Source organism: Gossypium raimondii, chromosome 8, assembly GCF_025698545.1.
Source record: "Gossypium raimondii isolate GPD5lz chromosome 8, ASM2569854v1, whole genome shotgun sequence".
NCBI lineage: Eukaryota > Viridiplantae > Streptophyta > Magnoliopsida > Malvales > Malvaceae > Gossypium > Gossypium raimondii.
This window is the reverse complement of record NC_068572.1, coordinates 42,132,197-42,204,285: the sequence shown is the minus strand read 5'-3', so window position 1 is coordinate 42,204,285 and position 72,089 is coordinate 42,132,197. Positions and strand designations below refer to the sequence as shown.

Sequence of the window (72,089 nt, the reverse complement as noted above, 5' to 3'; positions counted from 1 at the left end):
TTCCTATGCTTTTAATTTCTAAAGGTTAAACTTTATTATTTATTTATATTTCTTATTACTTGATCATTAAGAAATTTTATTCATTAAAATAAAATTTTATTTATTTTAATACAAATTCTATTACTACCTATAACCCTTTAAGGGTATGATATACGCTTAAGTAGTAATCGATTTCGCGTCTTAATTGTAACTAACTTCAGGCACAATCTATTATTCACTTAAAATTTCTATTTGTCAATTACTAAAATTATTTGGGTAATCTATACAATTAGTCACCTAACTATTAGTTGTTTCTATTTTGGTCACTAGACTATAAAAATTTTATTTTCATCACTAACATTATCATCTATTTATGTTTTGATCACCTCCATTAAACTATTAACGAAAATAATAATGTGGTCTTTTTTAAATTGACATAACTATATATTTAGTCCTTAACACGCATACACATTTTATCTATTTAATCATAATTTTAAATAATCTAAAAATTTCACCCTCCATATTTAATAACGAGCCATTCCTATTTATAATTGAAAATCGTAGTGTTGTTGAAACCTTTTACTATTGATCTCACATACAAGGGAGAAGTAGAAAAATCTGATCTTAAGGATGGTTAATAAGCAATATCATATTTGCATTTTTCAACTGTATGCATGTTTTAGTAACACTTAGCGGAATATATGATCATCGCAAAAAAGAAAAGAAAAGCAACCCAGATCATCAACAACCCTCCTTAATAGCATCACCACGGTTTGATGAATTCTTCTTAATAAAAAAACCTTAAAGTCAAAGAGGGGATACAGAGGATGCAAACGAAGACATAACTTCAACACCGACACTACTAACAGTCCCAAAATGATTATTTTCCAGAAAATAATTTTTGAAATCGGTTTCCATTGTTGCGGTGCATTGATCCATGATTCAGGGTCAGTTCTTCATTACTTTTGAAAAGTGCTTTTGAGAAGTACTTTTGAAAAGTTTAGTTTAAAATTTAAGCCATTTTAGACATGTTATTATCAAGTAATAAATATGCATTTAAATAATATTTAAATTAGTTAATATTATTATATTTTAGTAATAATATAAAAAATTATTATAACTTGTTGTTAATATTTTAATATATAAAATATAAATTGTAAATATTTTTAAGCAATAAATATTAATTATTTATAAAATTTAATTAGAATATATAAACTATATTTTAAATATTTAAATATTTATAATTAGTATTTTAAAAAATATTTTTTTTATTTTTAATTAATAATTTTAACACAATTGTAATTAACCACCAAGAAAAAAAAGAAAAATACTATGTTATTGAAGGGGTGAAAAAGTAATTAAGCACCAAAAGTGCTTTTGAAAGAAGAAAAGCAAAAATTTTTAGCTTCTCCTTTTCAGCTCATTTTCAGAAGTATTTTTGAAAAGCACTTCTGAAAAGCTAAAATTTCAATAAAAGCATTGTTCTTCATGACTTTTCTTTCAAAAGTGCTTTTGGAGTCAGAAGTGTTTTTTTTAAGCAATGAAGAACTGGCCTCAATCACATCACGTCCTGTAAGCCACCTCCAAATCCACTCTTTTTTCTTATTCACCTATGACTTTCTTCTATTTTATTTGATTGATTGATTTGCTATTCTTTCAAGTTACTCAAATTCAACAAATCTTAAACATTTATAAGATAAATGAAAACTTTTTCTCATGCTTCTTAAAACAATTCCTTTAAATTGATTGAATTATTTATAATTAGGATTACATTAATGAATATAACGTGTAGAAAGATTAAAAGCCACATTATCGTTTTTATAATGATTTAATGAAAGGTGATCAAAAAATAAATAAATAATAACATTAGTGACAAAAATGAAAATTTTTATAATTCGGTGAACAATTGTTAAGTGACCAATTGAATAGTTTACCTTACTATTATTTAATTGTTTAGTTTTGTGAACTATTTAGTAAATCATATGTATTTTAAACATAATTATACCTATATGTTTTATTTTTGTTAACTATAGTTTAGTTATGGTTTTATTTTTTTAAGTTTAACTATTACTGATAGGTGTCGACTGAGTCTTAACTCGGTTGACATTGGTATTGATGCCAGAGTAGGATAATGTGAGTTTGAGCGCATTAAAACACATTTATCCTCTTATTTAAGGGTGTGAAGGGATTATGAGTGGTTCTAGGCATAGTATAAAAAAAATATTACAGATAGGTTAAGTTTTGCTATTAATCCATGTACTTTGTGAAAGTTGTAGATTTAATCATTATACTTTAATTTGATAAATTTTAGATCTATACTTTTTGAATTGGTTAATTTAGTCCTTATACTCTTCAAACTTTAAAATTTTATTTCGACCCAAATAGTAGAAGTTAAATTTGTTTCGTTAAATTCAATTACTAATCATGTACCATATGCACACAGTTGGAAATTTAGTTTATATTCTCGAATTGGATCATTTTAAGTCCCTATCCTATTCAAATTTTGAAATTTCAGTTTTACACAAATGACATTCCTTAATCCATTAACAAGATTTTTTAGTAAGTAATATGTGAAAATAATAAGTTCACATGACATTACACATATGATAATATTTTTGCCACATTAGATTTTAGAAATAATAGAATTTAAGTAAATGAATTTAATAGTTATTGTTTGGTGAGGATTGAAATTTTAAATTTTAAAAAGTATAAAGACTAAAATGACCAAATTAAAATACATGTATTAAATCCACAAATTTTATAAAGTACATGAACTAATAACAAAATTTAGCCTTATAAATACAATATATTGGCATATATAAATATATGTTGGATCAATTACAAAATAAAATCAAGCCAATACAAAATATAAATACCAATTTTTTGTTCAAGACATCAAAACATAATCTCCGGTCTTTAGTGTTTGTGACAATTGATGAGCTGAGATATGTCACATGTGTTTGGTCAAAGAACATGCCACGTCCAATATTGACCTATATCAATAGAAAATAAAGTGAATTGTACCAAACATCTTCAAATTATGGCTCTCATTTTAAATTAATTCTTAAACTTTAAATTATTTTAATTACATTTTTAAACTATTAAGTTTATATCAATTAAATCATTATATTACTAAAACGTTAATTTAATTGTTAAATAACACATCGATCTTATTTGACATAATTTAAAATGAAAAATTTTAAGAAAAATGGATGTTTTAAAATATTAATTTTAAGGTTTTGAAACTTTTACAAAAGTCTTATCATTCACTCTTTCTTTCTTTTCTTAGTTTTACTTTATTTTTGTTTAAAATTTTAAAAGTTAGGTGATAATGTTCTATTTTTCTTTTATTTTTCATTTTAAATTTAGCTACATAAGATTTGATATGTCAATTTATCAATTAAACTAATGGTTTTAATAACAAAAGGAATTAATTGATATAACATCAATAGTTTGGAGATGTAATTAGAATATTTTAAAGATTAAAGACCAATTTAGAATAAAATTTATAATTTGAGGATGTTTGCTGCAATTAATTCTAGAAAATTAGAAGATTTAAAATTCAGTTAGAAGAATAGACTAGTGGCAGGAAATGACGTTGTCTTTTAGCTGCTAATTGAAAGGGTTTGGTTTCAAAACCAACCATATCAACAAACAGGTTGGTGGTGTACGTACATAATCCATAGCATTGATTATTGAATTAGTTCATGGTTAGGGGTTTGAAGCAAAACGAAGCAATCGTTTTTTTTAATTCAATTAATTTTATTTCTCTGTAGTTTGGTTATCAAATGGATTTAATAAGGGGATGGCCATTTGTTAGTGAGGAAAATGACTTGTATTTACTGCGCTGTGTGTACCCTTTGCTACCAATGTGGACAATTTCTTAGCTCAAACAAACCCTCCATTGATTAAATTTTCCATCGCGTTAATAAAAAATAATGTGGTTGTAAAAGATCCTGACTATAAAATAAAAAAACAATAACTATAGACTACACTAATGGTAATTATAAATACAAATAGCATGCCCCGCATGATTTATATAGGGTTGGACTCAAGTTTATTGGGGATTTCAACCTTTTCATTAAAACCTTTATGGTTTAGTAAGAAAATTTTAGAATTAAATTTTTAATTTAAAAATAGACCCGTGACAATATTTATGTCTGAGTTGTGTCCAGACTTATTTTAATCTAAGATTGAAAATATTCTAATTATTAATTTGTTGTACTTTGTAACTTTTTATTCTCATTTTTGTTATTCGAATGAATATTATTTATAGTTGTAATTACGATTATATTTTGTAGCTCAAAGAGAAAAGGAGACATTTTATTCCTAAGTTGTTGGAATCTACGGTCGATAATTACAAAGAAAAAAAGTAATGTTGAGTGAAGTGCTAGCTGCTGCTGTGCGCATTGAAGGTGACATTACTGTTGGAAAATGTGTTTATATTATAGTAAATATGTAACTGTTCTCTATGTATTTGAACCATGAATAAATAAATAAAATTAATTTCACATTTCACTGTTATTTCTTTTGTGCTTTGTATACATAGTAAAATTGTGACAAGAAAATATTAGTTCATTGATTTTCTAAGTTCAAACAGATCATAAGTGGCACTGTAAGAACATTTACATTGCGAGAAAAACAACTTACTTTAGTAGATAATCTAAACAAGCCCGTAATCCTGTAAAAGAATCAAAGTGAGCGTTTGATTCAAACACTTAGAAGGATTATTATATTGTCTACAATTCCAATTTCGAAAAGATGGCTAGTCTTGACTATCGGAGCTGTTACTCCATGGTGTTAGAGATCAACTTGATTAAGCAATGAACAAGTAAAAATAGCGGAAAAATTGAGAATTTAAGCACACAAATTTAACGTGGAAAAACCCCTCTAAAAAGGATAAAAAAACATGGGTAAAGATAATTTTACTATAATGACAAAAGAACAAAGAGTACAAAAGATGGAGATAAAAACTGAACCTCGAAACCCTAAAACAAAGAACCCTCAAAATCTAACCACAAAATTCTCCAAAAGTGTTATGAGTTCTAATCTTTAATGGGTGTTTTTTTCTAAGGTTGTAAAATAGCCTATTTATAAGTTAAATTTTTAGGTCAAGTAATAATAAAATAAGCTAGACTAATTAGAGTTAAAACAAATAAAAAGAGTTTAATTGAGAGATTATCTCTCAAAATTGACTAAAATATGAGTTATACTCAACACATGGGTAGAGACATAGAGGTACTCATTGGAAGAATGATACATTGGACTGGACCCAAGTTGAATTAATTTTGATTCGGTTTGTGAATTAATTCACTTGTGACGTTCATGGTGTGATTTACCTAAATCCTGAGTTAATGATTGTTCATGTGTATGTAACTCATGTGTTTTATATAAGTGGAGGTTGATGCTCTAAAGATGATCGAGCCCATAACCAGTATGTTGGGTACACTTGTGTATGGCTTGGCTTTATTAGAAATAATGGAATTCATAACTTGATTAAAGAGTTAACAATTGGCATTGTGTGGATTGGTAAATATGGAACATGACCATGGGTTCCTCATTCTCAAATGAGAAATTTATCACATTAAATTGTTGACAGTGATCATATTAATCGATAAGAAGACACAATGGTGACAATAAGATAAAATAGAATTGTATTGAGTGAACTAATTTAACTCAAAGGAATCAAGGATATCATATGAAGGTAACACACATATGATGAGGTCATTGGACAAAGCAGATGGATGAATTGTTTTTGTGAAGAGTATACAATGAGGTGTTTTACATCATGGTACTTCTTGTGGATTGACTCCATAATTAAGTAAAGTTTGAATTATCGGAACGATGCTTCTGGAAAAAATTACAATTTCTAGAGCCTAATTGTATTTGTGTGAATAGTCCCTCCACTAGCCCAACAAAAGTTCGATCAAACTGCATTTGAATCAAAAGAAAATTTTATGACTTTGGAAATAATTTAATTAATTTTATTTATTCGATGTGGAATTAAATTGGGCAATCGTGAGAATTGTTCAACTGGAGAATTTGATTAAAGAATTTTCTTGAAAAATTAATTTTGGAAAATCTTAGTGATTTTTGGAAAAATTAATTTTGATCAAGCAAAATTAAAATAATCAAATTAATTAAAATAAATATGATATTTTTGGAAATTAATTTTCAAGTCAAACAATTGGTCCAATGGGTAATTGAACTTGAAAATTGGACTTGAGATCAAAAGTTGAAACCGAGAACCAAAAATAAAGATCGAGATCCAAAACTGGTCGAACCGAGCCTACTATGTGAAATTGGGTCAACGGTTCAACCAGTGGTTGGACTAGACTGATCGGGCCATCATTGGCCCAGATCGAACCGGTAGCTATCAAACCAGTTCGGGGTGCTGTGAGGGTGTCGCGCCTGCGACCACACCACAGGGCACAACAATTCCAATGGATGGTTGGGGAGGTAACGGTGGTTCTTCAGTGGTAGAGCAATGGAAGATTTACACTCCTACTAGGAGTCTACCAGATAATTTGATTTTAGATTAACTATTCCAAAAATAATATAGTTTTAATAAATTTAATTTAATACTTCTCTTAATAGTATTTTATTAATTTAATATTAAAGTGATTAAGTTTGATCTTAGTTGAAATCTTTCAACTCTCTCTAAATAAAGAGAGTTTTGGGTCATTATTTTTCACAGGCTTGAATTCAAGAAACAGTTATAAAGAGAAAATTCTCTGAAGAAATTATTTCAGAAGATTTCTAGAGATATTTTTTTTTTACAACTTGGCCCAAAAGTTTAAAAAAATTAATGAAATTGTCTCCCTGGAATTTTCTAGAAAATTTTCTAATTCGAAGCGAGCCCACACTTGGCAGGCGTAAGCTTGAGGATAGCAGAGAAGGCTACTTAATCGAAGCATTCATCCTAGGTGAATCAACTAGGTACAATTTTGATTAAGTGTTTATTACTTTAGATATCACAACAAGTTCTTGTTTTTGGAAAAAGAAATTAAAACTCTGGTTTTTTCCTTATAACTTATTTTTTGCTACGTTTTTCAAACCCATTTTTCCAACAATTACAATAAGAGAAAAGAAAGAAAAACACAAACAAGTTGTTTACATAGTTCGATTTCTCTATGTCTTCGGAGTCTACTCAATGAAATAATCTAATATCTTTAAATCCAATACATAGTGGTTTAAGTCCTATCATACTCCGGGCGACAAACTTACTCTTATAGTAAAATATCTAGATCATAGCTAACTGGGATATTCTGTCATTGTTCCTCGAAACTGCCAATTTTTCTAGATCATCTAGATCATAGTTGCTTTGATCTCGAAATTATTGTTCGTGATAGTTGGCCTCATTATACTCCCTTGAACCATGTCCAAATTTAGTAGCACATATTCCCTCAAAGTGCTAAAAACTCTCTATAACAAACCTATACAAGTCTCTCCAATATATAAGCATTCAAGACTTGCTAACATACTAGGTAAATTACAATCAATTCCTCAACTAAAACTCAGCTAATCAATCATATATAATATTCTAATAAACTTCATGATATTTAAAAAAATTTTGAATATCAGTCTTTAATGCAACACAAACCAATCTCCTTAATTCAAAGGATTTGATTACTTGATTAGATTCAATCTGCAAGACATATTGCTCTAAATCGATCAGTCTTCATATACCAACCATCATACTTCCACAATATCAGAATTATTCTCAACTCAAAGATTTTGTTTCAAAATATTGCCAACTCAAAAAATGACGAGCTATATTATCTATCACCATGCTAAGTGCAATGACCACTATTTATGACATTGCATGAGTCACTATTCACATAATTACCTTAACAGAAGTTTTGAAAACCTTTAAATTTTCTTGGTGTATAAATATTTGGATGTATTTATATAAAAATATCTATCTTAAGTTTTTTTTTTTTGAGAATGTGTAGATAAATGAAAATTTATTGGATTTATCTAAAAGCTTGAATTTTGATTATTTTTAGTGATATCTAATGTTGTTTGAACTAGATCGGATCGGTTGGTCAGACCAAAAAACAGTTAAGGGATTGATTCGAAAAGTAACTTTGAACAGGTTAGAATAGGTATCAGTTGAACCGACATTTGAACCAAATTTCTAAAATTTTAATAATTTTTTAATCAAACTAGTTAGACTAGTGGGATCGGTGAACCAATGGCCTGACTAATTCGACCACTGATCTTGTTTAAAAAATACTGGTGAAAATCTAAATCATGGAAGAAAATTAAAATTTAAAATATTTTATTGAAAATTGTGGAGTGTGCCTCTCATTTATCGAACACGTTGTAGGACCTTAAACGACATTTGACGATTCACATAAGAAAAGGTAAAACATAGGCGACGTGAAGAAAAGTGACGTCGCGACGTGAAGAAAAGCGACATCACGATGACACAATGAAACCCCAAACAAACATGGAGGCAACATCATGACGAGCATGCTTGGGACATCACAAAGAATTCTCCAACTTATGCAACCACGTTTTAGACTTCAAGTAGGAATGTTTCTCTGAGTTGGACTCTAATTATTGCAGGGATATTTTAGTATAATTAGAACTCTAATATAAGCCTATTTAAAGGAGTCATTGTATCCCTGTTTTGAAACACTAATCAATAATGACTTTTCTCTAAGGGTGACAAGATGTAGTTGCAAATGAGTTTTGGTGAGAGTTTCATGGTAACTATGGAGAGAATTTTCTTTCCAAGTTAAGACTTTATTTTTGGGGTTTTGTTTTGTGCGTTCAGTACATTAGGTTTATTTTCTCCATAATGTACTCTTATTTGTTTACTCATTTAGTGAAAATTTGATACCTTATTTGCTTGTGGTTTTCCCCCCTTTGTGGGTTTTCCACGTAAAATATTTTTATTTATTATTCTCCACTTTCACTGTCTCATTGTTTATACATGTTGATTGACCGCCTCTGAATGTACCAACGTTCAGAGTAGAAATCCTGCACAAAATATATGAAAGGCGTATCCGCAAGTATATGGGTCAAGTTGTAATATAGTTACAATGGAGTAGGTGAGTACTTCGAGGATCGTACCCAAGGGAGGCGAGCACTAAATTAATTCTAACCTAAACACAAATAGATCTAATTAGTTTTTTAAATAGATTATATTATGATAAATAAAAAGAAAGGTTTTAGTGATCTATATTAATAATAACAATAAGAAAAAGAAATAAAGAAATAAATCATGAGAAATCAAATAATAAAATATATATATCAAATCTAGGCATGGGTGATTAGCTCGTTTCAGTAATCATAACCAACTATTGCTTCGGGTTTTCTTATTCAAAAACTACATATCTCTCAATCTCACAGTCCAGACCGGTTCAGGGTTAAGATGTTCACACATAGGCCATATCAAATTTGGGTTAATTCCTACCTCAATGACTTCCTAAGATTGTCAAGCCTAGGGTTTAGGTACTTCCTTTCCAGAACAGCTAATCCGCTAAGGAACCCTAAAAAATAGTTAATTAATCATACCTCCACTTACTAATCCCCTACGGGAGGATTAGTTCCTCATAGATTTAATAAACAATATAAACTTGACAAAAAGAATAGACATGAAGAATAATTCAAGAGAATAAAGTTTAGAAGAAGCCTGATTCGTATTAGAATTAAGCACAGAATCCTAATAGAGTTTGATGGTATTTCACAAAGCTGATTTCCCCCTACAAAAACAAATAACAAAAACTGAAATAAAACCTAGGCCAAAGAAATGACAAAAACTAAAGACTAAATCTAGGAAGAAAATTATACAATATGAAAGTTGTCTATAACATCTGCTAAATAAGCCTATTTATAGACTTTAGAGTGGTCGTCATCTATAACCCTAGGTCAACTATCATCATTGTGCTTAAAATTTGATTATGCGGACCAAATCCAAGGTTCAGCTTCTGCAGATCAACTCATTCAGTGACACAACTGTGAATTTGGATATTGAGAAGTTAGACGAATTACAAATTTCAGTTTCATATAATTACAGAGGTAGTTGATGTGGCTAAGGACAAAGTGATGATTCATTGCTCTCCACATAATCTGATTGAAGGTGGAGCCATGTCAGATGTTAGGCATGTGCCTGATTTAAAGAAGAATCTCATCCTTTTTTAGTCATTAGGACTTGAATGGTTCACAGAGTGTTTGAGGCGAGATTGGTCATAGAGGGCTACAATCAGGTAGAGATAGTTGATGCTTTCTCTCTTTTTCGGGTATTACTGGCCCTTGTTGCATTATATAACTTTGATTTGAAGACTAAAAGTCTTTCAGTTTCCAAGTTCGAGCATGGTTTAGACTTGATTGACATTCTGTAAAATTTGAGTTAGGCACATGATGAGGCATGTAAAAAGAGACGTTGTAGGTACCTTACACGACATTTGACGATTTACCAAATAAGAGGAATAATAGAGGCAACATCGCGACGACGTGATGAAACCCCAAATGAATGTGGTGACGGCATTATGACAAGCATGCATGGGATGTCACGATAGTTTCTCCAAGTTATGCAATCACGATTTAGACTTCAAGCAGGACTACTTCTCCCAGTTGGACCTTAGAACTGTAATCTAAGCCTATTTAAATAAGTCATTGTATCCCTATTTTGATACACTAATTAGCACGGCCTTTTCTTTGAGGGCGACAAGATGTAGTCGCAAATGAGTTTTGGTGAGATTTTCTTGGTAACTTTGGATAGAATTTTGTTCCTGAGTTAGGACATTATTTTCGAGGTTTGGGTTTGTACGTTTAGTACATTTAGGTTTACTTTTTTCATATTGTACTCTTGTTTGTTTACTCATTTAGTGAAAAGTTGATATCTCATTTACCCGTGGTTTTTCCCTCTTTGATGGTTTTTCACGTAAAATATTTATGTTCCTTCTTTTCCACTTTTACTATCTCATTGTTTATATAGGTTGATCCCCAACAAAAATAAAACTTTGGAACTTGTTTTATTTTTTATAAATTTTAATTTTGATGGAAGGGTTTCTGTTTTATTTTGCTTTTGCAGTATATTTTGTAGGGAGGGAGGATTAGTGATGGAATTTATTGATGATTAATGCACAGGAAGAAAAGTTGGGAAACAAGTAAGAATCAAATTAAAGCTAAAAGTGTATTTAGGTTGCCATCACTATCCTAATAATAAAACAAATTTTTCTAATAAGAGACGTAGTCAACAATAATAATAAGGGCTCAAATTATTGGTGTTTGTAATCCTTTCATTATTTTTATTCACAAATTTTAAAATTATACATGAATTTTAATTAATATATATTGTTGGAAAATTTTAAAAATATTGATAGTGTTTCAATAACTATAAATGAAAGGGTGTAATTAATCAAAATTATATCTTTTGGCCATTGGTCAAGAGTTATATCACTTGATTTTTATAAAGAATTATAACTATTCAAACAATATTACTTAAATATTAGATGCATAATTATGTCTCTTTTAAAGATGTTAGTATTTAGAAAAAGACACTGTTGAAAGACGTCGTTATGCAGAGACATTAAAATTTTTAATAAATAGGAATGATATTTCATTTGAAATTATACCAAAAGTTCTAAAAATTCTTTTATTTTCCCTCCATCTTCTAGTATTATTAAATTATTCTATAAAGAATTACTGCAAAAATTCTTTATCGAAATTGATTTTCTTGTTATACATTACTTAGTGCTTAGTAGACTATTTTCATTAGTGCAAAACGCAAATAGTCACCGGGCATCATTGTACCCTCAAGGTCCATTTGCTTGAAACTTATTTGCACACCAAGTATAAGTGGGGCCAAATAGAATCTTAAAAATAGTGGCTTGATACACACCTTGGAGTCTTGTTCTATTTCTTCGTATTCTGTTGAAGTTGTTGTTTGTGCTCTGTTCGTGTGTTCGAGATTTTCCTCACCACAGTTTTGCACTAATAATTTTAACGTTTTATTTTTCACGATGAGTATTACAACACATGAAAGTGGAACACTAAGGGAGTTGGCTTCCAACTTTGTCAAGTTTGATCGGTTTGATGGTGGCAATTTCTGACGATGGTAGAAAAAGATGCATTTCTTATTATCAACTTTGAAGATTGTCTATGTTTTGGTTACTCCAAGACCGAAAGAGAATGAAGACAAATTTATTGTTGCAACCCGAGAAAGGAAAAAATGGGTCAATTTTTATTACATGTGCATAGACCACATATTGAATGGTTTATCCCATGGTTTGTTTGACACCTACCGAAACAAGGTCACTGCTAAGGAATTATGGGACAAATTGGAAACAAGATATATGATCGAAGTTGCTATAGGTAAGAAATTTCTTATTAGTCATTTCAATAATTATCAAATGATTGATGGTCATTCTGTTATGGAATAATTTCGTTATATTGGAAAAATGTTGAATCAGTTTAGGCAATATGATATGAAAATGGATGAAATAATTGTTGTATCCTTCATAATAGACAAACTTCCTCCATCTTGGAAAGACTTTAAAAGAAGTAAAAAAACATAAGAAAGAGGAAATATCTCTTGAGGTTTTGGCAAATCATCTTCGTATTGAATAAGAATATCAAAAGTAAGATCAGAACCTAGATTCTGAAAATGTCAAAGTGCATGTTACAGAGGAAGTACAGACTACAAAACCATCCAATAGAAAGTTCATAGAAATTGCTAGAGCACTTAAGTTCAAAAAGAAACAAAATGGCTCATGTTACCATTGCGTCAAGCTGGGAAATTTCAAGAATGAATGTCGATTCTTGAAGAAGAAATCTTCTTTTAAGGCTGATAATAACAAAAATTTTGTTGTCATGATTTCTAAAATTAATACGGTATAAGAAGATAATGCATGGTGGATTGATACTAGAGCAACCAAACATGTGTGCAAATACAAAAGCATGTTCACAAAGTTCACACAATGTGAATATAACAATGACTTGTACATGGGAAATTCTTCCACCGCAACAATCGAAGGCAAAGGGTCTATTGAACTATAATTCACTTCTGGAAAGGTTTTAACCTTGAATGATGTATATTATGTACCAGAAGTTAGGAAGAATTTAGTGCCTGGAAATCTATTGAATAAGTTTGATTTCAAACTTGTTTTTGAGGCAGATAAGTTTATTTTGTCTAAGGGAGTAATTTTTGCAGGGAAAGGGTGTATGTATGAGGGTATGTTCAAACTCACTATTATTAATAAGAATAAAAATATTATTTCTTCTTATACGATTGAATCTTCTTATTTATGGCATTATAGATTAGGTCACTTGAATTATAGAAAATTGTGTGACATGCATACGTTAGATTTAATTCCTATTTTTAATAATAATATTGAAAATGTAATACATGTATGTTGACTAAAATTATTAGAAACCCTTTCCCAAAGGTTAAAAGGAAAACAAAAATAATTGATTTGATACATAGTGATTTATGTGACATGCATAATACTCCCACATTAGGTGGAAAGAAATATTTTGTTAGTTTTATTCATGATTGTTTTAGATATTACTATTTATATTTATTTCATTCAAAATATAAAGTGCTTGATAAATTTAAAGTTTATAAATCTAAATTTGAACTTTAGTATGAATCATTTACCAAGTGCTTAAGATCGAATAAATATGGAGAATACTATAATTCAAGTTATTTTGAATCCACTGAGATTATTTATCAAGTTTAAGCCCCTTACACACCATAACAAAGTGGTGTAACTGAAAGGAAAAATAGAGTCTTGAAATGGTAAATTCAATGTTATCATATTTAGGTCTTGGACAAGGTTTTTGGGGAGAAATTATTCTAACAGCTTGTCACATATTGAATAGAGTTCTGACCGCCTCCGGACGCACTAACGTTCATAGTGTGAATATTGCAACTAAGGATATAAATTCAAGGCGGTGACTGCAAGTATACGAGTCATGTTATAATATAGTTTTTACAACAGAATAGATAAAGTGAACCTAAACGTAAATATAATTAATTATTAGTTTAAATAAATTATATTATGATGAAACATAAAGGAAAGATTTTGGATTTTTATAATAATGAAATAAAAATAGCAGAGATAAAGTGAACTTTCATTGAATGAAATCTAAGCATAGGTGATTAGCTAGCTTCGGTGATCATAACTAATTCCTATTTCTGGTTTCTACTCAATCACCTAGTTGTTACCCTAGCAGGATCTCTCGATCTTCCATTAAACTAATGAGTAGGCAAGAACTACTTATCTCTCGACCTCACTGTCTAGACCGGTTAGGGGCTAAGGTGTTCACGGATAGGCCATACCAATTTTGGGTTAATTCCCACCTAAATGACTTTGTCAGGTCGTCAAGCCTAGGGTTTAAGTTCTTTCTCTCCCAAACAGTTGATCCGCTAAGAAAACCCTACATAGTAATAAATTAATCACACCTCTACTCACTAATCCCCCAAAAGAAGATTAGTTCATCATGGAATCTATAAACATCATAAACTTGATAATAAAGATATGCATAAAGAGTAAATCTAGAATAGAGTTTAGAGAATCTTGTTTGTATTTTATAGATGGAGTGCAAAAATCCATTAGCATTTGATCGCATTTGCAAATCACGTTCCTCGATGAGCATAAAATAGAAAATTACTAAAAATAAACCTAAGGCCTAGAAGAAAGGGAAAAACGAAACTCAAATTACATAACAAAACTTAAAGTATGAAAAATTTTCCTAAACAAATGCTAAATGAGCGTATTTATAGAATTAGAGTAGTTGTCGTCCTCAAGCCTAGCTTAGATAACTTTCTCACATTTAACTTCTATTATGCAGACCAAAATGCCCCTGACTCATAATTAATCTTGTACACGAACAGTGTCATGGCACCCTAGTGCTTGTGTCACGACATTAAAGGTAGTATCTTGATCTATTGTAATCCGATGTAGCAAATTAAACTAGTTTTCTCATTTAAGGAGTTTGAATACAAGCATTTTCGCTATGTTTTAATTAAGTTTCTTTAGTTTTGTTTAAATTCAATAAAATGTACACATTGGGTGTTTTATCAACCTTAAGGGCCGAATAAGGCCTAAGGGAGAGCTAATGTACTTTATGAGTGTGCATGAGACCATTAAAAAGCATTTCGAGTCAATATTAGATGCTATGTCGCAACATGGGGGATCCGATGTCGCAACATAAAGAGCAAAATAGAGAAAGTGAGAAACTACCTTTAATGTCGTGACACCTTGTGTCCCAACATACCCTTGAATATGGCTATAGAGGAACATGTTGGTTGCTACCTCACGACACAAGTCCTGGTGTGTCGCGACATCGACTTTGTGACAAGAATAAAACACGAAAAAGGGGTGTTTTGGTCTACACAATCGAACTTTAAGCTCAGAAACATCAGCTACCCTAGGGCTAAGGACAACAGCTACCTGAAGGTTATAAATAAACCTTTCTGCCACATATTATAGACATCATTTTATTAGCTTAGATTTTCTTTTTAGGTTTAAGAATTGTTTTCTTTCTTTATTAAGTTTTTGTAGTTTTAGTTATTTGTTTTCTGTAAGAGATCTGATTGTAAAGGAGATCAACTTCTATGGATTCGCACTTTTCATCAATATCAATCAGACTTACTTAAATTCTCTATTTCATTCCATTCCTTATGATTAATTCTTCAATTTATTCCATGTTGTTTATGAAAGCCATGAGGAACTAATCCTTCTATAAGGGGATTAGCAAGTGGAGGCAGGATCTCTTAACTGTTTTGTTTTACTTTAGTTTTGCTAATCTTTTCTTTCTGGGTTTGGTGTATGACTCGCAGTAGAGGCACACCTATTGTAGTAGCCACAGATCTAGAAAGAATAATCTGAAAAAATTACCGACAGCAGCAGCAACAGCAAACGCAAGATCCACCACCGGCAGTTGTAGTTAACGTACCACGTGACAATCCATTATTCCGCGACGCTAACAATAACGCCCTAGGAGACCCACCAACACCACCGCTACCTACAAAAGTGCATATGGCTCAGAATGAGAGAACTTTATGGGACTATGCCTACCAAGTTTAGATATGATTCAAAAAAGTATAGCGAGGCCGGTGATTACAGCTAATAATTTTGAAATCAAATCGGTGATGATACAAATGATCCAAAATAATCTGCAATTTAAGGGCACTATGATAGAGGACCCTAATCAACATTTGAAACGGTTTCTTCAAATCTGTGATATTTTTAAGTATAACGGGGTCGCTGTTGATGCTATTTATCTTCGGTTGTTCCCATTCTCTTTGATTGATAATCTTTTTTCTTGGTTAGACTCGAAGCACCAGGGTCAATCATGACATGGGATGAACTCGCTAGAAAGTTCTTACAGTATTTTTTCCCAATCAGTAAAGCAGTCCAACTAACAATTCAAGTCAAGTTAAAAATACTAATTACCAACCTCCTTACTTGTAGAAACCCTAGGATAGAGCCAACCCAAGTGACCATACGGCATGTGGTCAATGTCTTGATAGAATTGAGGGATAGAAGTAGTCAATGAGAACAAATGTCAAACAGGTGCAAACTAAGTGTACCAACTCAACAAGAATATTAACTAAGCTCGAGGATCAAATAAGCCAATTGATGAGCATGATGGGCGATATCAAAAGACAAATTGGCTCAAGCATTCCCAGTAACACGAAAGATAATCCACAGAGGGAAGGTAAAGAGCATGTGAAAGCTATAGCACTCTAATCTGGCAAGGTACTATGTCGTCCAAAAATACCTATCCTAGAGGTAACTAAGGATAATATTGATGAACCTCAAGACAATTCCCTGGAAGTGGAAGATGAAGTTGACCAAATAAGAAGAATGCACCAGCAGCTGAGATGGGAAACGAGACACCTAAAGATGTCGAAATCACAAAAGTCTCATTTTTATCAAGATCAGAAGAAAGACAAAAGTGGGGCGAGGATGAATTTTTAAGTTTTTTAAATTTGTTTAAAACCTTAAATGTTAACCTACCCTTGATCAAGTTAATTGAGAAGGTTCTCAAGTACGTCAAGCTTTTAAAGGAGATGATGGCAAGGTGTAAGAAAATCAAGGTATGAGAGCAGGTTAATTTAAGTGCTTGCTATAGTGTAATTATTTTCAGACTAAAAAGTGAAAGACCCAGGCAATTTTACCATTCTCATATAAATAGGGAGTATTCACTTTAATAGAGCCCTATGCAATTTAGGAGCTAGTATTAATTTAATACCCTTATCAATTTTTGAAAAACTTGGGTTAGGGAATCCTAAAGCAACTCAAATAACACTAGAGTTGGCTGACAGGTCTTCAATACACTCAAAGGGGGTACTAGAAGATGTGTTAGTCAAGTCGTGAAGCTTTATTATTCCGTAGATTTTGTAGTACTTGACTTTAGAAAGATCGTGAGATACTAATCTTACTATGAAGACCTTTCTTGGCCACTTCTAGATCCACCATTGATTTAGAGATAAAATAGCTGATAATGAAAATTAATGGTGAGACTAGAACCTTCAAATGTGGCTATTAACCGAACGAGGAAAGTAGGAGGAAATTAGGGGAGCATTGTAGAAACTTATCTATTTCTGACATTCCTAAATCAAGAGAAATGTTCCCTTTTCTGAATATAAAAAGAATAAACATGTCCAAGGAACGGGACAAATGAGTAAGGCCAGAATGGCACAACAGACGGTGGACCAATATTGATAGAATGAAAAAATCATCCACAAGTGAATTGATAATAATACTGGATAAATCTGGTAGTATAACTTAAAATTTGTGAATTGTTGCATGATATTTTTAAATTACTGTATAATTAACTAACCACATAGTTTAGATTTTAACTTTTATTTGATGTAGGTTTATCCTTAGATCGAAACATCTTTAAGATTGAGTTTTGGGCCGAAATAGAGTCGTCGTCGTAACATCACAACAGCAAGTCCCGACGTAATAAACAATCCCTGAGAATCTCCAAATTGACGGATGTGTCATGAATTAGAATCCCTATGTCACAACATCAGTATCCTGCTAGGGATCTCGTGACACGGAACCCTTGTGTCGCAACATTGCTATAATTTTCTGCAGGGTTGACCCGACCCATTGCGCAACCCGGTAGCTTAAACACTAATTTTACCCGATTTTTAAACCTTTAAAACCCTATTTTACAACTTAAACTCTTACTTACTCCTAATTAAAACATCCCTTAAATCCTAAACCCCTAATTTCTCAAATTTCCTTTCACAAACTTGGTGCAACAAGGAACAGGGACATCACAGGCAAGCAAGGAATTCAAACAAACTTCAACTATTTATTCAAGGTTAAGGGTTCCTAAACTCAAACTTTTTATTGTTCCATTAAATTATTTATTTAGTAATTCATTAGGATTGAAACATTATACCTCCTAGAAAAGTTAGGCAAATAATGGAAACAGAGCCATCAATGGTTCAAAATCCCTCTACTTTTCCGAATAGGAATGTTGAAAAGAATTTTAATATTCAAGGAAAACATTTATTCACGAGAGGAGATTGATCCATCGATGATTTTATGTAAAGAAATATGGTCTTTGGTCAGATATCATCTATGGAAGCGTTTTTTGACGATCTCGAAGGATAATGTCGTAGCCCCTTTTATTCAGGAATTCTACGCATCTTTACGGTACCACGAGTCTAGAAATATCGAATGACATATATGGGATATAGTACTTTTGTGAGGGAAAGAGGTGAGAGTAACCCCTCAAATAATTTGTGAATTTTATAATGCTCTATATTATGAAAATGATTTCATCAATGAAACTGACTTAGAATATTTTAGAGACTTAGATATGGATAATATTATAAAATTTTTAACTGAAAGAAGGGGTGAATGGAAGTATCACACAAGTACTAATATCCCTGTATCTTTTTATCAAGCTATTATGTTCTTTGAGGCTAAGATGTGGATTCAGTTCATTTTCACACGAATTGTACATGTTTTAAATGTTTCTAATGTTAATACTTAGAGCAGTTTTACTCTATACTATTTTGTAGAAAAAGCATGTGTGTGTTGGCAAAGGGATCTACCAAAACATGAGAAGATGCATTCGTAGCCAAAATGTGGGAATGTTCTTTCCTTATCTAGTGATGGATTATCCAAAAAAGCAAGTGTACCTATGACATCAACTGAAAACTCATTGAAACCATCACGAAGCATTACTAAAGACACCTTGTTCCAACAATACATCAAGTTACAGACCAAACAGATCAAAGATGGGAACAAGTGATAGTAAGAAATGACAGCTACACCCACCACGTCACAAAGGTTCAAACAAGCTCAAAAAGACATTGGTGAGGACCGTCATCCAAAGTTAGATTCGATGATTCAGTGGATGTAAGAATGAGAACCATTTTTTAAGAGTTTGCTAGGCAAAATAACATATGAGTCCCCAATGATACACCTGATATGTTCGGTCCAACGAATATGGAACAAGACGAAGAAGTACGGGAAAGCAAAGAAGAATGAAAAGAAGAGAAGGATAACGAGAATAAGGAGATGGACGATAAGGAAGATGATTGAATGATTTTTTAAAAAAAGATTCATATTAAATTTTGGATTATTGTAATTTAGACTTTGTAGAAATAGGATTAATAAGTAGATTTTCCTTTAGCTTTGTGCCATTTTGTTTAATTTTTCTATGTAGGAACCTGACACGAAGGAGACAAACAAAATCAAACTTTCAACAATCAAAGGAGGAAGCACCCATCAATAGGAGTTCAAGAAATCATGATCAATCAAGTAACTTCTTTCCTTATCTTTCGATGGGCTACACATTGAGGACAATGTGTCAACTACAGTGTGAGGGTAACGTAGAAAATTTACTTCAAAATTTTACATTTTCATTGATTTTTCTTATCTTTTGGTCTACTTGAGCTTGTAGAAATACAAGTGATAGGTTAAGAGCATTTACATAGGTTCCTTGTGTTTATGAATAAGCTTAGCATGATGATAGGTGATTTTAAATTTTTTATTACTAGATTACTAAAGTTCTATATGTTATGTTGTAAATAGGTATATAGCTATCATTTGTACCAAGTGATATAGAAAATACAAGGAAACGAGCATGGTAGTATGAATGATAAATGATTGAATTTGTGTTTGTTTGGTTGATTAAATTTATGCATGTTGACATATTTAGGGATGACTAAGGCATTGTTTGGAACACATCTAGAGCCAAAAAGCTATCCTATTTATAAATCACCTTTAGTACCAATTTTTAGGCTTTTGACACTTCTTGATAAACCGCAGTACAAACCCCGAGCCTGAAAACATTAATTTGTATTTGCCCTTTTCTTTGGTCCTGTATTACATGATTATAGACCTCTAGTTATACATATTGAGGGTAAGAATTAGAGAGAAATAGGAAAGATTACTGCGAAGTAAGAATTAGAGGTTCGCTCGAAAGTGTAAGGCAAAAGAGAAATCCAAAAGGAAAAAGTAATACGAGTAAAAAAGTACTTGAAAAATAAAAAGCATTCTTGGGTGAGATGGGCTGAGAAAGTAAGTGAAAAAGTCACAAAAGGAAAAGAAAACTTGTTCATTACTGTATAAAAACTCGTACGCTAGCCGTAGTTACCATGTCGTACTATGATTTCCTATGGAAAGACAAGGAATGAGGGAGGAGGAGAAATAAGACGGTGAGTGGGTAAGGGTCACTAAAGGGGGAAGAATAAGGATCAATATGATGTGCCAAACTATTTTCATGTTTGTAACCCTTTGATGCTTACTGTTTTTGAATTTCATACATGTCCAAAGCCTCAGAACGTTACAAACCAAAAAGCCCTATGTGACCTAAATGTCCTTATACATGAATGGACATCATACTAAATATTCGCATAAGTGACTATTTGTACTATGCTTGGATAATCAAAGTACTTGTTGATTTGTTAATAGATTCTTATAGGTGAGAACCTTAATACTTGTATATTTTGTAACATACTGAACTTAGATGTTTGTGATCAAAAGTGGTAAGCCAACTACTCATCATGTCGAAATTGTTAGTAAATGTGAAATGCCTAAGTCATATGCTCCGAAATCAATACTTGTACCATACTTGCTCAGGGTTCGTCATTTATCATTTTGTAATCTTTGTTTATGTTTCTTGAGGACAAGCAATGACTTAAGTGTGAAGGAGCTTGAATACAAGCTTTTTTTATGTTTTAATTCAGGCTCTTTAGTTTTGTTTACATTCAATAAAATGTGCACATTGAGTCTTTTATTAACCTTAAGGGCCAAATAAGGCCTAAGAGAGAGCTAACGTACTTTTTAAGTGTGCATGAGACCATTAGAGGGCATTTTGGGTCAATATTGGATGCTATATTGCAACATGGAGGATCCGATGTCACAACATAGAGAGCAGAATAAAGAAAGTGAGAAATTGCCTTTAATGTCGCGGCACATGCTATGGGTGTCGTACATACCCCTGAAGATGGCTATAGAGGAACATGTTGGTTGCTATGTCACGACACAAGTCCTGGTGTGTCGCGATATTGAATCTGTGACGAGAATAAAACACGAAGTAGGGGCCTTTTGGTCTATATAATCAAACTTTAAGCTCGGGAACATTAGCTACCCTAGGGTTAAGGATAACGGCTACCTAAGGCTATATATAGACCTCTCTAACACACATTATAGACATCACTCTATTAGCTTAGATTTTCTCTTTAGGTCTTAGAATGGTTTTCCTTCTTTCTTAAGTTTTCATAGTTTTAGTTATTTGTTTTCTGCAAGAGATCTGATTGTAAAGGAGATCAGCTTTTGTGGATTTTCGCTATTCATCAATATCAATCTTACTTAAACTCTCTATTTAACTTCATTCCTTATGATTGGTTCTTCCATTTATTCCATGTTGTTTGTGAAAGCCATGAGGAACTAATCCTTCTATGGGGGATTAACAAATGGAGGCATGATCTCTTAACTATTTTATAGGGTTACTCAATGGATCAACTGTTTGAAAAAGGAAAAACATGAAACAAACCCTAGGCCTAACAACCCTAGGAAGTCATCAAGGTAGGAATTAACCCAAAATTTGTATTACCCATTCATGAACACCTTTACCCCAAGCCAATCTAGACTGTGAAGTCAGAACATAAGTAGTTCTTGCTAACTTATTATATTAATGGAAGATCGAAAGATCCTACTAGGGTAGCGACTAGCTAGTTGATAAGGAGCTTTGATAGTTAATTGGGATTGTCAAAGCGAGCTAATCACTCATATTCAAATTTGATTCACTTTATTTATCTCTACCTCTTGCAGTTTTAATTTTTTTATGTGATTTTACTTTATTAGTTTACAAACGCTAAAAATACTTCTTGTTTTACTCTCATACTATAACTGATTAAAGAGTATTAATTAGATCTTTAATTTTTTAAGTTAAAATTGATTTAGTACTTGCCTCCCTTGGGTACGATCCTCGGAGTACTCACCTACTTCATTGTAAAATCTATATTACAACTTGACCCGTGTACTTGCGAATATCGCCTCGTAATTATCTATTTTATTGCAGTATTCTCACTCTAAACATTAGTATGTCCGGAGGCGATCATATGCTTAGGTTCAAAGGTGGCTGTAGGGGTGTGTCGTGACATCCCATGGTTGTGCCGCGACACCAAAGGTAGGCTTGAAATTCTGGTATTCTACTTCCCATGTTGCAACATAAAACTCCCCGTATTGCAACACAGCTACCAGTTTTAAGTTCCTATGCCTTTGAATGGTCTCCTGCATATGTACTAAGTACGTTAACTCGCCTTTAGGCCTCATTTGTCCCATTAGGTTAATAAAAGAATCAAAATACATTTTTATTTAATTTAAACTAAAATAAGAAAATATAACTAGAATATATTACAATTGCTCGTATTTAAGCTCTTTAAGTATAAAAACTAGTTTAATCTGCTACATCGAATTATGGCAGATCAAGTTCCTAATGAGGAAACTAAAATAACTCTCTATGAACAATGGAAGAAAAGGAAACCAAACCTTAATTATTTGAAGATTTGGGGCTATAGAGCTATTGTCAAAGTTCCAACACTTAAATGCAAAAATTTAGGTGAAAGAGGAATTGAATGCATATTTCTAGGATATGCAAATAATAGCAAGGCATATAGGTTCATTGTAATTTAATCTAATGATTCAATTTCAATTAATACAGTTATTAAATCAAGATATGTTATTTTGATGAAAATATATTTCATTCTATTTCAAGACAATTACATCTATAACAATTAATCCATTCTTCAAATGAGAATGAGATTCCTTTGGAAGAAGTTGATAATAATAATGAATCTTGTCAAGAATTAAGAAGTAAAAGGACTAAAAAGGTCAAAGATTTTGGACCAGGTTTCATTATGTTCCTTGTAGAAGGTAAAGGTGAAAGTATAGGTAATAAGATATTGTATTGTTATAATATAGAATCTGGTCCTATTAAATTTGAAGAGGTAATAAAATCTCAAGACTTTGCTTTTTGGAAATAAACAATAAATGATTAGATGGATTCAATAATGGGAAATCAAACTTGAATCTTAGTTGATCTTCCATCGGGTCCAAACCAATAGGTTGTAAATGGATCTTCAGAATGAAACCTTTGATAAATTTAAAGGAAGGTTGGTAGCTAAAGGTTTTACACAAAAATAAGGTATTGATTACTTTGATACCTATGCTCTAGTAGCAATAATTGTTATGATTAGACTCTTAATATCACTTAACACAATGTATAATTTGGTTGTTCATTAAATGGATGTTAAAATTGCATTTTTAAAAGGTGAATTGGAAGAGGAAGTGTACATGGAACAACCAGAAGGATTTATTGTTCTAGGACAGGGGCATGAGGTATGTAAGCTTGTTAAATCTCTATATGGACTTAAACAAGCACCAAAGAAATGGCACCAAAATATTGACAAGGTTGATCTAGCTAATGGCTATAAAATAAATAAATCCAAAAAGTGCATATATAGCAAATTTAAAAATGAAAAAGGTTTCATGATTTGCTTATATGTAGATGACATGCTCATATTTGGCATGAATTTGGAACAAATAGAAAACACAAATAAATTCTTATAAAGGATATAGGTGTAGCAGTTATTCTTGGGATTAAAATAACCCAAGAGGAAAGCACTATAGTTTTATCACAATCACATTACATTGAAAAGGTGCTTAAAAAGTTTGATCTTTTCAATTGTATACTAACACCTACACCCATGGATCCTCAAATAAAATTAGTATCTAATGCTGGTAGGAAAATTGATCAATTAAAATATTCAAGTCAATTGGTTGTCTTATGTACATAATGATTTGTACAAGACCAGATATTGCATATGTTGTTGGGGAATTGAGTAGGTACACAAGTAATCCAAGTAGTTTGCATTGGCAAGTTTTGAATAGAGTACTTAGGTACTTAAAGAAAACTATTAACTATAGGTTGTGCTATAATGGATATCCTTCAGTTTTAGAAGGGTATTTAATGCTAGTTAGATTAAAAGTTTGGATGATCATGCTTCTACTAATGGATGGATCTTCATTATTGGTGGAGGAGTCATTTCTTGGGGTTCCAAGAAATAAATATGTATTACTGATTCCACCATGGTAGCCGAATTTATTGCATTAGTCACTACATCTAAAGAAGAATGTTTAAGAAACTTGCTTTATGATGTACCTCTATGGCCTAAACCAATTTCACCTATTTCTATCCGTCGTGATGGTTAGGCTACTCTAGGAAAAGCATATAGCCAATTATATAATGAAAAATCTAGACACGTTGGATTAAGACATAGCTATGTCCGACAATTAATCTCTAATGGAGTGATCGCTATTAATTATGTGAGGTCAATTGAAAATTTGGCAGATCTTTTAACAAAAAGTCTTACTAGAGATGTAGTTAACAAGACCTCAAAAGGGATGGGACTCAAGCCCATTAACTAGAGTCACCCCTGATGGAAACTTGACTCAACACTTGGTATAATGTCAAGTCTTTAGTTTAATGAGACAAAGTACACCATTAGTATGTGACTGCTAACACTGTAAATAAATTCATCCTAAGATTAAATTGCTAGGTACCCGTAATGATAAGGGAAGGATAAGTAACGTACTCTTAATGAACCCATAACATAAATATGTTAGAGTGTTATAAATACGGTAATACTCTTGATGGGATCTACCTATGTGATTATGAAGTGTGGTTGCTTCTAGAAGCTTACGGGCTTGGCTCTAACAACATTTATGAAAAGAGGACACAGACACATAGCCATAATAGTGTCCCTAGATAGTATGCATTAACCAATGTTGAAATCACTATGTGAGGCGTGTTTGATTAATCAAATAGAATACCTGATTCAAAGCTTAGTCTACCATGCAATTTTGATTAACTTTAACATGTTTTCACTAAGTGAAGGTTCAATTGTAAGACACCTTCATTTATGATATCAAAATCTAAAATATTTTGAAGATGGGGGATATTGTTGAAACATTTTCAACAATATTTATAGTGTTCCAATAATTATAAATGCAAGGGTGTAATTAATAAAAATTTATATCTTTTAGTTATTGGTCAAGAGTTATATCACTTATTTTTGACAAAGAACTATAACTATTCAAACAATATTACTTGAATAGTTATGAAATTAGATGAATAATTATGTCTCTTTTAAATATGTTATTTGTAACACCCCACGCCCGACCCGATCATCAAATCCGAATATAGAGCGTCATAAGTCAGGTTCATTGAAATAACTATACCCTTTTTAAAAAACCAACTTTCCAGTTTGGTGGGCACCCGCTTACTAGAGCGGTGTTCCGATAATTGAAAACTTCTAAGGCTAAAAGAGAATTAAAAATAGTATCGTGCTACTTTAAAATATTAAAGACGCAAGTAACAATTTTCCTATCACCCCAACAAATACATGTCACACCAAGATAAGAGAAGGCTCACAAATTGGCCGCTGATCTGGGTGGTTCCTTACTACAACAATGTCCAACCTACAACCTAGAAGTAAAAAGAAGAAACTAGGTAAGTTCGTAAGATCATAGTGAGTTCCCAGGAAATAAAATCCCACAATAAGGACCATCAGATATTAACAGATTAGACTTAAACTAACAAACTAGTACATCATATCTGGCAGATACAACTCTCTATGATTTGAAGTATCCACTAGCAGATACTCCTACAATCAGACTCAACTTATTGGTGGAAACTATCTATTTTTGGAAACTTGCATATGACGACCACAGGCCAAATTGGTCCACATGTATGCCACCTTCGCAAACTACCCTTATGCAACTGTCAGACATACTGTTTACATTTCATGCAATGTGCACTCCTTGCTTTACACATATGCGCCATTTTTCCCATATACTCCATTCATTGTGCTAGCTTCTAATCCTAGTTTTTAAGAACCTTTTTGCATGTATCTTCTTACCGCTCATCAGAGCTATTTCCTAACCATAACCTTTGTACCCCCAACATTTCTCCTTATATTTGAACACACACATGTTCCCCTGCAAGACCAGGTTTTCACCAGTCACAGTTTACACTAGTGTTATATCGGAGGTAAAATATAATATATTGTGTCTTCTTTTCATCATCATACGCAACATCCCTCTGTTGCCTCCTTACACCAATCTGGATATAGATCTTGTACACCGAGGAAGGAATATTTATACCATGTATATACTAGACTTTTGGGTCTATTTAACCGTTTGTACCCTTAAATACATCTGCTCTTTAAACCTACTCATTAGACACGAGTATTAGGACCAAAGGTTAAAGCCACTTACCTAGCTGTATAGTGATAAAGGTTTAATGACATAACGCAGATAACAGGCTCAAGGTATGAAGAAACTCACCAAAAATCATTACTCAGGGCTTTATCCACTCTACGGGTTCTTTCCCTTAGGCACTAAGACCTTCTCTCATTTCTTTGGCTAAAAAATCGACATCTTTAAACATCAAAACAACCAAAACTTTATAAAATAACATGAATTTGTAGACATGGAAACAGTTTCTACATAGAAGTTTCCTTCCTATCCAGTAACCAAATGAAAATATAGCTTCTTTCTATCTGGTAAAACCTAAAGAAAGGCTTAAGAGATTACCAGCGGACAACTTAGGACGGAAGCTCTTTTAAGCTTAATAGACAACACATTCATTAACGATGAAGAACTCTTCTGGTTTTCTTCGATGAGAATAAATGTTAGTAGAAAAGATGAAACATAAGTCTTCTCTCTACTACCAGGCTATCTTATTTATAGATAACTCACATCCAAATCCTACTTAGAATTAACTCTAATCAGTAATCATTCTCACACACTTCCACTAAATAACCACATCTTACATGGATCCCCAATTGTCCTAATTATTGACATGTTACGTCCACTAGGATGCTAGATGACTTAAACATGTCCCACTAACTACCACCCTTACATTAGCAGCAATAGGAAAACATGGGTGGCGAACTTATTAGTGGAAAAGTTCGCCTAATAAGGTTCTTGCCACAACAAAGAACTCGTCAATCCGCGAAGTGAAACCCCATAGTATCGGTGTAGTTCAACGCAGTACTTCGCCACGAAGTTACCAACCTTATCATGTCTCAGTCTTGCAACTTAGGCGGTCTTTGCCAGCGTAGTCTCTCAAACAGTACCAACTCTCCAAATGAGGGCGTGACATTATTATTTAAGAAAGGCACCTATTGAAAGATGTCTCTATGAAGAGACATGAAATTTCCTATAAATAGGAATGAGATTTCATTTGGAAATTATACCAAAAAGTTCTAAAAATTCTTGCTATCTTTCCTTCATCTTCTGATATTATTAGATTGTTCTATAAAGAATTACTACAAAAATTCTTTATAGAAATTGATTTTCTTGTTAAACATTTCTCAGTGCTTATGGTCTATTTTTGTCAATGCAAAACGTAAATAGTTATCAGACTTCATTGTATCCTTGAGGTCCATTTGCTTGAAACTCATTTGCATACCAAGTATAGGTAAGGGGAATAGAACCTTAAAGATAGTGGCTTGATACACGCCTTGGAGCCTTGTCCTATTTTCTCGTTTTCTGTTCGAGTTTTTGTTCGTGTTCCATTCGTGTGTTCAAGATTTTCCTCACCGAAGTTTTGCACTAATATAGATAATTTGACATATAAATTCAGACTAAAAACAAAATTTGATCAAATTTATGCATAATATTAAAAACAAAAATTGTAATCTATGCATAGTATAAAGATTAATAATAACATTTGATCAAAAATTTATAGCCCGTTTTAGTCAATGTTATTTGAAGCGGACCGGTGTGGCCAATTGGACCACGAACCGACCAAGGTACCGGTCTGAATAGGGGCTTTGAACGGTTGACCTAAGAATTGGTACGGACCAATTGAATCGGAAAAAAACTTGATTGAACTGAATTTTTTTAATTTTTTTTAAATTTTAATAACCTTTTAGTCGCACCGATGAACTGATATTTAACCAATTTGAGAACCAATCTGATTTAAAATACATTGATTTTAGTATTGAATACATTTTTATTAATAATCCAGTTTTATTTAACTCATAGAAAAATATTATGTTGATCGATATGTAAACAAGTTAATAATAATTAATGTCTTGACGTCAAGAAATTAAAATAAATTATGCATAAAATTATTTAATATTAACATAGCAATTAACATAATTAGATTTACTTGATTCATTAAAATTAAAATAAGAAACTTAAACTAATATTAATGAATGAGGTTTAATCAAAAGTATTACCAAATTTATAATTCATATATTTTACAAGAAGTGAAACTATAAAAGTTTTCTTGAGGGTTAAACATCAATATACCTTATTTTTCAAGAGGTCAAATTAAGAAATTCTTTAAGGGTTAAACATCAATATACCTTCTTTTTAATGGGTATTTTGAGATAATTAAAAAATTGGGGCCAAAAACAAATATACCTTACTTAAAATGGCTTTTGATACATCCTAGTTTAAGATGATGATATATAGAATTTAAAGAAATTTATAAAATTTAGAGTCATGATCTCTATCCGTCCCTAAATTTTATTTATATTAATTAAAATAGACATCAACACAGTTTGAAAAAGATAAATAAAATATAAAAATTATAAGATAATATGAGTAATTTATTTTTAAAAATAAATAAAATAAATCGTTTACTTGTTGTTCGTATATTTAAAAAAAAATTAAAGGTTTTGCATTGAAATATTCATTTTAACCCCATTCCCATATTCAATTTTGGGTCCGTAAATATGAAAATTGGTACAGTCTCGATATTAGTTGTATAAATTGATACATATTATTTAAGTTTCAAATTGGTAAAATGAACAATATTGTAGTAGGGCCCAATTGACCCAAGTCCAAACAAAGTTAATAGCCCAACAAATACAGGCCCGCACAAGCCCAATAACCAAAAACAAAAAAAGGAAAAGAGAACCCTAGCCCCGAATGCACCCAAGAACAGATATCCGCCTAACTCCGCCTCCAAGTAGGTTCCAGCGCCGACGTCTCGGAATCGACCACCCCACGCGCGCCGTTGGCTCCACGTTCACCTGCGAATGCGGACTCAAAGAGTCCGAAGAGAAAAAACAAGCAAAATAATTGTATTTTTGTTTCTTTTTTCGGCCTATAAAATGCCCTTCTATAATCTGTAAAAGGGGGACGGAAGATATTAACAGAGAAGTAGAAAAAGAAATCGAAAAGAAATTCTTTTTAAGGTGAAATCGAGTTTCTATCCTATTTATTTTTATTTTTATTTTATTTTTAAAAAAAGAATACAACAAAGGAAAAGGGGAGAGGCTTACCTGCGTGGTCTTGCTGATGAAACCCGAGGCTCGCTTCGTCTTGGACGGCCGGGATTTGGATCGGCCGTTTGCTTGAGAACGGCGGCGGTGCGAGGAAGCTAGGGATAAAACCCTAGCAGAGCACCAGAAGTTTTTTATTTTATTTTGTTTTTTTTTCCCATTCGGTTTCAACCGATTTTGAAGGGCAAAAATTTGGTTTTAAACAATATTCAAAACGGCGCCGTTTCATCCAGGCCCAGATCCGCGCGGTGACCCGACCCGGAGGGGAGGATCCGCGCGCTCTGACGTCACATGGTTTATTTGCGCAACTGACCCCTCCTGTTTGCAGCGCACTTCAATTACACTCATTTTTTTTTAAATTTGGCCGTATCTTTCATTTCTGTTTCAATTCGGTCTTTCACTGCGCAGCGTTTTGGAGAGAGGGATTAATTTCCCTTTTAGTCCCCCATAATTGTTCGCGTGTTCAAGTTTGCCCTCTCTTATTTATTTTCAAATCTACCCCATTTTTGTTGTTTTCAAGTTCAATTTAGTCCATTTTGTTTTTTAATTTTTTTATTCTTTTTAAATATTTATCATTATTTCATATTGTTATATTATTTATTATCATAGTTATTATCATTACCTCTATATATTCATACATACAGCTTTTACATAGTATATTTATAAATGTTTTTATATATGGTGCATACGCCTACTTTTATATATAATATATATGCAATTTTTAATATATACGGTTTTAAGCCATTTCACATTTAATACACTTTTTTTATTTTTCTACTTCTTTACTTCTACATACATACATATACCTTTTCATATTTTTTAACATATTCTTTTTATTTTTATAAATACATGTATTTTTTTACAAAACATATATATCTTTTATATTTTATTTTTGAAAACATTGGTTTTACTTTACTTTTGTAAATATATACATATTTTTTCCCTTTTATTTTATTTTGAATACATGTTTTGGTGCTTGTTTCATTGGATATATTTTATTCCTTCTATTTGTACATATACTTGTATATGTGTTAGTATATGTGTATATATATTTGTAATTTTACGGTTATATTGTATTTGTATATTTATATTTGTAAATATTTATTTGTATATCCTTGTAAATTAAAGGATTTGTATCATATTGTATATTAACTTTTAACATACCCTTTTGAAAATATAATTTGGTTTTAACCATTCATCAAAGTTATTTTCTTGATTTAAAGGTTTTTTTGGATAAAAGCATTTTTGGAAGTTTGGGATTTTCGAGGGAAATTGAGCCCTAACGTATTGGGTTCCGGTTTTCTTAGTCAATCCTAAATGACCAAGAATATTTCTTATTCAAGATGCATAAAAATCATTTTTGGGAACTTAATTTGTTGTGCCCTAACGTATTGGGTGTGGCATGTTATTTTCTCGAAATGAAGATTTTCGTATAAAATAAAAGTGATATTCAAGTTTGGGGAATTATGAGGAATTGTACCCTAACGTATTGGGACTCGATTTCTGTACATGACTTGAACAATTGGATATCCTTTTGCAAATTTCATCATTCAAACTTATTTTAAAATCTTTTTAACTTTCGACACTAAGACATCAAATAATCAATTTGGTACCAATTTTGGGCGTTATGAGGGTGCTAATCCTTCCTCATGCGTAACTGACTCCCGGACTTATGTTTTCAAAATTCGCAGACCAAAATAATTTTTAAGGTGGGCCGGTCACACCTTAATAAAGGATCGGTGGCGACTCCAGTTTTTGTTTTTAAAGTCGCAACTAAATTTTTGTTTTCAAAAAACGGTTTCGACAGCTTGGCGACTCCGCTGGGGACACTTGAGAGTCGAGCCATAAACTGATTATATTTGTCTTTGTGTCGAAAATCAAAAGTTTTAAAAAATTCATGAGTTCCCTTCGCATTCATCGTTTTTTCCATTTTGGCATGTTGGTAACCTTGCATTTGCATTTTGCATTTTACCCTTAAGTGGGAGCGAGAAACTAGTCCTTCGTGAGGTTTTCACCTCCGTGCAGGGTAGTGGACCGCTTCCGGGATACATCTGTACCTATGTCTTCGTGAGATTTTCATCTCCGTGCAGCCATAGGGAAATGTGTCCCCCTGAACCGAACTCGATCCACATGAGCCTATAATGGGTGAGGATCGAGGAATTTGCTGGTTTGGGTACCCTTACTCTAGAAACTAAACTTCATATAGTGAGCTTTAGGAACTTGACCTAGGTAGAACTATCCCAAAACCCTAGGGGATTCCTGCTTAGGTGTTTCTTGCTATTTTATGTTTGTTTATATCTTTATATGTGATACTGACTTGGGTTTCTTTTGTTTTATTTGCATGACATCATGATAGCATAACATTTTATCCTAAAAGGGCGTTAGTTCAAATTCGGTTGCTAGACAGAAAGCTTGTCATGGAAAAAGGGTTTCTTGATAAGGTGGAAGATAATGCAGCTGTCCAAACTTGGTCTGAGACAACACAGTAGGAGAAAGGTGATGTTTGGCCGAAGGATATGTGTCAGAGTTGTGGGACTTCACTCGTGTTAGTGTGGCTCAGAATAACCTACAGGAACTAAAGGAAATTTGGGACCGGTGGAATGATGAGATTAAGCAACTCTTCTTTTCTAGCTATGGAGACCTACCTTACTTGCTCGACGTAAAGGTTGATAAGCACCTGTTCCGTGCCTTAGCCCAATTTTGGAACCCTGCTTATAGCTGTTTCACCTTTGGAAGTGTTGATTTAGTGCCTACAGTGGAGGAATATACGGCATTGCTTCGTTGTTCGAAGATCCAAGTAGATAAAGCCTACTCGAGAGCTGCTAATGCTCTAGCCTTTTCGAAGAAACCAATGAATATTACGGGGATGAGTGAGCAATGGGTCGCAGCACGAATCAAACAGAAGGGAGATAGTAAATGCATTCCTTGGAGGAACCTAAAAGACTTAATTCTTGCACACCCGGATATGAGGAAGAAGGTTGATGTCTTTGCCTTGGGTATTTACGGCTTAGTTGTCTTTCCTAAAGCCTTGGGACATATTGATGAAGCAGTCATTGACCTTTTTGACCGTTTTGACAAGGGGGTTACACCGGTTCCAGCAATTTTAGTAGAAACCTTCAGATCTCTGAATGAATGTCGAAGAGTAGGTGAGGGTAGATTCATTGGATGCACGCAGCTTCTTTTAGCATGGTTTCACAGTCACTTTTGGAAGTTGGATAAGGTTTCCTATCGGGTTTTTTCTGAAAATTATTTGCCATTGAAGGAAATAGTGGCATTACCGAGGCAGGATGATATCTCAGAGGAAAAATGGATGGCAACTTTTCAGAATCTTCAAGAAGGGGATATTGAGTGGAGAGCTCCTTGGATGCTGTCGGATGAGATCTTATATAGGTGTGGAGATTTTGATTGGGTTCCCCTACTTGGTATTTGGAGAGCTATTGGTTATGCACCGTTACTGGCATTGAGGCAGTATAGATCGAGGCAATTCGTACCTACAACCCAAGGATTAGCTCAAAGTGAATTCTCGTATAAGTGTGATGGCTACAAGAAGAGGGTACGAGAAATGACTAATGCTTGGAGGCAGACTCGTCGATTGAAGAGATTGGCAGTAGGTCCATTAGTGACTCCTGAATATATCAGTTGGATAGGTAGGAGGGTCAATGACAACATACCTGTACCAGGTCAAGGAGACAGTCAACTTGTAGGAAAGCATGTACATATGGTCCCTTCTGAGCTAGAAATCATAAAACAAGATTTTGAAAGAAGAAATTCTGAGCTTGAGAAGAAGATAGGGCAAATGGAAGAGGAAAAGATGAGTCTGAAGCTGGATGTGGATGTTCAGAAGCTGGAAACCGAAGGCCTGAAGAAAGAAAAGCGCAAAGCTGAGGAGGATTTGAATAGCTTGAAGATGGATTATAAGAGGCTACGTATGTCAATGAGAACTACTGGATTGGGAAAAACCTCAGAGCAGTGGCGTCAAGAAGTTCAAGAAGAAAAGGTTAAGGCTGATAGGTGGGAAAAGAGATTTCAGGAGGCTAAAAAGCAAAATAAGTCCTTTGAGAGGAGTTTGTCCAAAAGCCAGAGCGAAAAGGATGAATTAAAAGCTAGGGTCGCCGAACTGGAGGCAATGTTACAAGACTATGAAGCTAGAATTGAACATCTGGAAGCAAATGAAGATCATCAAAATGAACAGCTTCACTATTTTCAGGATCAAGTTGCAAGCAGGGATCACATTATGGGAGAAGCCGTGGTTCAGATCCAAGGGGTAGCTGAGCACTTGCAGACTTTGGCAGTACAAGCTGATGTGCTAAGTGTGAAGTATGAATCGGAATCAGATCAAGGGCAGAAGTTGGCATCATTACTTAGGGAGATTAAAGTTCTAAGTGTTAGGGCAAAGCCGTATTTATAGTTGTTTTATGTAAAGAAATTTTTTCTCTAGTAAAGTTTTCTGAGTAGAATTGAATTATAATTAACGCCTTTTTGCATTCACCTCATGCATTGCATCATATGCATTAGCATCACATCATATGCATTAAAGACCTTTATTAAATCCTAATAAGTCAAAATTATTGCTCAGTTAACCTGGAAACCAACCAACCAACCCGACACCGATACAGCACTCGAGCAAAGACAGAAGATATGGATCAGAGATTAGAGAAGCTCGAACAGTACCAGAAGGAGATGCAAGACCAGCTTCAGCTAGAAATGCAGGAACGGTTAGACAAGATGAAACAGGAGATGTCTGAGAAGATGCGGGAATCTCAAGAGGACATAGTGGCAAAGTTAACCCGATTGATAACTAAGGGAGGTGATAAAGGAAAGGGCCCCATGGCAGATGTCGATGAGGGAAATGATGATGAACTTTTCTATCCTCCAGGTTTCACCCCTCCACATGAGCGAACTCAGGCTGAATACCCGCACAAATCTACTGTCACCATCATGCCTCAGCAATTTCGAGCTGGTATTTCGAACCTCCAAACTGGGCCGGGTTTTAATCCCAAAAATAACCCCATGAACCCTGCCATTCCGGACTTTGACGAAGTGGCTGAAAAAGAAAGAATAAATGTGGAATTACCGAAACAGTTAGAGGATCGATGCAAGTGGCTCGAGGAGAAGTTCAAAGCAATGGAAGTCACTGAAAGTTATCGAGGCATTGACGCAAAAGAGCTGAGTTTAGTGCCAGATTTAGTACTCCCTCATAAATTTAAGATGCCTGAGTTTGAAAAGTACAATGGGACAAGCTGCCCAGCAGCTCACATCACCATGTTCTGCAGGCGAATGACGGGTTATGTTAACAACGACCAACTCCTGATACACTGTTTCCAAGACAGCCTTACTGGGGTAGCATCCAAGTGGTACAATCAGTTGAGTCGTGCCACGATTGGATCATGGAGGGACTTGGCACAATCGTTCATGAAACAATATAGTCATGTGACTGACATGGCTCCTGACAGAATCACCCTTCAGAACATGGAGAAAAAGCCGAGTGAAAGCTTCAGGCAGTACGCACAGAGATGGAGGGAGGTCGCAGTCCAAGTTCAGTCGCCGCTCCTAGAAAAGGAAATGACCATGTTGTTCATTAACACCCTGAAGGCACCGTTCATTACACATATGTTAGGAAGAGCTACAAAAAGCTTTCCTGACATAGTCATGAATGGCGAGATGATTGAGAACGCCATCAGGAGTGGGAAGATCGATGCTAGAGAAAGTAACAGAAGATCGACTTCGAATAGGAAGGAAAACGAGGTGAACAACGCGAGCACGTACAACAAGGGTTACTCGAAGTCAGTAACAGTGAGTCAGCCAGGAAAGATGGCTGCCAATCAGCAAAGCTTGTCGAGACAAGAGGTCGGTACAAGGCGGAATACGGAGAGGCCCCAATTCACGCCAATTCTTATGTCGTACAGGGAATTATACCGAAACTTATTCGACGCACATGTAGTTTCCCCTTTTTATCTGAAGCCCTTACAGCCCCCGTACCCCAAATGGTACGACACAAATGCACAGTGCGACTATCATGCGGGAATCACGGGGCATTCCATAGAAAACTGTACCGCCTTCAAGAAGTTGGTTGAAAGGCTCATTGGTATGGGTGTCGTTAAATTTGATGAAGCCACCAAAGTAGAAAATCCATTACCAAACCATACTGACAGCGGAATAAATATGATGGGCGAGGACAGAAAAATCAAGGCAGACATTGCGGACGTGAAGACTCCTTTGAGATGGGTCTGGAAAAAGATGGTGAAAAGGGGGCTAATTGTTTCAGAAGAAAGCTGTGAGAAGAGGAGGAACTACTGTGAGTTCCACTGTAAAATGGGGCATGAAATCCAAGAGTGTACGGAGTTCAAAGCCTTGGTACAGGGTATGATGGATAATAAGGAGGTGGAATTTTGTGAAGGAATTCAGAGGGAGAGTCATGTATGCACGTCAGAGTTGGCGTTGGGAGTCCCGAAGGCTAACCATCTTGTGGTTATCATCTCACGACCTAAGAATAGTGAGGCTGGAGCGCGAGTAGCACCAAAGGTCATCATTCAAAAACTGACCGTGTTTACTTACAAAGATAACAAGAGGGTTCCTTGGAATTACAATTGTAATGTGACAATCCCAGGGAAGGAGGACTATGATGAGGGAGGGTATGCCGAACAGATGAAGGCTCGAGTAGAGCCAATAAGAGAAGAAACTCTGATTGGAAAGAAGAAGAAGGCGGTCGAGCCTGAATCGGTGGTCAATGAACCAATCAAGGAGGAGGAAGCTAGAGAGTTCTTGAAGTTCATAAAACATAGCGAGTACAGCGTTGTGGAGCAGCTGCACAAACAACCAGCTCGCATATCTGTGCTAGCTTTACTCCTAAACTCGGAGGGACATCGAAATGCACTACTGAAGGTGCTAAATGAAACTTATGTGGCCAACGATATCTCTGTTAACAAGTTGGATCGACTGGTCGGCAATATAAGCGCTGATAACTTCATCTCTTTCAGCGATGACGAAATACCACCCGGGGGTATGGGATCTACTAGAGCTTTACACATCACTACAAGGTGTAAAGGATGCATATTACCGGGAGTTCTGATAGACAATGGATCGGCATTAAATGTATTGCCCCTGTCCACGCTCAACAGGCTACCTGTGGATAGTTCGCATATGAAGTCGTGTCAGAATATGGTGAGAGCATTTGATGGCACTGAGAGGAAAGTAATGGGAAGAATTGACATACCCTTATTAATTGGCCCAACTGTCTTTGAGGTGGATTTCTTGGTTATGGACATCAAGCCTTCTTACAGTTGCCTATTAGGAAGGCCGTGGATTCATTCAGCAGGTGCGGTACCGTCATCGTTACATCAAAAACTGAAGCTGGTGTCAGAGGGCCGGGTAGTGACGATAGATGCTGAAGAGGATATCATTGCATCTGTGACTAACGATGCACCTTATTTGGAGACGAGGGATGATGCAATCGAGTGCTCTTTCCGTTCCTTGGAATTTGTAAATGCAACATTCATCCTTGAGGGAAGCAAGATCCCGATGCCGAGAATATCAAAGACCACAAGGATGGGTGCTGAATCGATGAGGAAAGGGAGCTTTACCGAGAAAAGGATTGGGGAAGTATCTTCAGGGCCGAGTTGAGGCTCCAGTATTGAAGGACAAGCAGGACCGTTTTGGCTTAGGATACAAGCCAGATGCTAGGCAGGGGAAGATAGAGCAAGAAAAGAAGCGTGAGAGAAGAAGGGCTCGTTTGACAGGGGATGAAGTCGAATTGGAACCCATGACCTTTCCTCACCTATCCAAGACTTTTGTATTGGGAGGATTCCTCTATCAAGGAGTCAGAGGTATTAACACGGAGTTGGAGAGTATTCATGCCGTGTATGAAGAAGCGACGGGAGGAAGAGCTTTGCCAGATATTCGTCCTTACGAGTCGGAAAGGGAGCTAAACAACTGGACTGCAGAAGAAATACCTGTAGTTTTTAGGATTTCCTCAGAGTAATGTCCAGAACACCCTTATTGCTTTCTAGCCTAGAAGTGATAAGGATTCCTTTGTGAAATAGGCTTATGTCCAGAAAATCGTTATTTTAATAAAGTTCATGTTTGCAGTCATTTTTGGAGCAAATCTTTCTTTCCATAAGAGCAGTTATTTTAAGCATCTCTTAAACTACACTTGCATTTCATTCATGACCATATTACACCAAACAAATTCCTGAATCCATATTGTTTTTCATACCTATAACAGGTCCCACGATATCAATGATGCAAATGTCACTCTTACAAACTTAGAGTCTCCTTTTGAACGAAACATGTGTTTAGAGGGATCGCATGATTTTGAAGACAACGAAGACTGTGGTTTGTCTCCTGACTTGTTAAAGATGGTAGAAAGGGCCGAGAAACAAATCCTACCTCACAGGGAATCAATAGAAGTCGTGAGCTTAGAGGAGGGTAAAGAGGTGAAGATCGGATCGGATATCTCTACAAAGACAAGACAGGACCTCATTGAATTACTCCGAGAGTTCAAGGACGTGTTTGCATGGTCATACCAGGATATGCCGGGGTTGAGTACTGACATAGTAGTCCATCGTCTCCCTATAAGAGAAGATTGCAAGCCAGTGCAGCAAAAACTCAGAAGGATGAGGCCTGATATCGTGTTGAAGATAAAGGAGGAGGTCCAAAAGCAGTTTGATGTCGAGTTTCTGCAAGAAGTCAGGTATTCTGAGTGAGTGGCTAACATCGTACCAGTTCCAAAGAAAGATGGAAAAGTACGAATGTGTGTGGATTATCGGGATTTGAACAAGGCTAGTCCAAAGGATAACTTCCCATTGCCCCACATCGACACATTGGTAGACAATACTGCAGGCTTTTCATTGTTCTCCTTCATGGATGGTTTTTCTGGATATAATCAGATAAAGATGCATCCTGAAGACATGAGAAAGACTACGTTCATTACGTTATGGGGGACGTTTTGTTATAAAGTGATGCCGTTTGGATTGAAGAATGCAGGAGCGACATACCAAAGAGCCATGGTAGCCTTGTTCCATGACATGATGCACAGGGAAATTGAGGTTTATGTTGATGATATGATCGCGAAATCTAGAACGGAGGGCGAACATGTGCGGGTCTTGAGAAAGTTATTCTTAAAATTGAGAAAGTTCCAGCTCAAGCTTAATCCAGCGAAGTGCACTTTTGGGGCCAGGTCAGGAAAGTTGCTAGGCTTCATAGTCAGTGAAAAGGGAATCGAGGTTGATCCAGACAAAGTCAAAGCAATACGAGATTTACCTCCACCTCGCACTCAGAAAGAAGTTCGAGGTTTCCTCGGAAGACTAAATTACATCGCTAGGTTCATTTCACAACTGACTGAGAAATGTGACCCTATATTCCGTCTTCTGAAGAAACATAATCTTGGTACTTGGGATGAGGAATGCGAAGAAGCTTTTAACAAGGTGAAGCAGTATTTGTCTGATACTCCAGTGCTGTCACCACCTAACCCGGATAGGCCTCTGATATTGTATCTAACGGTATTCGACAATTCCATGGGGTGTGTGCTAGGCCAACATGATGAAACGGGGAGAAAAGAAAGGGCGATATATTATCTCAGCAAGAAATTCACTGACTGTGAAATGAGATATTCGCCTATTGAGAAATTATGTTGTGCCTTGATTTGGACAACCCGAAGATTAATGCAGTACATGTTATACCATACGACTTGGCTGATCTCAAAGTTAGACCCGTTAAAGTATATGATGGAGTCAACTGCTTTGAATGGGAGAATGGCCCGATGGCAGATTTTATTGTCTGAATTTGATATTGTCTATGTGAACCAAAAGGCTGTGAAAGGGAGTGCAATTGCTGACTTTCTAGCTAGTAGAGCTCTAGAGGACTACGAGCCGTTGAGTTTTGATTTCCCAAATGAGGACCTGATGTGTGTAGCCGCTACTGAAGAAAGTCCCCAAGAAGGTCACAGTTGGAAGCTAAACTTTGATGGAGCCTCGAACGCTGTAGGCAATGGAATTGGGGCAGTCCTGGTGTCCCCAAATGGTGATCATTATCCTTTCACTTGCAAATTGGATTTTGATTGTACAAATAACATGGCAGAATATGAAGCATGCGTCATGGGTATTCGTGCAGCTATAGAGCGAGGAATCAAAGTGCTAGAGGTCTATGGAGATTCAGCATTGGTGATATATCAGCTCAGGGGTGAATGGGAAACAAGAGATCCCAAATTAATCAGTTATCGAAAGTTGGTCCTCGAATTGATTAAGGAGTTTGAGGACATCACTTTTTGCTATCTCCCACGAGATGAGAACCAGATGGCTGATGCACTGGCTACCTTAGCTTCTATGATCAAGCTGAGCAGATATGGGGATATGAAACCAATCCAAATGAGTATCTATGAAGACCCAGCTCATTGTTACAAAATTGAAGAAGGGGAAATCGATGATAGTCCTTGGTATCAAGATATACTACGATATGTAAAAAATCGTGAGTATCCTGACCAGGCAACGGAGAATGAAAAGAGAACTCTGAGAAGACTAGCCATTGATTACGTCTTAGATGGGGAGATCTTGTACAAGAGGGGAAAAGATCAGGTACTGCTAAGATGTGTGGACGCCGTAGAAGCAAAGAAAATTCTGGAGGAAGTCCATGAGGGCATCTGCGGAACGCATGCCAGCGGGTTCACAATGGCTAGGCAGATTATGAGATTCGGGTACTACTGGTCTACCATCGAAGGGGATTGCATCAATTATTCCAAGAAGTGCCATAAATGTCAAATCTATGGTGATAAAATGCATGCACCCCCTTCACCTCTTCATGTCATGACTTCTCCATGGCCTTTCTCCATGTGGGGTATGGATGTTATCGGGCCAATATCACCGAAGGCTTCAAATGGGCATCGTTTCATATTCGTGGTTATTGACTACTTCACCAAATGGGTAGAAGCTGCTTCGTATGCTAATGTTACAAAGTCATCAGTCAGCAAGTTCTTGAAGAGAGAGATCATATGTCAGTATGGAATGCCTGAAAGAATCATATCCGACAATGCGTTGAATTTGAACAACAGCTCAATAGTAGAGATCTGCAGTCAATTCAAGATCCGACATCACAATTCGTCGCCATATCGCCCGAAAATGAATGGTGCAGTAGAAGCGGCCAATAAAAATATAAAGAAGATTGTAGGGAAGATGACTGAGACTTACAGGGACTGGCACGAGAAATTACCGTTTGCCCTCCTTGCTTATCGGACGTCAACCAGGACCTCCACCGGGGCAACGTCTTTCTCCTTAGTTTATGGCATGGAGGCAGTCTTGCCCATCGAAGTTGAAATCCCTTCTCTCCGGGTTTTGTCTGAACTACAATTGGATGAAGCGGAATGGGTTCAGTCTCGACTCGATCAGTTGAACTTGATAGAGGGAAAAAGGCTAAAGGCTATTCAGCACGGTCAGATGTACCAGAAAAGAATGATGCGAGCCTACAACAAGAAAGTCCGACCCAGAGAATTTCATGAGGGGGACCTGGTGTTGAGAAAAATTCTTCCTCTGCAAAAGGATTTTAGGGGGAAATGGATGCCGAATTGGGAGGGTCCTTATGTTGTAAAAAAGGCCTTTTCTGGAGGAGCCTTGATCCTGGCTAAAATGGACGGGAAAAACTTGCCTAATCCGGTAAATTCAAATTCGGTGAAGAGGTACTTTACTTGAAGAAGGGAGGGAACCAAGGTGAAAACCCGCAAAGGGCGCTTTGATTCAAAAAAAAAAGGAAAAAGGAGAGGCTAAGGTGAAAACCCGCAAAGGGCACCTTAAGACCAAAGGGGATTTGAGTTGAAAACCCGAAAAGGGCGGCTCAAATTTTGATTATCACGTGGTAGTCTTGCTGTACCTAAATCGGCAGAAAGGAATAGACGACATCTTGGGCATCAACAAAGTACTGTGAATTTCCTAAACACGTGTTGAATTTAGAAGGGTCTTCGAAAAGTTGTATAGAGGAATTCAAGAAAAGATATTTGGGGCACCTGATCACAATATTTGTATTGAATTCGTTGTTTTAGAATATTTCATTCTTCTTCAATATAAATGTCCCCAGACAATTCTTCTATCATTGACAATCCTTTGCGAGCTATGCTCCCAAATTAATTCTGTTTTATTCATCGTTGTAATCTTTTTCGCAAACATGTTGCATTAGAGTAACGTTTAATGGACTAGTAAAACTTTCACAGGGGAAGTTTTTCATATTACTCTAGAAATCTTTAAACAGCTCAGGAACTTGAAACAGGACTATTGTTTAGACCTTCACCGGGTTAAAAGGTCAGAGATATCTAAGAGTCAAGAGCCAAGATTGAAATTTTCAAGTTTTGACAAAGCGTTGTTGCCACAAAGGAAGCCTTAATGAGCAATAATGACTTTAAACATTTAATATTCATTTTACATGACATAACATTCAAGTGTCATTCATACATGCCTAGTTAGGAACATTTGATGCATTTGATCATGACATCCTAATCATTAGGCATAATTAGGTTCACAAAGTGAGTCATACAGGTCATGTTCCACAGAGAACAGATCGGTGAAATCATACAGCCTTGTCTCCCTGAGTAACAATGGAGCGGGTTGAAAAGTGAAAAGATTGAAGCCACAACGGCGGATCTTACTTCCTTAGCAGTGCAGTGGAACAGATTGAAGCTACGACGGCGGATCTGGTTTCCCTGATATTGCAATTTAAAAGATTGAAGCCACAACGGTGGATCTTACTTCCTTAGCAGTGCGGTGGAACAGATTGAAGCTACGACGGCGGATCTGGTTTCCCTAATATTGCAATTTAAAAGATTGAAGCCACAACGGCGGATCTTACTTCCCTGACAGTGCGGTGGAACAGATTGAAGCTACGACGGCAGATCTGGTTTCCCCAACATTGCAGTTGAACAAATTGAAGATTACAGATCTTGCCTCCCTAAGCAGTAGTGGAGCAGATCGAAGATGGCGGATTTTACCTCCCTGAAGTTGCAGTGGAGTATATTGAAGCCAGCAACTCTATCTCCCCATACTGGTGGTAGAGTAGATCAAAGAAAGCAGATCTTGTCTTCCCATACTGGTGGTGAAGTAGATCGAAGATACAAGTCTTATCTCCCTGAAGTTGCAATGGAGCAGACAAAAGTAACCAATCCTATTTCCTTGAAGTTGCAATGGAGTGGATTAAAACTGCAGATCTCATCTCTCTGAAGTTGCAGTAGAGCAGATCACATCAGATTTACCCTTAAGTTGTAACAGAACAAGTTGAAACTATAAGTCTTATCTCCCTGAAGTTACAGTGGAGCAGATTAAAGATAGTAGATTTTGTTCTTTTGAGAAGCTACAACATACGAATCCTATCTCCCCGACATTGCAGTGGAGTGGATTGAAGCACCAGTTCCTATACCTCTAAAGATGCAGTAGGAAGGAACAATCAATATGGCCAGGCGCAATTGGGCCTTATAGTCTTTGCTCTGTTCTCGTTTCACGACAACGAGCAAAGAGGGGCAGCTGTAGTAGGGCCCAATTGACCCAAGTCCAAACAAAGTTAACAGCCCAACAAATACAGGCCCGCACAAGCCCAATACACCAAAAACAAAAAAAGAAAAAGAGAACCCTAGCCCCGAATGCACCCAGCAGCCGCATATCTGCCCAACTCCGCCTCCAGCAGTTCCCAGGCGCCGCACGTCTCGGAATCGACCACCCCACGCGCGCCGTTGGCTCCACGTTCACCTGCGAATGCGGACTCAAAGAGTCCGAAGAGAAAAAACAAGCAAAATAATTGTATTTTTGTTTCTTTTTTTGGCCTATAAAAGGCCCTTCTATAATCTGTAAAAGGGGGACGGAAGATATTAACAGAGAAGTAGAAAAAGAAATCGAAAAGAAATTCTTTTTAAGGTGAAATCGAGTTTCTATCCTATTTATTTTATTTTATTTCATTTTAAAAAAGAATACAACAAAGGAAAAGGGAGAGGCTTACTGCGTGGTCTTCTTGATGAAACCCGAGGCTCGCCGTCTTGGACTACGGATTTGGATCGGCCGTTTGCTTGAGAAGCGGCGATCATGAGGAAGCTAGGATAAAACCCTAGCGAGCACCGAAGTTTTTATTTTATTTTGTTTTTTTTCCCATTCGGTTTCAACCAATTTTGAAGGGCAAAATTTGGTTTTAAACAATATTCAAAAGCCATGCCGTTCGTCCAGCCTGCCAGACCATGCGGTGACCCGACAGGAGGGGAGGATCCGCGCGCTCTGACGTCACATGGTTTATTTGCGCAACTGACCCCTCCTGTTTGCAGCGCACTTCAATTACACTCATTTTTTTTTAAATTTGGCCGTATCTTTCATTTCTGTTTCAATTCGGTCCTTCACTGCGCAGCGTTTTGGAGGGAGGGATTAATTTCCATTTTAGTCCCCCATAATTGTTCGCGTGTTCAAGTTTGCCCTCTCTTATTTATTTTCAAATCTACCCCATTTTTGTTGTTTTTAAGTTCAATTTAGTCCATTTTGTTTTTTTAATTTTTTTATTCTTTTTAAATATTTATCATTATTTCATATTGTTATATTATTTATTATCATAGTTATTATCATTACCTCTATATATTCATACACGCACAGTTTTTACATAGTATATTTATAAATGTTTTTATATATGATGCATACGCCTACTTTTATATATAATATATATGCAATTTTTAATATATACGGTTTTAAGCCATTTCACATTTAATACACTTTTTTTATTTTTCTACTTCTTTACTTCTACATACATACATATACCTTTTCATATTTTTTAACATATTCTTTTTATTTTATAAATACATGTATTTTTTTTACAAAACATATATATCTTTTATATTTTATTTTTGAAAACATTGGCTTTACTTTACTTTTGTAAATATATACATATTTTTTTCCCTTTTATTTTATTTTGAATACATGTTTTGGTGCTTGTTTCATTGGATATATTTTATTCCTTCTATTTGTACATATACTTGTATATGTGTTAGTATATGTGTATATATATTTGTAATTTTACGGTTATATTGTATTTGTATATTTATATTTGTAAATATTTATTCGTATATCTTTGTAAATTAAAGGATTTGTATCATATTGTATATTAACTTTTTAACATACCCTTTTGAAAATATAATTTGGTTTTAACCATTCATCAAAGTTATTTTCTTGATTTAAAGGTTTTTTTGGATAAAAACATTTTTGGAAGTTTGGGATTTTCGAGGGAAATTGAGCCCTAACGTATTGGGTTCCGGTTTTCTTAGTCAATCCTAAATGACCAAGAATATTTCTTATTCAAGATGCATAAAAATTATTTTTGGGAACTTAATTTGTTGTGCCCTAACGTATTGGGTGTGGCATGTTATTTTCTCGAAATGAAGATTTTCGTATAAAATAAAAGTGATATTCAAGTTTGGAGAATTATGAGGAATTGTACCCTAACGTATTGGGACTCGATTTCTGTACATGACTTGAACAATTGGATATCCTTTTGCAAATTTCATCATTCAAGCTTATTTTAAAATCTTTTTAACTTTCGACACTAAGACATCAAATAATCAATTTGGTACCAATTTTGGGCGTTATGAGGGTGCTAATCCTTCCTCATGCGTAACTGACTCCCGGACTTATGTTTTCAAAATTCGCAGACCAAAATAATTTTTAAGGTGGGCCGGTCACACCTTAATAAAGGATCGGTGGCGACTCCAGTTTTTATTTTTAAAGTCGACAACTAAATTTTTGTTTTCAAAAAACGGTTTGGACAAATATGATGCTAAATTTAATTTTAAAATTTTCCAATTACATGTTATCATATAATTCAATGACGATACCCAAAATTTTGTGTCAAATATAAACCCATCAAATAAAATCCTATACTATATATTAGTAGGTGGTCCAGGAAACTATTATTTCCCGGAACTACCCACCATTAATTCCATTCTATCTTTTTCTTTCATTTCTTGTAAGTATATATATATATATATATAAAAGCTCCCCCATTCTTCAAGTTTCAGAGCTAACTTTGTATGGCTTTCTCCCGCTGATCTTTTTTTCATAGCCAGCTAAACCTACTCTTTAATCAACTTCTAGCTATATGGATAGGAAAAGCATAGAGATGGATAAAGAAAGGCTGACGGCGGAAATGGCATTCAAAGACTCCTCCTCCGCCATCATCAAAATCCGTCAAAGATTGCCTGATTTCCTTCAATCCGTTAAGCTTAAGTACGTTAAGTTAGGCTTAGGCTATGGTTATTCATGTAACCACGCCACCCTTCTTATACTACCACTTATGTTCGCCACTTTGGTTCAGTTATCCGGTCTAAAACCTGACCGGGTTTACGATTTATGGACTATTAATCAAGCTTTTCGGCTTCAGAGCACTGATGCCGCTACAAGACTAGCTGCTTCATTAATCCTATTCTTCCTATGTGGTCTCTACTTTTCGAAGCGGTCCAGGCCGGTTTATCTCGTCGATTTCGCCTGTTACAAATCCCAAGATGATCGTAAACTGTCAGTTGACTCGTTCCTCAAGATGACTGAAGAAACCGGAGCTTTCACCGACGACACGCTTCAGTTTCAAAGAAAGATAGCAACCCGGTCCGGTTTAGGCGATGAGACGTATGTTCCAAGAGGTATAACATCTAGACCGCCGAACCTGTGCATGGAAGAGGCTCGGTCTGAAACCGAAGCTGTTATGTTTGGAGCACTGGACTCCCTTTTTGAGAAAACCGGTGTTAGGCCAAAGGATATTGACATCCTCATCGTGAATTCCTGTTTATTTAACCCCACACCATCTCTCTCAGCCATGGTAATCAACCATTACAAGCTACGTACAGATATCAAGAGCTACAATCTGGGTGGAATGGGGTGCAGTGCAGGGCTTATATCCGTGGAGCTAGCTAAAAACCTCCTTCGAGCCAATCCTAACACGTATGCCGTGGTGGTGAGTACCGAAAACATTACCCAAAATTGGTATTTCGGGAACGACCGCTCCATGTTGCTATGCAATTGCATATTCCGCATGGGTGGAGCCGCTGTGCTTTTGTCGAACAAGCCACGGGACAAGGCTCGTTCCAAGTACCAGCTCCTTCACTTGGTTCGGACCCATAAAGGTGCCGACGATAAACATTACAACTGCGTTTACCAAAGAGAAGATGACAAAGGAACTGTTGGGGTTTCATTGGGTCGGGAACTGATGGCGGTGGCTGGGGATGCATTGAAAACCAATATTACTACTCTAGGTTCCCTGGTTTTGCCATTCACAGAGCAGTTGAAGTTCTTTGTTAGTCTTGTTCGAAAGAAGGTTTTGAAAGCCAGGGTTAAGCCTTACATACCTGATTTTAAGCTAGCAGTCGAGCATTTTTGTATCCATGCAGGTGGAAGGGCGGTTTTGGATGAAATACAGAAGAATTTGGAGCTAACAGATTGGCATATGGAGCCATCAAGGATGACTCTACATAGATTTGGAAACACCTCGAGCAGCTCACTGTGGTATGAGTTGGCATACACGGAGGCCAAGGGTCGGATCTCGGGTGGTGACCGAGTGTGGCAGATTGCATTCGGGTCGGGGTTCAAGTGTAACAGCGCAGTTTGGAGAGCTCTTAGATCTACTCCGATGAGTGAGTCAAGGTGTAACCCATGGAAGGATGAAATGGACAAGTACCCGGTCAAGCTTGATATCTCCATCTCCAAGTAGTATATAAGAAGTGACCCAAGGTTTAAGATGTTAGGTTCCTTCTTTACTCTTTTTTCTTGTAAGAAAAATCGAATCTTATTATCGGCTTGCAACAAGTTGTAATAACGTTGGATTTGCTAAAATGATTCTCTTTAAGTTTTTGTTTGATTGCAATTATCGGAATAACTAGACATATTGTTTTGGAGACTATATTTCATAGTATTTTGCCTTGTAAATCATTTTAACGAAGAAAATGATAGTTCTATGATAACCTAAACCTAACTTACATAAGAAGAGACCAAAATGATGATTATATAATTTATTTAGAATGACAAGTGTGAGGAAAGCAGGTGTACATTACGTTACCGTCCTTATAAAATAAATGATAGATTTCGCTTGGTGATATGCAGATTTGACAGACATCTATTCAGTTTGGTTGGAGGTTGAGGAATTCCATTTTAGTGTGCTATCCATTAGGCTAATTTCCCAAGCAACCCCCAAAATGTGCAATGCGCCCATAGCAGTAAAACTCGATCTCATTAGAAAAAAAAAATTCAAGTTAATTAATTTAATCTATTCAAGTTATTCATTTTTAAGAATCAGTTTTTCGAGTTAGATTTTATAATTCAAGTAAAAATATGGTGTAAATATGTCTTAGATCCTTGTCAATTTTGAAACTGAGCAAATTAGTATTTTTCAAAATTTCAAAAAAGTTTAAAAATTTTAACTAATATTTTTTCAACTTTCTATAAAAATTCAAAAAATTAAAATTATATAAAAATGTTGAAATTTTAAAATTTTAAAACTTCAAAATGATAAATTTGAGTCCTTAAACAAGCAAATTACCAAATCAAATTTATCATACTAAATTATCTTACTTTCAATTATTTTGTTTTGAAAAAGTTTTCAAATATATATTATCTCAAATTTATGTCCTCTAGTTTGGAAGTCAAATCGTCAACAAGATTTTAATTTATTGTGTTTAATTTTTAGTTTAACTTGAATAAATTTATTTGATTTGACTTCAATTTTCCTCTCACTCTACTAGATTAAAAAATGAAATCGAGTTAAGATAATAAAATAACTCAACTTGCTTGATATATTTTCACTCGAATCCATTCAGTTGAATACTTACCCCGAATATCATCATTTTAGTACATACTAATATACAAAGCAACTATTTTTTCTGAAGTTATAATAGTTCCAATACAACCAATTATTACAAATATTAAACCTAATAACAAAATTTGGAGAATTCACGTATTTACACAAAGTGTAACTCAAATTCAAAATTCCACGTGCCTCAACCCTAGAACCAAGATTTCATTACAAAACAAGTATTATCCGTTTTGTAATTCTATAAGTTATGAATGAAACAAAACTTGAAAGGCTAAATATAAATAAAATAACTCCATTGTTGTGTTTATCTTATTCGCTAGTAATGTGCAACATCATTGCATTAAATATAAATATTATAATATTAAATCTAAGAAACACACGTATGGGAAGACAGTTAAATGTGTATTTAAGGTTTTGATAAATCCATAAACGACCATGATGTTAGATCTGCAAAACATAATGGAAAGGTGGTTTTATTTTCAGTTGCTCCCCATTGGTAAAGTTTCTTTTATATAACAGGGATAGACAGCCTGCTTGAAGTACTTAGGAATTGAACTTTTTTATTTTTAAGTCTAACTCGTTTCTTTTAAGACTTACACAAAAAAGGTAAAGCAGATGTCAAAAGAAAAACAAAATTAAAGGCTTAAGTTTCCCAAAACCAACTTAGCTATCCAAGAAATAAAGTGGAGGTAATCTTGGATTCGTCTTCAACAATCATTAGTACTTTGAATGGTAAAACGAACATAAAAAATACAAAAAAGAAAAACCTGAACGATCTCTTTCTCCTACTCTTGATAAATGTATATATATATATATAGGGATTAAATTAATTGTTTTTAAATTCTTGAATTTAAAAAAATCATGATGAAAAGCATGAATCATATTCAACTTTGAGAATTTAGAATTCAGAATTGAATTTGAATTTGAAGTTGAAAAAAAATGCAAAACACATAAAGATGCATCTTTCATAATTATTTTTCAAATCAATGGATTGGTCGGATGTTTTTTAGTACTAAAATTGAAATTCCTTTAGTATAATAAATTCATGTTTTTATAGCTTTTAGATATTGGATCACTCATGCATTTCATCTCTAAAATTTAGATGAGAAATAAAATACAAATCCAGCACAAGTAAAAAGGTTCCAAAAATAGAAAATTATTGTGTTTCACATGAGAAATCAGTTCAAGTGCAGTAAAAGGATGATCCCAGTTAAGGTTTTTATGGATCAAAACGGCCCAACATTGTCTCAGGTGCTTTCCATAAAAGATCTTCAGTAAATCACTGCAAGAAAAATAGAACATCGGCACTTCATCCTGCATTTATACCACAAATTAAGGGTTCAACCATCAATGTCTTGAAAGGATTAAAATAGCCTTTTATTTCTAAAATACTAGTATTTAGAACTGGCAAATTTTTTTAACAAAAAAAAAAAAAAAGAAACCGTATATTTACTGGTTATAGCCTAGTCAGAGAGAAAAATAAATAAATAAAACACAAGGTAGTGGAAAGTGCGAAGGAGGTGGGCAAAGCTTTAAACCCGACCTGCTTTTTCTCAGCAATAGACACCAGGCACTGCCTTAAAGCATTCACCAACCTCTTTTCTCTCTTCTTCTCCCACGTCTTTTCAACCCTCCTTCCTATAAATATTTACCTCTACATCAATTAAAGCTTTAGGATCGGTGCGTCATATTATCTTCATTTACTTTATTTTTCTGTGTCTACACTCATTATATCCCAGAACTAAGGTACTTTCTTTTGTCTCGCTTTCTGCTTTTTATTGTTCCGAGTATAATATATAGATCAGATCATGAACAAAGATTTGGACTTTGGTTTAGCTTGGCATAGATGTAAAGCATTAAAAGTAACACGCTTTTACATTTTAGTTTTACCATGTGGAGAAAATAGTTGCTTTTTTTGCTGATCTTTGTGTTGTATTTTATTGATGGAGCAACCTTCATACATATCAAAGGTACTGTAAAGTTTTATAATATACTCATAAGCATAAACCCCTGTTTTATGCAACATGGTGGACTGAATTTTATTGAATGTTGATGCATTTTATTCTATTCTGGAAAAAGTAAAATAAAAAGGATGAGTGAATCGACTGAAGCTCCACGCCCCCGTCTAAATGAGAGGATCCTATCGGCTATGTCAAAGAGATCGGTAGCTGCACATCCATGGCATGATCTTGAGATTGGTACCACCTATCCAATCACTGAATAATCAGATTCCACGTTTTTAAGCTTATATTAATCAAACTGGAGAACTTACATATTGCAATATATGTTGTGTGCAGGATCTGAAGCTCCAACCGTTTTCAATTGTGTAAGCCTTTATTGACTGGACATGGAAATGGAGAAGTTTCCATGCATGCACTACTAATTGTTCGGTTGTTGGATTCCTTGTTCAACTGTACAGGTTGTGGAGATATCGAAAGGCAGTAAGGTGAAATATGAACTTGACAAAAAGACCGGAATGATTAAGGTACCTTTAGACATGTTGGTGAGGCATATACCTCGCAGGATAAGGCAAGGCTTTTCCCTTTCTTGTATTGACGAGTTTAAATGAATCCCAGGTTGATCGGATTTTGTATTCCTCGGTAGTCTATCCTCACAATTATGGTTTCATCCCTCGCACGCTATGCGAAGACAATGATCCCATGGATTGTTTGGTTATCATGCAGGTGAACCGCCTTATCTCATTCTCTTCTCTCCATCTCTACCTTATATGTTGATGGACTATTTATGTCATATGTTGGAATAGGAGCCAGTTCTTCCTGGATGTTTTCTGCGAGCCAGAGCCCTTGGACTGATGCCCATGATTGACCAGGTATTTCATTGAAGTTCAAAGAAGCTAACCTTTTCAGACTTCTTCCCTCAAGTTTGTGTCATTAACTGCTTCATTGTTGTCACTCAGGGGGAGAAAGATGATAAGATCATTGCAGTTTGTGCAGATGATCCAGAATACAAACATTTCACCGATATCAAAGATCTTCCCCCTCATCGCCTTACCGAGATCCGCCGTTTCTTTGAAGATTGTATCCTTTTCCAACTTAAACCATACAACAGTTTTGTTTGCTTAATGAAACAACATTACATCTTACTTCCCAATGTCAGGAAATACTGACTTCCTAACCATTTCACAGACAAGAAAAATGAGAACAAGGAGGTTGCAGTCAATGATATTTTACCTGTAAACACAGCTATTGAAGCCATCCAGTATTCAATGTATGCCTCTTCCTTAAAAGAATGCCATCATAGAAGGGAATTCCTAAGTCTAAATCTGATGGACAGTCCCCTTGCTCTACAATTATTAGTCAGTGTTGTTCTTTTTGGTTCTATATCTGATTAAGGGTTTCATGTTGCTATGGCAGGGACCTTTACAACGAGTACATTATACAAACACTGAAGCAATAGGCTCAAAAACGGCTATTTTCCATTCATTCATGGAGGGAAACTGCATCATACTAAATAAAAGCATCTTATCGACCGCGGTTGAATGAGAATGATAGCCCCATTGATTACATTTCTTTTTGTAGTTTCAAATGATTATTATCATCATCATTATAATTATTTTCATTGCTCATTGGATTAAAATTTCTTGTGAAAAGAAGTGATAAAAAAGAATGTATAAGTTTTTACTAGAACTAGTAAAATATCAAATTCGCTTACACATTTGCTGCTTACTAAGACTCTTCCTTGGAATTCGAAGGAGTTTTCAACCCATATTTGGAGAAGGCCCCTGTTAGCTGTGCCTTTTCCTTAATCTTTAACCTGCACAAAAATGATAAAAACAACTTTTAATTTCAAAGCATATTAGGGAAAGAACACTTTATCGATGCGTTATTAATGATGCAGAGAAGTACCTCTTCGCAGATCCTGGAATATCGAGCTTTTGAACCTTTTGCTCTTTCGTAACTTTTTGTTGGTTTTGTTTAGCAACTACCTTTTTCTTATTATTAGACCCAACTCTTTCTAGCTTTTGACCTTTTTGTTCTTTTGGAACTCTTTGCTGTTTCCCTCTTGCAAGTAGCTTTTGCTCAAGAGCCCTAATTCGTTCCAGCGGAGTTAAGGCTATCAAATCAGCAGCTGCACGCTTAAACCTCGGTTCCATGATATCAGCAGTACTTGCCTCTGCTTCACTAATAGCATTAAGATTGTTTCTACCTTCTCCTACTTCTACTTCATCAAACTCATCATCTTGGTCATCAAATTCATCAGATACAAGCTCATCATCCAGATCATCAAATTCATCAGATACAAGCTCATCATCATGGTCGTCAACTTCATCAGATACACTTTCCAATGATAAATCTGAGGAAGAGTTCTTCATATCGAAATTAGCATTCGGACCATCTACGAAGTGAGAAATTGCCACTTCCTCTGTGATGGATCCATTGTCCCACAATTCTTCATGAGCAGGACTGTGCGAAAGTGAATTTATCATCTCACATTTTATTTGCTTCTGAATCCTACCAAAGGTGAGATTATGTCCAGAGAAAATTTGCACAAACCTACAGAAAGAAAGACACTAGTTCAGTTCTTAATCTACAAACAATAATGATATGCCACCTGAACCAAGATGCAGTATTGCATAAGAAAACTTATTGGATGTTATATTGCGGTTGATTTTGCCAGTTCTTAATCTTATTGCATGAATATCATATAATTCGGTAGCTTCTCTTACACAAAATTATAAATTGACAACTATTAAAGTTTGCAATACAATCTCGTAGCACACCATACCTAATTGCATCCACCTCATGCTTAAATTCAACGAAGGCAAAACCTTTGCAAACAGGGTCTTTAGTCTTCTTATTCCCAGAAACAGCTGGAGATATATTAATTATCCCAGAAACCCCATCGAAAGCAGCTTTCAAATCCCTGTGAATATTCTTTTTCTTAGGAAGATTGCCCACTCTCACACGAATTCCACTTGGAACACTTTCAGCTATTGCAAAATAAACAAAAAAATCCATAAAAATCAGAGTGAAATGAGAACCCCTTTCAACAAATTTGCTAATAAAGTAGGAAAGGCCCAACCTTTCTTGTTTTGCTGATCACCTTTCTTGGAACCAGGCTTGACAGGATTGTTTTTAAGGTTGTTGACATTAACCGTTTGTGCTTGTCTGCTTTGCTCTATTTCTTCAAGCAGTTTTTCTTCAATAGAAGTATCGTACACTTTCCCTTCACCGAACCCACGGGGCTTGTTCTCGAGCCACTTCTTCATTTTACCAAGCGGAAGAAACATGGCCTCATCGCCGTCCTCATCGTCGGCGTCGAATTCATCATCAAAATCAATGAATTCGTCGCCGTCGTTGTCCTCGTCAGAACCATCCATTTCGAAGAGGGTAGTGCCACCGCCGCCTTTTCTTCCTTTGTTAAAAGCAGAAGCCCGCAATCTATTGGAATCTATATTAGGGAAAACAGAAAGAGAAGGGAAATGGGCTGATTGGGAAAGTGGAAGCAAAGAAGAAGAGAGAAAGATAGTGGCTGTGTTCTTCGGGATATGAGCGTGGTAGCTTCTGCTGCTGCTGCCGCCATTGGCAAAGTGAAGAGGAGTAAAGAGAAACGTCGAACTAGAAAATGAAGACATTCCCATCGTCTTCATCATCTTCCAGAGTTCCACTTTATCTATCTACTTGTATTCCTCGAATCCAATATATCCCTCTCTTAGAGAGCTTACATGGATATTATCTTCTTACTGGACTTCTTTTTCTTTTCCGAAATCATCTTTTACTGGACTTGAATATTTCGGTAAAAAGACATTTCCAGTCCCTCTTAATTTTGATATTCAGCAAATTGGTCTCTCTAAAAAAATCAAAACAATTTAATCACGTCAATTTTGAAAGTGAGTAAATAAGGATAATTAATTACACCAATAATGTTTTCCATCAATTTTACATAAATTTGACTGGTACAATAACAAATTTAACTCTCATAATTTACATTTTCTATCAATTTGGTCATAATTTAACAAATTTAGCTCGCAATATTTTTGTAAATGTTGAGGCTAAATTTGTTGAACATTTTAGAACCAAGACCAAATTAATAACATATGTAAACATCGAAGGCTAAATTTTTATTATACTAATCAAAATTATACACAATTGTGAAAAAAATTAATGTCGTGATTAATTATCCTTAATTGCTCACTTTTAAAATTAATAATGATTAAATCACTCTAATTTTTTTGAGAGGGACTGTAGAGGTCTTTTTACCAATATTTGTAGGTAAACTGTCTCAAGTTGCCTCCCTATCAGTAAGTTTACACATTGGTCAACTTTAAAGAGTTAAAAAAAATTACTGAATTATTTGAAAGTTTTCATTTAAATTACTACATTGTTAAGGTTTTTTTTCCTGAAGTCTAATTCACAAGTTTCAAACAATAATTTGACGATCAATATGCTAACTAGTAGAATAACATGCTTTGAATGCAAGCCAATTTGGTAGTTGATATCAAAGATTGGAAGAGAAGAAATTAGATGTTAGTCCATAAATTCGTGACATTCAAAACCATTTTATGAAAGAATTAAATTGTAGAAGAGAAGTGTAGAATGAGAGCTTTCTATTAGCGATAGCTCCAAAATGTTTTTTCGGTAATTTAAATGAAAATTTTAAATATTTTAATGGCTATTTTATAACTTTTAAAATTAAGTATCTAAAATATAAATGTAATAATTATTGTTTAAATGTAGGTTATCCAATATTTTTTATCAGCCTAAATTAGCCCCAACCATAGCTTTTAAGATTGGCTAAAAAGTTTTTTTCTAGAAGTTATTAAACAATTAATTTTCTTTTCTTTTACCCAAAAAGTAAACTACATCAGGTGTAATTTGATGGGTCAGATGTTATGTTTTTATTTTTCTTGATGAAATTTAGATAATTTTTAATTAAATTAATTCTTTTAAAGAACAAATAAATTAAGATAAAATTGATAACTCATAAGAAAAAGAACAATTTAAGAATTGGAATATAATTTAGGACCAATTTACTAATAAAACCATTATTACTTTATATGATTTTTAATAGATTAAATTGTAATTATTTATTAAAATATTTTGATATATTAGATGATTATATTTTAATACAAAATAAAATGTTTTAATTACTTATTTGTCACAAATAAATTAAATTATTATGTATAGGCACAAAATGACATTCTCATTTGTAGTAAATATTGCATTGGGTAGTAAATAAGAAAAAAATGTACCCTACGATGACAATTTAATAAAATAAAAATTCTGTCGATCAAATAACAAAATCTTTCCTTTCAGTGTAATAAATTAAACAGAATAATATAACATACCTAATGCCCATACGGAAATGACCTTGAATTCAATCTTCAAATATGACAAGTTCTGAATCATTGGTTATAAAGGTAAATTTGTGGTACAAACAAAGGTCATTTTCACTCTTAATTCTAAATATACAACAAGAAAAGTTGCATGACTAGGAAAATAGTCCCTCAAAAAACTTCATGCAGCAAGTTGAGATGGAAGAACCAAATCTTCTCCTTACACAGATTAGAGAGTGAAGTCAGCAGGAAAAAGAGTCAAGTTAGAGCACCGCACTTACATCATGAACTTACTTACTTCTCACTTTGGAATTACATGCATAACATAGGGCAACAAATACAAATTGTGAAGATATTATATATGGATTCATCATTAAGACTCTGGGTCCTCAAAACTCAAAAAGAACTAGTTCATGAAGTAGGTAGCCCTATCAGCTATACAAGGAAAAGGAAGGTGATACATGCTTCATCTGTGGGAATCAGATAAGGGATTTCTCATGTTAAAATATTATCTAATACCTAAGCTTGGCTTCAATATTCAATTTAATACCTGAATTTTCTTTTGTCTTAATTTAATACTAGAGTTTGGCTTCAATATTCAATTTAGTTACCTAGACCAAACCACCCAATGAATGTTTGACGCATGTATAGGTAATTAATTTGGATACACAAAAAAAGCTCAAGTACCAAATTGAACATTAAAGCCAAAATTAGGTACTTAGTTGGGACTCAAGTATCAAATTGGAAGAACTCAAATATCAAAGTGAACATTGAAGCAAAACTCAAGTACCAAACTGGGACAAAAACATAAGTATAAAATTGAACATTGAAGCCAAATTCAGCTACCAAATAGTACATTAACCCTAAAATATATGACTAGCACCAAGTGGTACTGAAATTAAATCATAAATGACAGAAATAAACAATACTACACCTAAAAGTGCATTGACAAAATAAACTGGGGATTAACTAGATTTATGGTTGAATGAAGGCTTATATATGCACATGAAGAAAGCTTTTTTTATCAGAGTCAGATAACTCATTCAAATGCATCTGCAGTCTCATATGTCTGTAGCTATGTTCAGCTGTTTTCCTCTTACCGTTAGATTCCATAATAATAGGAAGATTAACAGCAGTGGCATGTTGTTTTACATCTATAGCCTGCAAAAGGGATCAAGCTGGATAGCTAAAAGCAAATGACATAAACCTGAGCATTTCATTTTGACATCATCTTTCTTTAATGCAGGTTGATTCCCTTACCTTGTCTTGGGAGGCTATTTTTCTGCAAAACTTTCCCCGTTTATTGATTCTTTTTGCATCATCTTCTTGCTCTCCTAATTTTTGATAGTAAGGGTTGTAGAATCTTGTAGCACGAACAATACTGTGCGGATCAACAACTGACTCGACATCAGGGATATCCAATTCCCTGGATTCATTATTGAGAGATACCATCCTGTCCCTCCCATGGGGATCTTGCTTTACAGAACTTGAAGTCACATTTGGTGCATTAACCATTGCCAATGCTTGGTGTTTCTTTGAATCACCATGTGCATCAAGCATCATTGAATTGCTCACCGCCTGCTCATACAATTGACATAAATGAAGCAACAGGCAACTAATTAAGCATCCCAGAACACAACTTACAAAGCGATTGGAATGGTCAACGATTAATGGATGAGATAAGTAAAAAGGATAGAAACTATATATATTTTTTATCAGTAGGCTTGGTAGGAAAGATGATAAATAAAAAGAAAACTTAATTCTGTTTCCATCTATTGATTGGCAAGTTGAAAACTGAGAGAAAGAAATGAAGATTATAAAAAAATTCTTAATGTTGTGAACAAGCACGCTTGACTTACATTGATGTTGTAATAGGCAGGCTTGGCTTATATATCTCTCATGTTCTCTCTTATTATTCCTTAATGCTGTAAATAAGTACACTTGATTTATATATTTCTCTTTTTTTTTTCTCCTCTTGTTATTTAAATTTAGAATTATTTGTTTTTATTTATTGTGATGAAAAATAACAAATTTTCCTAATTTTTTTATCATCATTTTTCTTGCCTACAAAACAAACTCAAAATTATTTTCGTTCTACATTTCCATTCTCTCCTTCTCATGCTCGCACTGTTCCACATAAACAAACACCCTAAAAAAGCCAAAACTGCAGCAAAACCTTTTGCAGGACCCTAAAACATAGGTTAATCCGCAAATTAATACATACCAGGAGAATTGTAAGAATTTGAAGTGTACCCTAAAACATAGGTTAATCCGCAAATTATGTAGGCAGGCAATGAGAAATGATTCCCTTTCTCTTCATTTCTTTTCCAATCCTTTCACTCAGTCCTTTGGTACATTTGGTTGAGAGAAAAGGTGAAAAAATGGAAGAGTACGATGAAAAAGAGGAGGGAAGACAAATGTTTGGTAAAAAAGAAAATGAGAAGAAAAAAATAGAAAATATCATTTTTCATCTTAATGGAATGAAAAGATGAAAGAAGATGAACAAGCGTTAACTACACAATTTTTTTTTTAAAATGCTATTTTTCTTTCTTCTCATTTTTCATTTCTACCAAGTAACGAATAAAAAGAAAATCACTTTTCTTTCCATTTAATCATGTTTTCTACAAATGAAAAGAAAAAATATATTTTCTTTCTATTTTCTTTCCATCTTATCAAGCAAGAGCTTTAGTTCCATCAATAATAGAGCGAGACTGTAGTAATTCACATTCAAGTGCTAGCACAGTAGAAGTTTATTTTCAAAACAGGAATGCATTTTCATCGTTAGTTAAGCTGGTCAATCAAGCTTTTCTTTTTAAAACATCAATAAACACCAGACCAGCATAACAACGAGATGCACTGCCCATCTTGCTTGCATAAGATGGTACTCTATTTATTATAATACAAAATTTTATTTCAATTATTTTACCATTGGTTGGCATTCTTCCTTTTCAATGGCTCCGCATAGTACCCCAGCTTCACAGCGTGATCTTTTCCTAGAGGGCTCTCCAGGGCAGGTCGCACTTGCATCAACTTCCAAGATTAAGTTCATCGGATTGAATTCATCATCATCCACTAAATATCCAATCCATGACTCATCATCATTCTCTTCCTTAGACAGGTGTGGAAGCCCATCACAGTTAAAGTCTTGCAAATGAGTGAATTCCAAGCAAGAGGGCGGCTGCTGCTCATCCACCTCCAACTCATGCTCTCTGTCTCGTTCTTTCAATGTGTCAAGCATCTCGTCAGGATTAAACATGGTTGAGTTCTGAATCATACAGAAACAAGAATGGTTATGAATACTTTTATCAGTCCAAAGAAATGACTTGAGAAAACTTTGCATAAGGCATCTTACATCAGGAATCTCCTCGTCTGCAACCAGACTTGGCTGACAACTTTCACTACTTGAAGCATTGGCTGTTTCATCTTCTTTTTTCTTCAATTTACAGAGAAAAATGCCCTCCTGCATGGGTGGAAGGCCAAAACAATTTCAGCCTTAAACACTGAATTTCAGAAATATACATAACAAATGTGTTCCATTTTTTTTTTTTTTTTGCAAATCCTCAGGATTATCAATCAAACATATACTCTAAAGACTTAAGGTTTTCCTCCAATGTAAATAAATTAAGAGCAGTGATCAAGTTGTTAAATTTATCAAGTTTGCACTTCAATTGGACCACCTTACTTTCTGCCAAATTTCCGAAGCAATTTTAACTAATTAACACTTAAACAACAATCACGATCCTATAGCCTTATTTTCCTCCATTAAACACACAGAAAGATGATGGAAGTCTAGAAATAAAATACGCAGAAAAGGAACATACTCTGTTATCAAGAAGAGTAGAGGTGAAAGTATACTCGTGGATGACCCAAGGTGTCCACTTTGCATTAGGGGTACGACCCTCATAAAAAACCAAAGATTTCTTGGCAGCACACCCTTTTTTCCCCTTTACCTTCCGAGGCTTTCCCGTCACTTTCCAGAACCCTTTATCCGTTGTCCTCTTCACCCGTTTGTTGTCTCCTCGCCGGGAAAAGAAATACCACACTTGATCAGCTGATTGTATTTTAGACCAACCTTCGATCAAAAAAAAAAAAGAATCCCCCCAGGGTTATGATTAACACAGTAGTAGAATTTTTTTCAAGTAAAAAAAAAAAAAACTATAGTTTTTACCGGGTAGTTCCCAAGGATCTTTGTTGAAAAGAGAATCGACCTCTTTTATAGCTTGGACGAGAGAATCACGGTCGAGGATTTTGTTCCATAGGTAATGGTCCACGAGTTCTTTGTCAGTTGGGTGGAATCTGTATCCCACTATGTGGCTGTTACCATCGATGCTACTCATGTCATTAAATAATAGAGGGAGGGGATCAAGAGGTAGCAGAGAGGGCCGGCGATTGAGAGAAACGAAAAGGGAAAGTGAAGGTTAAAGCTGGTTCAGAATTTTTTTTTCTTTCAGAATAATAATAACATGATCAATAAACAGACAACGGTAGTAGGTTATTATTTTACTGTGACTCCCTTGCCAGAGAAGTTTTAGGGAAAAAGGACAAAGATTCAATGGTGGGTCCAGCATTGGTGCGACGCTGGCATGTTTGATCATTCATCATTGGATCCAACGCATTGGATATCAACGTTCCAAGTTTCTAATTTGATCCCACTATCACTATTTGTAATCTTTTAAACAAAATGCTTCTTTTTGACGCTGTATATAAGTTAAAATAATGATTTAATTGGGGGATAAAATACTAAAATTATATGTTAATTTTAATTTAATGTGTAATTTAATATATAAATTTTAATTTAGAATAACTAAACATATGAAATTTTTATTATAGTTCAAATGTATATATATGAAACTTTTATTTTAATTTAATCATACATATTTTTAAAAAATAAAATATTAATTTATTTTATATTTGATAAGTATAATTATTTGAGTAAGCAGTATGTAATGGTAAATTAAATAAATATGCTTTTTTTTTAAATTTAAGTAAGCAAGTCGTTTTTTTTTATATTTTTCGAGATAGGTCGTTTTTAAGTGAAAACACGCCTTGTAAGACATGTTTTTATTTCTCTCTCCTAAAAACGCGTCTTACAAGACACATTTTCATTACCACGAACGCGTTTTCAGGGTAACGATAATTCCCCCCCCCAATAGTCACAATTCTAACGGCTACACCCCAACAACCATATTTTTTCCTATATAAACTCCTCTAAATTTCATTATTTTCAATCCAAACTTATTCTCTCAATTCTCTTAATTCTCTAAATTCTCAACTCTCTCAATAATTTCGCTTTAAATCTTTCTCTGAATCCTATTCTCTTCAATTTTATTTTATTCTTTATAATTTGTAAAATGACAAATCAAATTATTACTTTGGATGACAAGCACATCTTCGATTTTATTTAATTATTTAATTTTAATTAGTTAATTATTATGCTGTTTACATTATTAATTTTTTATGTTTATACTTAGGCCAAAGATTGAATTTTGGAGACATACATACACAATTTAAGTGTGAGTGATCGGTTGCCATTCATGGACACTTGCGAGATGTGAGATTCTTATACGTGGCTCGCATGCTCAGAGGGGAGGAGGCTAAATTGGATCCCCCACTTATCAGTGCTTTGGTGGAAAGATGAAGACTCGAGATACACACATTCTATCTTCCTTGTAGTGAGTGTACAATTACACTTGAGGATATTGGTTTACAACTTGGTCTACCGGTTGATGGGGAAGTCATTACAGGGCTAGTGCCGAGTGTCGATTGGAGTGCAACATGCAAGCAACTACTAGGGAAGGTGCCAAACAAGTTTAGGGGTATTCGGATCGAGATGGGATGGTTGAGGACAACTTCAAGCATATAGAGGCCTTTGCGATTGACATTGAAAAAGTACAATTCGCGCGCGCATTTATCTTGAGGTTGATCAGGGGTCTAGTTATTCCAGATAAATCTCGAAATCTGGTTTGGTGACTATTACTGTACAAGCCCAAATTTGCCCAGGGCCCAGAACCACAAATTGCCAGCCCACCAAAGAAAATAAAACAAATAAGCCCACTAGCCCATTACCCAAAACCAACCCAAACTAAAACTAACCCACCAGCCCAATCTACCAACTCAGGTCAGACTAGGGTTTCAGAGACTGAAACCCTAGCGCCGCACCTGCTCCTGGCCGCCACCTGCTACTGACGCCGCGTCACCTACTCCACCCGCCACTGTCACGTCGGCCACTTGCACCTGCAAAGAGAGAAATCAACACGCAACAACAAACAGTAGAAATAGACAAAAATAATGTGTAAAATCGACTATAAAGGCCGAATTAAAAATGTATTAGGCTCTCTCCATTTTTTTGAAGAACATTAGAAATAAAAAGAAAGAGGTTGCTGTTTTCTTTTAGATTTGTTATTTTATTTATATATCTTTTTTTTCTTCTTTTTTAAATCGGTTTTTCTTCAAAAAAAAACTATTAATAAGATAAAAAAGAGGAAGAAGGGTACCTGAATCACCCCGTTGTCCCACCATTTTGGCCGTCGCCGGATTTGAATCGAAAAAGGGGGGTAGGGGCCTTTCTTTTCGGTTTTAAGGATCGAAAATCCGTACCTTCGGGTTTATTTTGGCACACGGGCAAAAGGGCCTTTGGCCGCGGTGGCCACACGGCGGATCGCCGTTGAAGTTGGCTTCGGAGTTTAGGGGGCCAAAAGGAGATGAAGGCTCTCTGTTCTTTTTTTATTTTGAGGCTGCTAAAATAAGATCAGGTTTTTTTTAGGGTTTTTAAAGACTCATTAAACGGCACCGTTTGGACACTAGGGGTCAGGTGCCAAAACGGCGTCGTTTTGGCCCTGACCCACGCGGTGACCCGACCCGCTCCAGGGGGGATTCGCGCGTTTTCATAAAATGGGTTATTTGCAACCCAGGTCCTTCCACGTTTATGTGCCTTTTAATTTGCTCCTTTGCTATTTTTACATTTGGCCCCAAAATTTTATTTCGTTTTCAATCGGGTCCCTGACCCACTGACGCAGTGAAAAGGGACACATGACTGGATGTGGGATTATTCCCATTTGCCCCTCCTAGTTTTTCAGCGCGTTCGATGGGGTCCTTCTCCTTTAATTTATTTGCGATTTGTCCCCAAATTTTATTTTTTGTATTCAATTTAGCCCTCTGTTTATATCTTGGTTATTTTATTATTAAAACTAATAAGTTATTATTATTATTATTATTATTATTATTATCTATATCTTGTTAATCTCAAATTTTATTATATATATATATATGCACATACATACATATTTATAATATATATACGTACATAACCCTTTTTTATATTTATATATATATAAATTCTTATATGTTATATATAGTTTACACTTCACATATATATATATATGTACGCATATGCATATATTTTTCAATTTACATGTATATATATACATACTTATGTTTTTATGCTTTATAATTTATATATATATACATAGATATGCATATTTGTTTTTTATATATGTATATAGATTCATATAATTTATAATTTATAATTTAAATATATAGATACACATACATAAATATTTCATCTTTTATAATTGAATTGTTATCGTTGTTTTATTTTATATTTATTTATTCATTTATTGAAGTGTTCATTATTTTTGTGAAATGCTTTAGATTTTTATTCATTTATTATTTCATGTAGCTTTGATTCGTTTCTTATGTATTTTATTTATTGCTCATTTTAGTTGTGCTTGTATTATTTTACTTACATTATTATCATTGTTATTCTATGACGCTCATTTTTATTTAGATTTCAAAAAAAATAAATTTTAAAAATATAAGTAATATTCGGTATTTTAGATCGTCGAGAGAATCGAGCCCTAACGTATTGGGTTCCGACTTTCTTCGTTGAATTTAAATAATCGAGATTACTCTTTTAAAAATGATAAAAAGCTCGTTATCGAGAATTCAATACATTGTGTCCTAACGCATTGGATGTGACACATTGTTTTCTCGAGACAAGGATTTTTCGAAATAAATGCAATATTCAATGTTTAATATTTTGAGAAATTGTGTCTTAACTTATTGGGTTGCAATTTCTTCATTTGATTTAAACCATTGAATATTCTTTTAAACTTTATTACACGAATATTTCAAACTCAAGTTTTACATGATATTGGGAATTAAAAAAGGATCGTGTCTTAACTTACTGGTCGTGATCCCTTTTTTAATCCAAGATAGTTAAATATCTTTTAAATAAGCATTTTTTTCATTCGCGTATCGGGAATTCGAGACATTGTGTCCTAACTTACTGGATATGATTCTCTTTTTCGGATAACGTGAAATATGCCCATTTTTTTGAAAATTTTCAATGTTTTAATACAAGGATTGTATTTTTTAAAATTCTTCAAAGTTCTCAATTTTCGACATTAAGACATTAACTAATCAACTAGGTACCAATTTTGGGCGTTACGAGGGTGCTAATCTTTCCTCGTGCGTAACCGACTCTCAAACCCGTTTTTTCTGAATTTCGCGAACCAAAATCGTTGTTTTAATAAAATCAAATTGTTTATTAACTCGAATTCCATCTCACTCGACTCGATTCGAGAAAACTTCAAATAAAGTTAGGATGATAAAATGAGATTTGAAAACTCGATTAACTCGAAACTTTTCGATTCGATTCGATTCGATCGAATGCTCACTCTTAGATTATAGTGTTTTATTAAATTTTTATTTGGTAAAATTTGTTAATTGGATAGTTAACAATAGTCAAGTGGTTTGACCCTAAAGTCAAGTGGTTTTGAAAAATGAGGTATCGGGACCTCATTTCAGTAAATCGAACCTATAAATATTATTATTAAATATTTACAGAGTTTTTATATAAGTAAATTGAAATTTGGTCCGAAAATTTTATTGTTTGGTTGGTTAATTAAGGAAAAGAGACTAAATCGTAAAAATTGTAAAAGTTAATTACTATTGAATTTTATTAATTAAATGGCTTATTTAGTAATTTTGGGAGGACTTATATGGTAATTAGACATTTTGAAAGTTAATGGACGGTTAGTGGAGGAAAATTAAGTTAAAATATGATTGTATAATATTTTAATTTTTAATTAAAATATATGATTTTTATGGTTTTGAAATCGTTGCAACTAGGTCTAGCTAACTCGTATCTCTATTTTCAAAAGCTGTTAAATATTTGGATATGTTTCATTGATGAATTTTTATGTTATTGAAGTTAAATGATAGATTTATAAGCTTGGTTGTTAAATATGATTATTTTGTAAAGTGATTTTTGGTTAATTTTAAGTTTAGGGACTAAATTGAGAAAATAATAATTTCAACATGAGATTCTGGAGAAATTAAAATAATTATGGGTTGTAGATGAATAAATAAAAATTTGGCTAGCTTGGTTTTTGGGCTTAATTGTGATAACTGTAAGTTTGGGTTTAGGGACTAAATTGAATAAAATATAAAAGTTCAGGATAAAATTGTAAAATGTTGATAAAGAATCAAATACATTCATTTAAATATTCTAAAGTATTTGAATTGATTAATTAAGCTAAATTATTATACATAGATCAATAAAGGGATTGATTGGTCGTTAATCACGTGAAAGGAAAAGTTGTCAAGTAATCATAGTTTTAGTATTGGTAGCTACTTCATTTAGGTAAGTTCGTATTAAATGTTCTTATGCTTATTAATTTTGAAATTATAGTTGAATATATTTGTATGTGTATATATGTATAATAAACGTGGTTGATCAAGGTAAGTTGCAAATGTGATCAAAGACTTGAGTAACAAAATATGACTTTTGTATTTGTTCGTTTTGAAACATGTTATGTCACGAAAAGATGGTATCAAATTGATCTTGGTATATAGTTCATGAAAGGATAAAAGTATACAGGTCAAAGCCCATGTGAACTTAGTGAATAGTTTGGATACAAATGAAATCTCATTAGGGCGTAGCAAACACTCTGTGCCAGTGTTATATTTAGTAGGCACTAGTTGCCGGTGATTTCAATAACAGGTACTTTGTACTAGTGTTGCAGTAGTAGGAACTCTGTGCCGGTGTTATATTTAGTAGGTACTATGTATCGTTGATGGATACCATACCAATGGCTTGAGATCCTGCATGTGTTGTAGATTCTCTAAAGCTTGTGTAAGCAGCATCATGTATAGGTTAATGTCCTTTTGTCTGCTTATGTGAGCATTACCCTCCCGTGTATCCGAAGTCAGGCTCCGTTTGTTTGCCAGTAAATTTTTTTTTGAAAGTGTTTGGATAAATCTGTGTAAAATATTTTACATTGTTTGATGATTTCTGAAAATATTTTAGGAAAAATTGTTTTTACATATATTAATAAATTTATATATATTAATAAATTTATATTTTGAATTTTTTGTACATATATTGAAATGATTTATTTATAAATAAATAAATCAGATTAAATATATAATAATACTCAATTATTAAGCTAGAATATTAATCGTCATAAATTGAAAACAACCAAAGTCAAATAAATTATTTGTAATTGTATTATAAAAAATAAAAAATAAGGATTGAATAATTATAAATTAGCTTCCAAACCACAAATACTAGAAATTAATAATATTATCCAAATGCATAATTAGTAGTACACCACATAATAACAACAACATTGTCCAAGTGCATAACTAATATTGCATCACATTAAAAGTATCAATATCTTCAACCTTGAGAAAATTTTTGAAGCCAAATTTTTTTTATGATTCTTACTTTTAACTAAAAAAGCTTTGGCCTCGGATTCATGACTCACTAGATAATCAAACACAGAACACAGAAAGTCATCATCAAATCCTTCTTCCTCCATCGACATCACTTCTTCGTAAAGATGTGGTGTCTTATCCGTAGTAAATTGTTCCAAAGCATTAGCAATTTTGCCAAGTTGTTCACCCACAAATTTAATTTGTTCATCAACGACACTTTCTTGAAAATTTTTTCTTTTACGTTTGGATGTGCCAGATGAAGATACTTTTGTTCTTACCTCTTCAGTCTCTTCATTGTCGCAGTCTATAGGCACTAAATCTTGGTTACCATCATCCAAATCTATGTCAGCAAATGTTCTGGCAAAACTCCCTGTTGCCATATCTTTGCCAACGTACCAAACCTGAAGGAAGCCCCAAGGCTTCGGTGCCATGGGCTAAGATAAAATCAGCTTCTTCAACATTCTCAATAACTTGTAGGCCCAAACCCTACAAGAATAAATGATATTTTACGACATGTTAAATCAATCAAGCTGGCTAGTCATGAAGTCTGAGTACAACTGGTAAAGCAATGAAGAGGATAAAAGTATTTGTAATTGGCACACCAATGGATGGACTAGGTGTTTAGATCCTCTTTGAAAGCCAATGGTTGAAGTTGTAGTTTTTCAACAAAAAGTCATTCAGTACATGGGGACATGTTTTGATAGTAAACAGGCTCTTAGTAAAGGAATTATTTAAGTTTTGATGCTAATTAATTTATTAAGGCCTTTATGCGAACATCATTTAAATTCTTCAACCATAAATCCTAAACTTTGTAACTGGAATCTTCTCTGACCACAATCCTTAAGCAGGTAAACTTTCTAATCTTCTTAAATCATTTAGTAGCACAAAAAGCATTCATTTCATTCTAAAGTTGAAATGGCTTACATATCTCGTAAAGTATCTTTCATATTAAACTGTCCATGGCTATTATCAAGCAAACACAAAATTATGGCTTGATTATATTAGAAGCTAGTCATAAAAAAGGTAGCAATAGAACAAATGTGTACTTCTAGTGGACCACAGCAGCTATATTGTATTTGTATTCAATTTGATGATATGCATATGATGATTACAATCTATCCAGAAGTCAGAAGGTAGCCTTTTAGTTTACAAGGCATCTTGGATGTTTATTAGATAGCAATACAACATAAATTAAGAATATGTGGTTTTAATGCTACAACCTTCAAATGAGAAAGAGGAGAGAGACTACATGAGATTTCTTAAACTGAGGATGCTATTTGAGTAAAGCAATAAATAGGAAGAAAGAATAATTAAGAAACACTCAAAATAATTTGCATACCTCAAGAGATATAGCACCCCTGTCACTCCAGGTCATATGAATGCAAGACCTTCCAAGAGCAGCAAACCAAGCATTGCCCCTCCTGAATGTGATAAATACTGATAGGTAAACTCTCAAGATGTATGTTATAGGCTTCCAGATTAAGAAGTTAAAAAACAAAGTAGTATATAACACTGCAGCTGCAATTGCATAATATAAGCATAAGAATGCACATCTAGAAAATCCATAAGACAAATTATTTTGATTTTAATGTTAAAAAAGGTTGCCTAGTTTCTTTTCTTTTTCTTTTTTAAAATAAATTCTGTAAAACAAGAAATATTTATTCATATTAGAACATTGCATGGAACTCAACCACAAATTTGGTCCAACTAATCTAATGCACAATGATTTTTTTTTTAAAATGTGTTATAGATGTTGGGGATTTCTCCATACGTAAGAATAAGATAAATAGGGGCAAACTTTGCAAGTACTGATGTGTTAATTCTCCGCCAGTGATGACTCCCATAAAGAGAGAAGGATCAAAGCCTAGGTTCTTCAATTTCTCTATTGTTGTTGATGCACATCCTGAAGAATTAATTATGATCACCATCTTGGCACCAGTTGTTGCCAGCTTTTCCACTATCACCCATAAGGATTGTATCTTTTAGAGAAGAAAGACCGATAAAGCACTAACATGCATCTCACCTAACATGTGAAAAATTCAGTATATCAGCACAGAAAAATCTAACCACAATGCTAAAACTCAAATGAAAACATAGATGTTGAAATCACGCCTGGGTAAGGTTGCTTGCCATCATGAAGGACACCAAATTGATCCAAGAACCAAGCCTATGAATGACCACCAAGTTAACCAAAAGCAACGAATATCTTAACAGCATGTATTAGTACTAACAAATACACTCAAGGTTGGCGTAACTACCTACATTTATGTATTACATAAGTTAATTTTAGAAGCCTATTGTGTCAACCCAACTATGCAAAATTTTAGAATCCCATCAGCAGTTCCTGGTCAATAAATCCTATACTATGCGAGCAACTACTCTCAAGGGAGATTAGTTATGTTTGGTTCAAAGCAACTACTCTCAAGTAAGAGTTATTCATGAATAAAATATTTCTATATGTGAAGCATTTCTATGAAGGTCTACACGTATTTATAATACGGATTACGTTCCTTAAAAGAATTCATCCAAATTAAGTGATTGCTTGACATTCAAACCGGATAGTCACGTTTGGTTCAAACAAAGCATAGATTTACAATCGAAGTTTAAACTTTTAACCTTGCAAATTCTTGCAAAACCAATTTTTGATTTCATCTCCAAAGAGATTTTTTTTTGCTTTCCATTTCCAAAAGAAAAGGCAAATAGCATTTGAGTTGCATTGAAATTTGAAAGAAAAGCCTAAAGCAAAATGAGGAATTAAATTATTCAGAAGTTACTGTCAATGCTAAAAACCTATATGAAAACACTTCAATTGTCCAAATTATAACTAAAATTAATACTTTGATTAGCTAAACGTGACTTCGATCAACTAGAACTTAAAATACAGATTTGGGAGAGAAAAGAGAAAAACTTGGAAATTAACTACCATTTGAGTACCTTGAAACGACGCGTTTCGGCAAGGTGTTGAGGGCCATTGAAGGTCTGAAACATAGGTTCAACGGAAGGAGCAACAAAGCATTTCCCCATCATTTTCCTATTGTTTTGTTCTTTCGTTTTCAATTCTTTTACTCGTTTGCCCTACGACTTGCACTCTGAGGTGATTTTGATATTTTATGAATTATTTTAGAGGTTGATTTTTCCTCAAACTATATAAATTTCGATGAAGAAGGAGAAGGACGGAAGGAGGAGGAAATATGGAAAATGTCTTACAGAAATAAAATCGGTAATACATTTTCCCTAAAATCCCTTCTCATTCCTGTGTTTCTGAAAATGTTTTAACAATGTAAGTTATTTTCAAGCAAACAAACAATGGAAAACTAGGAAAACATTTTCTGAAACATGTTTTCCTGGTAAACAAATGGACCCTTAATTTACTATTATTTTTTGGGCAAAACAGTTAACTATCGAAATGGAAAAGACATGAGACGATATGTTGAATTATATTTGGTTGATTATATCTTAGTATGTGAATCTTAACATGTTATGTATTGATGATGTGAACGATTTAGGTTTAATCAATTCGTATAGTTGGAATGATGAAACAAGACAAAGGTTTGTTAGTTCTATATTATAAGTATGATTTGCAAATTAAATTGATAGGTATATAATGTTTTGTTTTATGAACTTACTAAGCTTTACGTAAGCTTTGTAGATTGTCGGACTCATGCTGTCATTTGGAATATCGTTGGAAATCACACTATCTGACAACTCTTTCGGTATCTATTCGTTTATTTTGGCTCAATTATAAGTGACATGTAATAGGGTTTTGGTATAAATATATTTATACGTATTTATTTATGTTTTGAGCCTTTTGGTGTATGAAACAATGTATAAATGGTAAGTTTTAATAATTGTGTTGATGGTTGTAATGGTGTAAATCTATTTGGTGTTATTCATGCTATCTAGGCAAAGAAATGTGCATAGTTTTTGGTCATTTAGTGAACTTAGTTTCATGAATGTGAACTTGATATTATGATGACTTATTTGATGATTGAATAAGTTTGACATGTTGAGTTTGTTTACTTTGGATAGTTGTTTATGGGCATATTAGTTAGGCTCATAGGCTGATTGTGAGTTGGTACAATTTGGCATGTTTTGGTACAATTTAAATAGGTTTGAATATTGGTTAATGCATGACTTGGAACCTAAGAAATGGTATTTGATTTAGCTTGTGTTTGTAGCTATTTTTAGGCACACAAGGCATGTGACACGGTCTACCAAACGGTCGTGTACCCCACACGGTTGCATGACACGACCATGTGGCTTCTTTAATTTTTGGTGTAGGATTGTCCATATGGTTTCAGAGAGTTACATGGCCTGGCGACACGACTGTGTAACCCTGAGTAACACAAGAAAAATTTATTACATGGTTTGGCCACACAGCCATGTTTAGGTGCCACAAAGGTTGATCTCTATGACATGGCCTGACCACACGGCCGTGTGACCCCTATTTACCATTTTACTAAAAATTTTGTAGAAGTTTCAACTTAACCCAGAATTGATCCCGGTTTGTTTTAAATATTCTGTAAGCTTGAATTAGGTCCCAAATTGATTGATTAGAATGAAAATGATTGTTACTGAATTATTTGGTTGTTACTAATAGAAATTGTGAAAGATGTTCAAAGTTTATTATCATAACGCCTTATAGCTCGGGTCGGGCGACCAGACCGGGTATAAGGTGTTACATTTTATTTTATTTGTAATTTATTTAAGCTCGCTTAGTCAGAATTCTTCCTGTTTCGTTGTGAAGACGATTGCGAGCGGGGATTGCTCCAGAACTGCGCTTCAATTAATTATCAATGAACAATTTCTTTATTTATATTTTATTCTTTTATTTATATTTTATTTCTCTGGCCAATTAACATGTGTATGAATATTAGAATAAATCTTGTGTTTATTTCATATCTGGCATCTTTCGAATATGGATCATATTTATTAATTAAGTAATTATTTATCTAAAATTGAGTTTTTATTCAATAGTGCTTAGTATATTAGGGAGTAACGACCCTAATAGAATAACTAGACAGGTGAGACCGATAGAGTATCTTGTCGAGTATAACTTGTGCTATGCGGTGAGACCGAGAGGATATTTGTATGCCTAGTAAGAGTCCGAAATGGTGACTTAGGTGGTAATCCTTAGTGAAGATGAGATCGAAAGGATATTCATAGCTAAGGGTGATAAATAACTCAATCGAGGGTAATTAGCAACTTAATTGATAATTAGCGATTTAATCAAAAATAGGTCGGGAACATGCATCGTTGACACCAGGAATAGGAAATTCCATTAATTTATTTTACATTAATTAATTTAATTATGTTATTTTAGGATAATTAATATAATTAGTTTAATTAATATTTTAATTTCTATTTTCACTACTAACTTGTAAACAGATTAGATTAGTAATTATTTTTTGTAATTAATTTAATAATAGATTTATCCAGTATGCAATCCCTTAGGTACGATCCTGAGAATAGTTATCAATGTTCCGTTGTAAC

The 72,089-nt window shown here is 34.3% G+C and overlaps 5 protein-coding genes, 1 long non-coding RNA gene and 1 other non-coding gene across 10 annotated transcripts; 3 read left to right on the top strand and 4 right to left on the bottom strand.

Annotated features, from left to right (window-relative positions):
- The first annotated feature begins 34,468 nt into the window (after positions 1-34,468).
- LOC105793335 (uncharacterized) lies at positions 34,469-41,463 on the top strand. Its single transcript, XM_052634849.1, is given in 4 exon segments — positions 34,469-34,595; positions 34,665-37,387; positions 37,434-37,762; positions 38,010-41,463. Coding segments are annotated over 4 exon segments (6,633 nt in total).
- Positions 41,464-45,779: 4,316 nt separating this feature from the next.
- On the top strand, positions 45,780-47,668 carry LOC105791513 (3-ketoacyl-CoA synthase 1). Its single transcript, XM_012619598.2, has one exon. It carries the CDS (start codon positions 45,878-45,880, stop codon positions 47,477-47,479), a length of 1,602 nt encoding a protein of 533 aa, XP_012475052.1. The 5' UTR covers positions 45,780-45,877; the 3' UTR covers positions 47,480-47,668.
- A 2,463-nt stretch (positions 47,669-50,131) lies between these two features.
- On the top strand, positions 50,132-52,250 carry LOC105791511 (soluble inorganic pyrophosphatase 1). 2 transcript variants are annotated; one of them, XM_052634352.1, is made up of 9 exons: positions 50,133-50,323; positions 50,657-50,775; positions 50,875-50,903; positions 50,997-51,062; positions 51,154-51,261; positions 51,342-51,407; positions 51,495-51,615; positions 51,724-51,805; positions 51,952-52,250. In XM_052634352.1, exons 2-9 carry the CDS (start codon positions 50,670-50,672, stop codon positions 51,992-51,994), a joined length of 621 nt encoding a protein of 206 aa, XP_052490312.1. In that variant the 5' UTR covers positions 50,133-50,323; positions 50,657-50,669; the 3' UTR covers positions 51,995-52,250. The 2 variants fall into 2 exon arrangements, with proteins under 2 accessions (XP_012475050.1, XP_052490312.1); XM_012619596.2 differs by having other exon boundaries at positions 50,132-50,323; positions 51,724-52,250.
- On the bottom strand, positions 52,195-54,284 carry LOC105791510 (hypothetical protein). Its single transcript, XM_012619594.2, has 4 exons — positions 53,621-54,284; positions 53,324-53,528; positions 52,444-53,091; positions 52,195-52,351 (listed from the first exon to the last, which is right to left on the bottom strand). The coding sequence occupies exons 1-4, from the start codon at positions 54,189-54,191 to the stop codon at positions 52,264-52,266; spliced, it is 1,512 nt and encodes a 503-aa protein (XP_012475048.1). The 5' UTR covers positions 54,192-54,284; the 3' UTR covers positions 52,195-52,263.
- A 1,612-nt stretch (positions 54,285-55,896) lies between these two features.
- On the bottom strand, positions 55,897-60,360 carry LOC105791509 (NAC transcription factor 29). Of its 3 annotated transcripts, none has more exons than XM_052634719.1 (7): positions 60,043-60,360; positions 59,696-59,946; positions 59,227-59,334; positions 58,801-59,139; positions 57,135-57,452; positions 56,975-57,035; positions 55,897-56,093 (listed from the first exon to the last, which is right to left on the bottom strand). In XM_052634719.1, the coding sequence occupies exons 1-7, from the start codon at positions 60,209-60,211 to the stop codon at positions 56,056-56,058; spliced, it is 1,284 nt and encodes a 427-aa protein (XP_052490679.1). In that variant the 5' UTR covers positions 60,212-60,360; the 3' UTR covers positions 55,897-56,055. The 3 variants fall into 3 exon arrangements, with proteins under 3 accessions (XP_052490679.1, XP_052490680.1, XP_012475044.1); XM_052634720.1 differs by having other exon boundaries at positions 55,897-56,087; XM_012619590.2 differs by having other exon boundaries at positions 55,897-57,035.
- Positions 60,361-61,522: 1,162 nt separating this feature from the next.
- LOC105793645 (uncharacterized) lies at positions 61,523-62,602 on the bottom strand. The gene is made up of 2 exons (XR_001133524.1): positions 62,369-62,602; positions 61,523-62,108 (listed from the first exon to the last, which is right to left on the bottom strand). It is a non-coding gene; the product is annotated as an uncharacterized LOC105793645 (long non-coding RNA).
- A 4,339-nt stretch (positions 62,603-66,941) lies between these two features.
- On the bottom strand, positions 66,942-69,623 carry LOC105791508 (uncharacterized). The gene is made up of 5 exons (XR_008198697.1): positions 69,531-69,623; positions 68,667-68,763; positions 68,395-68,553; positions 67,936-68,033; positions 66,942-67,082 (listed from the first exon to the last, which is right to left on the bottom strand). It is a non-coding gene; the product is annotated as an uncharacterized LOC105791508 (transcript).
- Positions 69,624-72,089: the final 2,466 nt, after the last annotated feature.

What these genes read in the sequence shown, in the direction of transcription:
- LOC105791513 (XM_012619598.2), top strand. Translation starts at nt 45,878, where the DNA reads ATGGATAGGAAAAGCATAGAGATGGATAAAGAAAGGCTGACGGCGGAA.
- LOC105791511 (XM_012619596.2), top strand. Translation starts at nt 50,670, where the DNA reads ATGAGTGAATCGACTGAAGCTCCACGCCCCCGTCTAAATGAGAGGATC. An exon ending in ATGGCATGATCTTGAGATTG is followed by an intron (nt 50,776 to 50,874) that starts GTACCACCTATC and finishes TGTTGTGTGCAG; the next exon opens with GATCTGAAGCTCCAACCGTT. An exon ending in TGATGCCCATGATTGACCAG is followed by an intron (nt 51,408 to 51,494) that starts GTATTTCATTGA and finishes GTTGTCACTCAG; the next exon opens with GGGGAGAAAGATGATAAGAT.
- LOC105791510 (XM_012619594.2), bottom strand. Translation starts at nt 54,191, where the DNA reads ATGATGAAGACGATGGGAATGTCTTCATTTTCTAGTTCGACGTTTCTC. An exon ending in TGATCAGCAAAACAAGAAAG is followed by an intron (nt 53,529 to 53,620) that starts GTTGGGCCTTTC and finishes ATTTTGCAATAG; the next exon opens with CTGAAAGTGTTCCAAGTGGA. An exon ending in CATGAGGTGGATGCAATTAG is followed by an intron (nt 53,092 to 53,323) that starts GTATGGTGTGCT and finishes TTCTTTCTGTAG; the next exon opens with GTTTGTGCAAATTTTCTCTG.
- LOC105791509 (XM_012619590.2), bottom strand. Translation starts at nt 60,211, where the DNA reads ATGAGTAGCATCGATGGTAACAGCCACATAGTGGGATACAGATTCCAC. An exon ending in AGATCCTTGGGAACTACCCG is followed by an intron (nt 59,947 to 60,042) that starts GTAAAAACTATA and finishes TTTTGATCGAAG; the next exon opens with GTTGGTCTAAAATACAATCA. An exon ending in AGGAAGAATGCCAACCAATG is followed by an intron (nt 57,453 to 58,800) that starts GTAAAATAATTG and finishes TTGTATGAGCAG; the next exon opens with GCGGTGAGCAATTCAATGAT.